At 42.5% G+C, this 72,089-nt stretch overlaps 2 protein-coding genes and 1 long non-coding RNA gene across 10 annotated transcripts in view; all 3 read left to right on the top strand.

The window, feature by feature from the left end:
- Positions 1 to 19,737, top strand: part of LOC133482545 (galactosylgalactosylxylosylprotein 3-beta-glucuronosyltransferase 1) — a 95,176-nt gene extending 75,439 nt beyond the window's left edge. For 4 of the 7 annotated variants that reach the window (XM_061782788.1, XM_061782787.1, XM_061782790.1 and 1 more), the window contains 5 exons: positions 3,189 to 3,257; positions 4,276 to 4,787; positions 11,068 to 11,364; positions 14,123 to 14,234; positions 16,778 to 19,737. In XM_061782788.1, the coding sequence (XP_061638772.1) occupies positions 3,189 to 3,257; positions 4,276 to 4,787; positions 11,068 to 11,364; positions 14,123 to 14,209 (965 nt within the window). In that variant the 3' untranslated portion in view covers positions 14,210 to 14,234; positions 16,778 to 19,737. Of the gene's footprint in view, positions 1 to 3,188; positions 3,258 to 4,275; positions 4,788 to 11,067; positions 11,365 to 14,122; positions 14,290 to 15,272; positions 15,391 to 16,777 lie in introns of those variants that run through there. The other 3 variants (XR_009789827.1, XM_061782793.1, XM_061782789.1) reach the window with 3 other exon arrangements.
- Positions 19,738 to 25,244: 5,507 nt separating this feature from the next.
- LOC133482481 (galactosylgalactosylxylosylprotein 3-beta-glucuronosyltransferase 1-like) lies at positions 25,245 to 57,989 on the top strand. 2 transcript variants are annotated; one of them, XM_061782658.1, is made up of 6 exons: positions 25,246 to 25,430; positions 25,863 to 26,000; positions 36,692 to 37,203; positions 43,071 to 43,367; positions 45,011 to 45,122; positions 51,988 to 57,989. In XM_061782658.1, the coding sequence occupies exons 2-5, from the start codon at positions 25,889 to 25,891 to the stop codon at positions 45,095 to 45,097; spliced, it is 1,008 nt and encodes a 335-aa protein (XP_061638642.1). In that variant the 5' UTR covers positions 25,246 to 25,430; positions 25,863 to 25,888; the 3' UTR covers positions 45,098 to 45,122; positions 51,988 to 57,989. The 2 variants fall into 2 exon arrangements, with proteins under 2 accessions (XP_061638643.1, XP_061638642.1); XM_061782659.1 differs by lacking the exon at positions 51,988 to 57,989 and having other exon boundaries at positions 25,245 to 25,430; positions 25,867 to 26,000; positions 45,011 to 45,255.
- On the top strand, positions 26,778 to 36,050 carry LOC133482482 (uncharacterized). Its single transcript, XR_009789805.1, has 3 exons — positions 26,778 to 35,598; positions 35,743 to 35,855; positions 36,034 to 36,050. It is a non-coding gene; the product is annotated as an uncharacterized LOC133482482 (long non-coding RNA).
- Positions 57,990 to 72,089: the final 14,100 nt, after the last annotated feature.

Below are 72,089 nucleotides of genomic sequence, written 5' to 3'. Positions count from 1 at the left end.
TGTCTGCAATAAGTGAAATTTATGAAATGGAAATGCTCTATTTAAAAACACTCCAGGCATGTTTTGTCGCATTTATGGAACTTAACCTTTTTGAAATTATTTTTATCATGACAGGCCTAGTTATACATAACTTACTCTCATACATACATGTATGATATGATTTAATCCTTTTGTTCATTACTGAAGCCATTCTCATTCACACTGGAAGTCCTCAGGTTGAACCGATTGAATCAGAGATGCTAGTAGACATTTGTCAAACTTGTTTCACTTCATCACAAGTTAGCCAGTGTGGTTTAACAGCAACATGCATGCCTGCAATTCCTTTGCAAGACAAACACGAATCTCTTTTGGTTTTATTTACATTAGTAATAGGAAAGGGCTGAAGAAAAAAGTCTGTGAATCTCGTACGCAGCCACAGTGCAGTTTCCTGAAGAAAGATAGGATGTTCAAATATTAATAGGATCAACCAAAGATAAGATCTTCCTGCTGCTGTAAAATGTGATTTCTAGTCAAGGGGTGTCTCAACCCGGCGAAATAAGCACAGGAAGGTCAAAGTAGCTCAAGCCTCCTTGTGAGTCCCTCGCTGTTGTTGACTGGGAACGCCTGTCAGGATCACAGACCGTGACGGTTCCGGCAAGGGTTGCGGGTCAAGAAGTTGGTCTGGTCCCTTGGGGTGGAACTAAACACATGGCTGCCCAAAGCCTGCCCACAACTTTCTTGATGTACACTAAACTGGGAAAAATCATTCTTTAAATCCATTAAGATGGGTTTCTTTATACCATAGTAAGTATAACTCTTTTCAATTTTAAAATAGTTTTTAAAATAACGGAAGCTTTCAATCTAACCCATTCCAGATTATCGCACGATTGCTTCCAATGAAAACCATCCATGTTCAATCACCGTGGTTATTTGAAACATCTTTTTGGGGTAGTTTTAATATTTTGAAATGTTAACAGTTTTAGAATGCCTACTCTTTCTACAAAGAACGGTTCGAAAATGAAATAATTGACAAGTATTATTTGCCATGTGTTTCGTGGTGTGTGAGCTATTACAACAAAAATTACATAAACAATTTCCATAAAATTTTGATAACATGTTTGGTGAAAACCCAATATAAATGCAGTCAGAGGTAGGGGTTGGCGATATGGTTATGGATTTTTTTTTTCCACACAAATCAGATTTAAAAATGTTTTGCCCCTTCGCTTATATCGTAGAAACCACAAATGACAATGAAATTATTCAAATCAAGTTTAATGTTTGCCCTTTTTGTTTTTTTATGTTTATTCTCCTGATACCAATTAAAATAAAAGAACAAAATACGTTTGTAAACACAATCCCTAATAAATTAACGTTTTAAATGTTCAACAAGTTAGCATAATAAAATAAAGCATCAAATTACAGGGCTCGGCTGTTACATATGTCTGTGGCACCGAGCCCCCTCCAGCTCTCTCACACTTTTAAAAAAAATAATATTTACAGTTTTACAAGTGAGGCAGGTCAAAGATTTCCAACATGTTGATAAATCACTGTTTTTTGGAATGTACTATAGCTGTAAATGGGCACCATATTTGGTAATGTTCAGCACAATTGATTCGGTGATTGCCTTCCAACGGGCTCCATTCTTGTTATACGGAAAACAATGTCAACTGGATTTCGCTCTCGTTGTCTGTTTGTTTTGTCAAGAACTCACTTTATTGATAATTTTTTTTAGAGGTGTTAGAAAAGTTGCTAAATATAGCGACCAAATTGCCAAGTGGGCAACAGTGCCTGTGCTTTTTGAAACTAGCACCTCTGTTTGTAGCCATGCTGTTAGAGGAAGCAATGCATGTCAGTGGGAACTAGTTTTGAACAGAAGTTGCTAAAAATAATTGATTTTATTTTATTTTATGTTTTGTCCTCATGACAACCTAACTTGAATTAATCAGTAAAAAAAAATATTAATTTCCTATTCATGATCCACCCCTGAATCCCCCCAGGAGATTGCAAATACTGGAGTCCCATCTGTCAAGTGTGTTTGGTCATTTACCACAAACCAGAAAGCAGCCTAAAATTAACTAAAACAGAAATGGACAAACATTCATGGATACAACGCTCCACATTGACCATTTGTTTCCTATTTTGTCATTTAAGTCATCTAAATCCATCACCCCAGAATTAAAAATGGGATGGTCCCATCCTCCATCTGCCATCTTCTGTGAACTAGAAAGTGGCCTTGTAACATAAAAATGATCAAACAAACACAGGACTGATGCTCAATTGTACGGTTTTTTTTTTTTAATTCTCTTGTTTTTACCGGTTCAGGGTGTTTTTTTTTTTTTTTAAATCTTCCATTTTTTTTCAGTGTTCTTTTTAATGTTTTCTTTTTAGATGGGAACCAATCCCAAAACACTTACTGGTTGTTTTTTTTTTTTTTTCAATGCAATTATAATGGGCGTTAATTATCTGCAGATTTTTGCTATTCGCGATCTGGCCCCCTCCCTATCCCCGCAAATAGCGGGGTCCACTGTATTTCTTTGCAATTTTTTTTTCTGAATGTTGATTATATTAAACACTGCCTATGGCAAGCAGTGTTGGACATTATAGTTGTATAGTGAGAGTTAGTAACTTAACTACATTTGTGATAGTTTAGGCTATGCTTTTCACCCAAAAAATATAGACTAACCTTGATGTTTTAGACATTGCAAATCAAAGTCTGTAAATTCTTGTCAATCTTATTGGTCTTTTGCAGCCCTTGGAATGATCTCATAATTCCAATTTTACATTCTTAGCAAAAAGTAACTCTTGAAGTGAACAGACAGAAGTATGTCCTGAATGGACAACAGAGAAATGTATGTTCAATGCATCACATTTTAAAACATTTTAATTCCCACTTGAGTGATGACGGTGCATAGAGTTCACAACAGTCAATAGGATCTTCAACCGTCCTCACATGGTATACAACAACCATATGTGTGACATACATTTGTGAAAGCAGCACAGCAGGCGAGTCAGTAGATAAGAGTGGATGTGATGACACTTCAATATGAGAGGAGAGAATCCACCACATTTTTCTTCCTGATATGGAAAACTCCAAAGTCAATGTTTGAGGATTAAAAGGCTTCTTTATGCCTTTCCGTCCTTTTCTAGCGCTGTCTCTCCATCCGTCAGCTGTGTTGTCCTCTCATAGTGCCTGCTTTCACTTTTTGCAGCATGTCACCACCTAGTAAAAGAGATCTTTATCATTCCAGAGAGGCTTGCGGTCCGCCACCGACTCTCAGGTACACTTTACCCCCTTTGGGATTAAGCGGGGACGTGCGGTCAGGAGAAGCAGGGGAGGCAGAGGCTCACCTGCATGTGAAGAGTTAAAAAAAAAATAATAATAAATTACATAAAAGTATTTTACCTTTCAGTTCTCTGATCTGTTCTTTATAATGATTTTCATTTTGGATCCAATATTGTCTATGAGTTTATCATTAAATTTGTTGAATTTGCGTATTTCCTGTTTAAATGTATGGGTGAGAGGGGAAAGGCCGAATGCGAGTATGGTATCTGTGGAATGATCAAGATTCTCCCATTGAAAAGACTCAAAACATTTATTCGGAATAAGACTCATCAAGAAAGACTTTCTTTGCTGGGAAGACTGTAATCCCTTTTTAGATTGAGAGACATTTGAGGCTCAATGTAGAAAATTAGGACTCTTGCAGGAAAGTAACAGAGTTAAGGTAAAACAACTAAACATTTTTAATTTTACCAAAAATGAGCTTAGGCTATGCAGCAAATAACCCAAATTAAAATTAAAGCTAGACTTTGAACTTAAATATTTTTTGTTATTCTTTTGTTGTGCAGTTTGTAGTGGGTAATAAGCTCTTGCGTTTGAAATAATTGATAGATTATTTATTCAACATATAAACACTTCATAGGAACAAAAGTAAATTTAAAAGAAAGAAAAATAACATCAGTAGATGTCTTTGTTCAGCACAGTTTACATTTTGAAAGGGAGTAGGAAGAAGTAAAACCTTATGTATTTATCTAACTTATCTATAACATTCTTTATGGCCAAATATTTGTGTAAAAGGAATGCTGATATAGATATATTTCTTCATGTCTGGCTGCCAATTTAATGGCTAATATGCCACTCTGTTTGGCTCATAAATTTGTATATCTGACTCTAATATTAATGCCTCACCAGCCATGAACCTCACCGCACGTCACTGGCCGTTAACGTCACCTGAGGCAAGCGTACAAAGGGCGGCCCGAGGTTGCACTAATGCCGTGGGTGTCTTCTTAAACCTGCAGATGACGGCGTTGAGGGCAAGAGGGAGGCGGGCGGCCAAGCAGGAGACTCCAAGGAATACTGCGCCTCAGATAAGGACATTGTAGAGGTGGTGAGAACTGAGTATGTGTACACGCGGCCGCCGCCTTGGTCTGACGTCTTGCCCACTATCCACATCATCACGCCCACCTACAGTCGACCTGTGCAAAAGGCCGAGCTGACACGGCTGGCTAACACATTCCTCCACATTCCCAACCTACACTGGATCCTGGTGGAGGATTCCCAAAGAAGGACGCCTCTTGTGACGCGGCTCCTCAGAGAAACGGGCCTCAACTACACCCACCTAAATGTCGAGACGCCAAGGAACTATAAGCTGCGGGGCGACACTAGGGACCCTAGAATCCCCCGGGGTACCATGCAGAGGAATCTGGCTCTCCGGTGGCTGAGGGAGACCTTTAACGCTAATAGCACTCAAGCTGGAATAGTCTACTTTGCTGACGACGACAACACTTATAGCCTGGAGCTCTTTGAGGAGGTTAGTGGCCATTTCTTGTGTCTGCTTGCTTCACAAAACTTTTCTTCTCATGCTCTTCTTCTCTACCTTTTGTTGAGCCTGGTGAAAAGCCAGAAAGGGAAAAGCAAAATGTTCATCCTTTGATGCTTGCTGAACTGAGGTCTTGTGAGGTATTCTAAGTTCTTGCTTGAAACCTTGCATGATGGCCCTTGTTTCTTAGGTATAAAGTGTTTCCAAAAAAAATCTACGAATCATCATCATCTTTCCTGAAATAAATGAAAATGCAATTAATTCAATCCAGCCGTCCCCCCAAATAAATATTTCTCTATAATATTGTACTTTATAAAAACATACAGTAATGATGTAGTTAAATAGAATGTAAAGAATTAAACAATGTTTGCCACATTTTTGCTTAAATTCAATGGACATTGTGCTCCTCCTTCTGGTGTGTGTACCTTGGTCAACTGAAGGAAGTGTAGTACAGACGTCCAAATAAAAATGGAGCTGTTCAAAACTCTTTGGTATGTCGCAATAATATTTGTCATTCTTTACAGAGGATAAAACATATTTGACTTTGAGGATTGTTATCTTACCTGTCTCTGTGTTACTCCACAGTGCGTTAAAATAGTCATTGCTTGAAGGGTTAAAACACAGCAACACAGATTGTATTCATTAGCCCGTCTATGACATTTTGCATTGTTTGTTAGCATTGAGCTAAACTGCCTTATCTAAAGCAAAGCTATGTGGTTGTTTGTAATACATTTGTCTAAAAAGATAGATCAATAGATAGATAGATAGATAGATAGATCTTTGATGTTTAGTTTCACAGTAAACTTTAACTGGGAGTGACAATAAACAGCTGGAAGCCTCTATTTTGAATTGTTCAAAGAGTGATGGCTCGTGTCTCCAAAAAACCTGTAAGTTGGGACACTCAAGGCACTGCTGTAGTTATGTTTTGATGCTGGCTGAACTGAAAACTCAAATCTCAGGTGTGACATCATGTATGATGGCAGTTTAAACAACACCGTTTTGCGGTACTTTTTGCGCAAAATTTTAATTACTTTTCAAATTCTACAACCTCAAGGGTGTTTGAACTAAGAGGTATGCTGTAGTTCCACGAGTACCCAATAAAGGGTTAAAAGCCTTAAAAGCTGTCCTAAAGCTGCCCGCTGTCCGAAGGAGTGATGGAAATTGGTGCATTGATTAGGAAGGCGAAATTCAGCAGCTCCAGAGTGTCCCTATTGACTCTATTGTGTCGCTGAATGTTCATTGTTCCACTTGCTTTATGGGAAACCAATGGCAGTATAGAACACTGCTCAATCAGGCTGCTTTGTAGCAAACTGTGATCCATAAAGAACACAACATTTTCACTCAGACCCAGTCATTAACAAGCAATATGTTTGGCTCCATAATCAGCACATCTACCAGCCAGCCATTTTGACATCAGCTGAATTAACCGAGTAGAGGCACTCAGGCAACATTCTTCAGGTATTGGTCCAGAGAGAGCTCGTAGCGTGCAGTGTGTCAAGTATTGACGGGGTCTGTCGTTACCTTTCCCTGGAAATCAGCCAAAGTGCTCAGTCTCCTTCAGAAGTGCTCCATCACCTCCAACAGGTCCATTTATGTGGCAGTGTAACAGCCCTGAAAGGACAGAGACGCCAGAAACAAAGAGTGGACAATAAAATCAAAGACAGACGCAAATCCGACTGCGGTGACTTTTGCTGACACCATAGAAAATATGACCCTCGTCTGCAACTTGACAACTGTGCAAACAAGGTTGAAAGGAGAGTGCGTGCCGATATGTGCTTTATATTGAGGTCATCATTTTCTAATGCTGCTACCAAAATAAGCTTTTGCTTTCAATATCCAAAACAATCTGTGGATAATATTGATCAAGAAAGGGAAATTATCTCAATCCAATCGAACCTCTGAATTTAAACACAATCCGTTTCAGCACACAGCCTCACCTTTCACTTCCATTTTCTTCTCTAAACAATCAAGCCGCTCTTTCTTTCTTGCGAAAAAGCCAAAGTAAAAGCAAAACAGACACCCACAGTTAATGCTTTGACGATCTTGAGCTCAGGCATGACAACAGTTTGAATTCTGATGTGATTTTGTGTTTCTGAGCATTTTTTTTTTTTGTCAAATTCCAGTTTGCACAATCACAGGGCCAATGGACTTCAGTTTTAAGCAGCATGCAACTGTCCATTGTGTCAAATATCACAAAAAAATACATGTGTTCAAACACTGAATGGAAATACTGACTATATTGCTGTTGTTGCCTTGAGTGTCATTGATTTCTTTCTAAAGGCATACTTTTCAGTTCGTGTCTTTAATTAAAAACAAACAAAGAAACTTTGCAAGTTATTGAGCCTCCATAAAATTGTTTGTTTCCATCTCAAATTAATTATTTATATCATCATATATAATACATTTACAGTATATTTACTCTGCGGCAAAAACTATGCAATTATATAACTTGCCTCTGACATTTTTTTCATCCCTTAAGAATGCAAGACAGAACAAACACAAAATTAAAAAAGATGCTGTTTGAGTCAGTGCGACGCTCTGTGCTTGCCGCATTGAAATATATCTGCATTTGCAATGCTAAATGTGTTTATTTAATAGAATTTAAATAACTGAACGGCCGACACATCAAGGTCCTGAAATCAAAACAACTGCTGCACATTTTGATTGTTTGGACACAATCCCTTATCGCAAGAAGGCACAAATGACGCATATCAATGAATTTCTTTTATCGTCCCTGCATCCCCAAGGATTGTGCATTGAATGAATACTTGCCTTTTCTCTTCTTTTTGGGGAGAACAGATGGACTGACTTTTCTTTAACAGTCTCTTTGTCTTAGACACACAGCAACAATGAATAAGAAAATCGGACGTATTGAGCATAATAATCACATCAGTGGGAGAGCGTATATTAGTTACATAGTACTAGTTAATGTCTTTTAAAACTCATTAGTTGTATTGCTATTGTTGTATTGCTAGCACTGAAGTATAAGTTATATGGCAATGTTACTTCCTCCGAATAAAAATGCATAATGAGTTATGCATTAATTTCACCTCCAAAAAACTGCAGAATCCTCAAGTACAGTATGAAATTTAACTTGAATACACTGACAATGTCAAAACAAGAGATTCCTAACAATACAGACTTTAATAGGCTTACTTTCCATCAAACGTTTGTACCATTTTACAAAATGAAAGAATAATGCAATAAATGTATTTTTTTACCCCCACAAATTTAAATAAAATGTATTAACTTTCACTATAAATCCTCACCTGATATGCACATTCAGAATCAGTTTTTTATAATAATTTTGTATATACCGGTATTGTGCTGCAATCCAACTACAGTATATTTATAATTTCATATGTACATGTGACTAAAAAGCAAAGCCTTGAGAGAGTCTCAGTTGGTGAAATGTAAGTGCTGTAATTTGTTCGCGATTGTCCATTTCAGTTGTGGTCAGCCGTGTTGCATGACCCAAATTATTACTCGACATCAACATCTATTCTGCATAAATCAGTGATGAAGGACAAAACATACATGGATTCATTACAACTACCACAAATCATGAAGCACTTAGTTTTCAATGAAATAGCTTCTTTATAATATATAAAGTATAGTTTACAGTTGGCTGCCCAGTAAAAATTGACTCACAGCCCATTTTGGGAAAACCTGCTTTCACCGAATAGGGCTATAAGCTGCTTTGTTTGGCCTATTTGCTTGGGATTCTTGTTTTTGTTTTGTTTTTGTTTTTCTTTTCTTTTCCCCAATCCCTGGATGAGCCACACTCATTTTTCACTTTTTCATTCTGGAAGCGAAAGTGACATCGCGTATACCGCACTTGATTATTTGCTATACTGTATTTCAGTGGAACATGCAAGAAAGATGTGTGTGCGGTTAGTGGCGTGTGGGTACTAAACCTTTTTAGATCCTTGAATTACCAATGAATGTGGTAATTATTACTCATTTCAATATTTTCTACCCTTGTCTTCTGACAACAAATTGCGATGCACTTACTGTATGTTAAATAAAAACTAGCCAGTAAGTGCACTGCCGATACTACAAGTCCCAGAATGCATTGTAAAAGCGGGATTTTTGCCATGAACAGTAGATGCCCCCCTCTCTTTGAGGAGTACAATAACTTGTTTGCACTCATGTAGTTGACTTGAATCAGTGGTGGTTTTATGTTGCAAATCAGTGCTTCAGAATGCACATTTAAAACACCAGTAAATGTATTAATTGCAAGCTGCTGTACAATTAATTTTCTGATATTTTAGTAGTAAGAATCAGATAGGTCAAGCCCTGAAAGGTGCACAGGTGTGGGTGAGCAAAGCACGCTGTTCAATCGCAGCGTATGATGAAAGATCCACCAGCATCAAGATCCACCTTGATATAAAAAGATAGCAGCAACCATCACATGGATGCACAAATGAAAACACTCGCTCTCTCGTCTCCCATTAAAGCCCAGAGCTCATTAAGACAGCGCATCCTTCCAATTTGCATCTAGGTGCTTGGCACAGTAAGCGCCGATCTCGAGTCCCACAAGCATCCAGTCCGCTTCATGTTGTTCAAACTCTGCCGCTCTGTCAGCTGGTGAGCTTGACCACAGAACTCACCACCACATCACAGTTTTCAAACGCACAAGGTGAAAAAAATTAAATACAATTTTTAAAAAAGGGCCTACTTGCATTGGGGTTTCAAAGGCGCATACGTTTTACGTTCATTCGTTATTACCACACGTAAAATGTTTGGCGTGCAGATTCTTTGTATCATCTCTGTCTCTTCTCCGTGCACCTTGATTTTATGCACAAAAGAGGTACTCACATCATTATTTCAGCGACAGAGACTTTGATTAAATAAGAGAAATAACAATAATAATAAAAATATCTACCTTTTAAGGCTGTAGCTGCAGCCCTTAAAAGATACCCTAGGCACTCCCTGTTGGGAGAAATTTATAGATGCCATAATGTTGCTCCTGACACTCACATTTCCTTCAAACTCCCGTATCGGGTTCTCCAACTGGCACACCTGAAAACTTTCTTGTGCCCCCAACAGGCACAAAAAGGTGCGGAGATTTAATTTTCTTTGTGTTTCAGATGAAAATTTAAAAAAAACATCAAGCATTTGGAGATAAAGGGGCTGCTCGGGTTATGATGGATTTTTGTTCCTACGGGGGCAAAGAAACACGAATTTGTTGCTCACTAGCAGATGCCAAAGCAGTAGTAAAGTCATACTCCTGATAAATATCCCTCCATCCATTATCCGTACTGCTTATCCTCACTGAGGTCGCAGGCTTGCTTGAGCCAATCCCAGCTGACTCTTGGCGAGAGGCGGGCACAGTAAACCCTGAACTGGTCGCCAGCCAATTGCAGGGCACAAACAACCATTCGCACTCACATTCGTACCTACGGGAAATTTAAAGTCTTCAATTAACCTACCATGCATGTTTTTGGGATGTGGGAGGAAACCAGAGTACCCGGAGAAAACCCACGCAGGGACGGGAGAACATGCAAACTCCACACAGGCGAGACCGGATTTGAACCCGGGTCCTCAGAACTGTGAGGCAGATGTGCTAACCAGTCTTCCACCGTGCCGCCCCTGGTGGATATTTGTAGGAGAAAAAAAACACTAAATAGTAAATACAGTAAATACGGCAGTCACTGAGTGTGCCTTATTGTGCCAGGTGATGTCTTCTTGCGACTTTGCAAATTAGTTCAATGCATGCCGTTCGGAACGTCAAAGTGTCATTATTACAGTAAATATTGTATGAATAACATTTCTTGGTCATAAATATAGAACAGTCAAATTAAAAAAGTAAGTACGGTAGTAATTGAGTTTCTTTTTCCACGTGACAACGCTGTAACCTCAAAATGTCACATGCTGGGTCCATCGTTAACTGAGGACCGCATGTAGTTGCGAGCAATCTACAGTTTTTAATTTGAAGCTTGGGAGGTAACATACAAACCACCTATACTCTTTCTAATACAGTTCACCAATGCATTGGGTTAGTTGCCACTTTGTCTGATTGCCTTACTTGAAAAGAGACGTTTGGGGGGGAATTGTTTTTGAACAGTCTGTGGAAGGCCTTCTGTTCAAGCAGTGTACAGAGCAAGGTCCGTTAAGAGATGTTTGGATGAGTTACTCAATAGTCACCGTCTTTCACGATGAATAATAGCAGCATCTCTAAAAAGCCTCCATCAACGTGTTTAGTGTCTCACTGTCATGTCAACTTTTTCCCATGACTAAATCCTAACTTCACTCTTCTCCCTGCTAGATGAGATCAACTCAAAAAGTTTCTGTGTGGCCAGTTGCCTTTGTGGGCGGCCTGCGCTACGAATCCCCCAAAGTCAATGCGGCTGGGAAGGTGTACGGCTGGAAGACGGTGTTCGACCCCCATCGGCCCTTTGCCATCGACATGGCCGGCTTCGCCATCAACCTGAGGCTCATCCTCTTCAAGCCTCAGGCGTACTTCAAGCTTCGTGGGGTGAAGGGAGGCTACCAGGAGAGTAGTTTACTACGAGAACTTGTCACACTCAACGACCTGGAACCCAAAGCAGCCAATTGCACCAAGGTAATTCAATGCATTTTTTATGGTTCGTACTATAGATTTACTGGCATTGAGCAGCTAGTGGTTAGGGAAGCCACACAACTTTGTATCAGGAATATAAAACAGAAATGGTGTGTTTAAATGAATGTGAACTACTTAAGTAATAAATTTATTTTCACCGAATAATCAAATTTAGGGGAAAACTAGTGGCTGAGTGACTTGAAATCTGCTTTACAGCTTCATTGTATATTGTACATTATTCTAAACAGACTGACTCCCTATATATATATATATATATATATATATCCATCCATCCATTTTCTGAGCCGCTTCTCCTCACTAGGGTCGCGGGCGTGCTGGAGCCTATCCCAGCTGTCATCGGGCAGGAGGCGGGGTACACCCTGAACTGGTTGCCAGCCAATCATACAAACAAACAACCATCCGCACTTACATTCACACCTACGGGCAATTTAGAGTGTTCAATTAATGCATGTTATTGGCATGTGGGAGGAAACCGGAGTGCCCGGAAAAAACCCACGCAGGCACGGGGAGAACATGCAAACTCCACACAGGCGGGGCAGGTGATTGAACCCCGGTCCTCAGAACTGTGAGGCTGACGCTCAAACCAGTCGTCCACCGTGCTGCCATATATATATCTATATATATATATATATAGATATATATAGATATATATCTATATCTATATATATCTATATATAGAGCGAGAGAGAGAGAGAGAGAGAGAGAGAGAGAGAGAGAGAGAGAGAGAGAGAGAGAGAGAGAGAGAGAGAGAGAGAGATAGGGCGGCACGGTGGCCGACTGGTTAGAGCTTCAGCCTCACAGTTCTGAGGTGCGGGGTTCAATCCCCGTCCCCGCCTGTGTGGAGTTTGCATGTTCTCCCCGTGCCTGTGTGGGTTTTCTCCGGGCACTCCGGTTTTCTCCCACATCCCAAAAACATGCATTAATTGGAGACTCTAAATTGCCCGTTGGCATGACTGTGAGTGCGAATGGTTGTTTGTTCCTATGTGCCCTGCGATTGGCTGGCAACCAGTTCAGGGTGTACCCCGCCTCCTGCCCGATGACAGCTGGGATAGGCTCCAGCACGCCCGCGACCCTAGTGAGGAGAAGCGGCTCAGAAGATGGATGGATAGATAGATAGAGAGAGAGAGAGAGAGATCAGAAGTTGAAAATATCAAATTTAATTCAGTCTACCATGCAATTCTAAGACCAAACAAACAAACTAATTGCAGAGAAAATACTGTTATAAAAACCCCAAAACATTTAACCCGCAAATGCTCATAATGCTCATAAGAAAGGGTTAGTTCAGTCGTAGCATCATATTTTTTCATAACTGTATTCTGGTATTCTGAGACAGATTCTGCACCCTTGCGCTTTGTGTGAGGGTGGTCTGTCATCGAATGGTTCACATGGATGTATAATGTATAATGCAGTGTCCATGCACCAGCCCTGCTCATATAGCCCATGGGCAGTTCGCACTCCTGTAAAGCTTTCCACAGTCAGCCGGCGGGCTTCAGCTAGCCAGCATCCATATGCCAAGCTCAAAGAGACAGAGAAAGATACTGTCAACCAGCTTGGTCTTGACCTCCCTCAGACATCCACAGGGGTAAATGAAAGGCAGGCGAATCGGGGAACAGCCAGCCAGTGAGCGAACAGGAACTGGGGGAAATAGCGATGTCAGGACACCGCGCTGATTACAGATGAGGAGGACTGAGAGAAGGGGTGGATCGAGACGTGGGAAACCAAAATTGGGTGAAGTTACACATTGTGCGTCTTTACAAGTGTGACAATTAACCTCGTTTATACCTGCACAAAGTGGGAGTGGGCTCCTGGCACATCTAAAACATCCTATACATAATTCAGTAGAGTCACAGCAAGATGACAGGAAGGAGGTCACTCTGTCTATCGATACCTAGCGTTCTTCGGTCTGTTTTAGGGCACTATATACATTTAAGTTATTATAATCATTATTATTGTTATTATTAGTATTATTAGTATTAGTATTAGTATTGTTGTTAGCCCTGCTAAAAAAAATGCTGAAAGCTAAATTGTCAAGCATATTTCATTTCACTAAATTGACTTTAAAAAAAAAAAAACATTTTTAAACTATAATATTTTTTTTATTCACTTTTAGAATGTACAGTATTTTCAATGCTTTGGCACTGCACGTAGAAATAAAAGCAGTTAGGAGAATTAGAGATTAACTCCTTTAAACAGTGTTGTGACACTGAAAGTAACTGGGTCTGCCATAGATGTAAAAAAAAAAAAAAAAAAAAAAAAAAAAACATCCCCGCTAAATGAGCAGTTTCTTTACATTAAATATTGTCAACTATATACTGTGTGCGTGCAGTACAAATCTGGTGGGGATGGAGACTGTACAATGTTTTTCATTAACCAAGCGACCCAAGGATTGGCCCAAAACTCCGCACGAAAGCCAGTTAAAAATCGATGCGGTGGCCTCAGAGTCTGTCACATTTGGAAGTATGGAAGAAAAAGCAATTGTTAGTTACTGTAACACTTACTACACACTAACAGTATACTGTGGTTCTTTTTGTATGTTTTCGATTTTAGAGATTTTCGTCTGTCTATTCATAACACACTCCTGTGATGGCCCCTCTTCATTCCCATCTCCAGTAGCTACTGTCTGTTCCCCCTTCAAGTAGCACAGCAGCAGTATGGTGCCGAGCGTAGTTGAAAGACGGAGATAACTGAATGAGCGAGTGTTACTCATGTTGTTTTTCTCCATTTTTCTTTTCATCATCAGATACTTGTTTGGCACACAAGAACAGAGAAGCCCGTCCTCGTAAATGAAGGGAAAACAGGATTCACCGACCCAAATGTGGAGATTTAACCATTTCTCCCAGATCTCCTATTAAGTAAGACCATACAGTGGGCCTGAAAACTGTTTATATACTGTGTGTGTGTCTGTATGTATGTGTATATATATATATATATATATATATATATATATATATATATATATATATATATATATATATATATATATATATATATATATATATATATATATATATCATCTACATTAATTTAACATATGTTTCATTAATCAAGCCATTTTTGTCTTCTCAACCCAGTTTTCATGTCTTGATGTCTGAATAAAAAGCCAAAACGACACAGTGAGGATTAAAAAATGTATTGTGTTTCTTGCTGATTGATTGATGTCCACACTCAGCACTGGACTGCCAAATTTTACATCTTAATTCACCGACGAGTTTTACACTGTCCTGCTTATCACTTAACTCACTTGCTTTTCAGAAATAGGCTGATAACAAAATATTTACTTGGTTGTTTCATTGCACACTTGATGGGTGGGCAGGTACTGCAGAGACTCAACCACCTGTATTTGTATACAAGCTGATCACTGATTTTATTTTCTGTACATTTTGCTACTCCGCGAGACTTCCGTCAACGTGTAAGAAAATATGCTAGCGACTAGCAACTAGCAAGCCCTAAATAGTCCCAAAAAAGGCCACGCCTATCATTTGGAAACAACTGCAAAACGTGAATAAAATATGTTTTGATGAGGAGAGGCATATCCATGTAAAATCACCTGAAAATGAAGCACGTTATCAAATGCGACGCATGTATCGCTTTAAAGAGCGTAAACAAAACAATGCCGCGGAGCAATCGCTGTGGCAGTTGAAGCGCTTGCGTCGCTCTGTAAACAGGGCGGGAAGATAAGATAGTAGTTTGTCGATCACTGACGTCGTAGACAGTGTACACGGGGTTTTGTTCAGCATTAGGAGCTACTAGCTAGCATTGTTGCGTGAGTGGTCACGCAAATAGTTTGACAGTTTGCCGGCTGTCGCTGTCTGAGTTAACTGTTCCGGACAGTTGGGTTTGCACAGTGTGACATTCTCATTTGTTTGTTTTTTTATTTGCTTTATTTACAGCTCACCGCATTGTATTTGTCCCGCAAAAAGTGACGTTTCTTCTTTACGTCTTCTTCTTCTTCTTCTTCTTGATTTCCGGCAGACGAGGCATATTTAAGTGCACAGCTGTCACCAAAGAGTTAAGTGATGAACACCTACCTACAACAGAGCCAAACCCTAAGAAATACATTAAAATAACAAATATTGAAGCCATAATTTAATAAAGATTACAATTATAGAGTAATAATTATGCTGCACAATTGAATAGTGCGCAGAATTATTTTCATCCTCTATATACTTTAATAACTGTTCCGCGGTAATGTTCTTGACATAATTCACAAAATATGGAAATTCAGACAAATTGTTCTGGAAGTGAACTTCTATCGGTTAGCAACGCTGCTGTCATAGCCATAAATGATTAATTTGACTAATAATTGGCATAATAATTCATTCCGATGTTTCAGTTTTCGGCCTTGGGTTTCTCATGTCCAGTTTTTTGTTTTAGTTAAGAATTTTCATTTCGGCGCATCACTAATTTTGAGATCATTATATTTCGAAATACTTTAAGGGAAAAGTAATTCATGTCTTTGTGATGTTTATGATTCTTAAATAAACATTCTTTATAGTGTAAATCAATTTGGTCTGGTCCTGTTTCATACATTTATAAACTTTAATACAATAAAAATCTGCCCTGCGATTGGTTGGCGACCAGTGCAGGGTGTCTCCCGCCTCGCGCCCAAAGATAGCTGGCATAGGGTCCAGCTCGCCCGCGACCCTAGTGAGGATAAGCGGTACGAAAAACGGATGGATGGATGGAGAAAAAATATTGAGTCATCGAATGCCAACATAAGACGTAAAGGATTAGGCCATATTGCCCAGCACTAGTGTACAGTATAAAAGAGGAAAGGCCACCATTTGAGGAAATACTGTGTGACTGGTAGAGCGCACATGCATTTAATTTGATGGCAAATACCTTGGCCAACTTGTGCTGCTCAAGATCAGTATGGTTCTTGCCATAATATAGGACAAATAACAATACAGAACGAGACGACAGCATGGTACACTAGTGGTTAGCACAGCTGTGTGGTTCAGGATGGAATCTCAGCTTTGTCCTTCCTGTATAGAGTGTGCATCTTCTCCCCGTGCTCACGTAGGTTTTTCTCCGGGTCCACCAGCTTCCACCCACAACAACAAAACATGCGTGTTGGGTTCACTGAAAACTCTACATTGCCCATTGACGTGAATCTGTGTAGGAATGGTTCGTCCATCTGTGCCCGGCGATATACTGGCATCCAGTCCAGGGTTATCCCGTCTCCCACCCAAAGTCAGCTGGGATAGGCTCCAGCTCACCTCTGACCCTAATGTGGAGAAGCACTATATCGAAAGGATGGATGAGTTTAGAAAATAGTGGTAAAAAGACAGTGCTTACGAAAAATATATCTCCTGGTCTCCCATTTGATGAATTTAAAGAAATATCTATATATTGAAGCAACTTTCCTTATTGTGTCTTTTACTTTCTGTTTCAGGCGTTGGTCTCCGGATTCCTGCACATGCATTGATGAAGATGGCCTTTGAGGTCCAAGATATGACATTTTTCTGAGAAATTGACAAAGCCGTATCAATGTATTATATCAAAGCACAGATTGGTGAGCGGCGGCGTTTATTTATGAGGTGTGCGAAAGAGACATTTTCAAGGACGCTCCAGAAGACAGTGTGGGTGTCTCGCTAGGGCAACCTGACGAAAAGACGGCACAATTTCATCCAAGTCAGGTTCTAGAAAAATAACTTCACCTGAAGAAAAGGAAACTGCTGAAATTCATCCAAGAAGGAAGGACAATGAAATTAAATGGCGTAACATGTCTTTTGGATTTTACTCCAAATAAAACACTGGAAGGGAAGGAATGTTCTTTTGATAACAATGTAATGTTTGATTTAATTTAATAGAATTTGTTTAGGTGTTGACAAAACTACTGACTCGTACATTTACATTTACTCCTGGGTTACCATAATTCATGCATATAAATCACAATGAACACTTGAAGATGCCCCAGTTGGAAATGTACATCAAAAGGAAAGCATTGCACCTTTTACTTAGCACTTAAAAATACACTGATGGTGTTTCTTTGTGATAACGTGTAAATAGAAATGATTCATGGGAGCAATCAGGAACCATTGTTTAAAATGTACCGTAACTACTGTATTTATGCTGGTCCATTATGAAAAATAGCACACCTTTTTGGTCAGAGGTTCAGTTTGTGTTGAAAAATCAATGCTGAAAAGCCATTTGTGCAATTGTTTATCGACGTAATAAAGGTTTCCCCTTCTCGATGCATAGTCACGTATACACACAAAACACCAGAAGAAGCAAATTAGGCATATTGATCGGTTAGTCAATCATTAAGAATTTGTGTGGAATTGTTTTATCTCATCTTGAAGAAATTGAGGCAAAATAGAGTTCACTGTTCATTTACTCTCATGAACTATTGTGACAAGTTGAGCTTGCCTGCACTGTGGCTCAGTACAACACTTGCTCGGAAACAGGAGTTCAGAACATTCAGAGAGGAATTATCCTATCCCATATCTAACTAAATTTTATAAAATCCATTACTATTGAAAATTGTGCAAGAATCTGTAATAGGTTTGTATTTGACTACTTGAAAGCATGTGCAAGAGTTGAGCACTCTTAAAATGTCATGCCGCAACATTCTCCACAAACAATGAAAACACTATATTTGTCACGTATGGGAAGGAGCTGGATCCAAGAGCAGGTGGAGGCAGATGTAAAATGATGAACAGTTTATTGAGGAAAGGAAATGGTGGTGGTCCTTGGTGGGCTGACAGGCGGTGGTGAGGACAGGTGGCTGGCTTGGTGCCAGGAATGACATGGATCAGGAACACGGGGGGGGGGGGGGGGGGGGAAACACTGAGAACAAGGAGACACAGGAGTCAAAAAAAGGAAACGAGGAATAGAGTTGCTTACGTGAGGTAAATGGGCCATGGTACCGCTGTAAGTAGCTGCAATACTTTGGCAAGATTTTCCTGGAAGAGGCAGGCTTATATACCGGGGGTGATGAGGCTGATTGGAGACAGGTGCTGAAAACAGCGAGGGGAGGAGGGAGAGAGAGAGGACGCTGAGCGTCCTCCCGGCTCCAATAATGGAACTGCGGGGCAGTATATGACAATATTTTCCCATTAAAATCGTGTTTTTAATTGCCAAAAAGTCACAGCACTTGAGTATGGATAAGCCACTTTGTTTTCATGAAATCCATTAAAACACATTTTCTTTCATCACCCAAAAATATCAATTTTCTATTACTTAGGATGATTTAGTTTTCGTACAGAATCTTACTAAATTCTAGACTCACGCAGGCTTTTGGATAGCATTGCATTAGATGCATTGGTTAAGGATCATCACAAAATACTCCTGAATGACTCTTAAAAAGATGAACACATTTCATACATGCCCTCCATTATTTGAATTTCCAACACATAATTGTTTATAGTCATACTTGACAGCTGGATAAGAAAAGCACAATAATTTGGCTGAACACATCTTTTGGAGAGTTGCATTCTTAATTACATTATTTCATGAATATCCAGATGTCGTGCCTGAACGCAACTATAGACATAATAATAATGTAATAAGCCTCTATGGTCTGTGACAGTAATATTTGCAACATTTTCAACTTGATAAATCAGCGCTTACTGTATCTTAACAGCGTCGGGAAGAAGCAATTGGAGATGATACAAACAGTGAGCCTCTGTGTCACTGCCAAGTTATCTCTCAACACACGCGTCACCCAAAATACAACGCAGCAGGAGGGGGAACACAAAAAGATTGTTCCAGTCTAAATATTACATTGGAGTACATCAAAATACTGTCTCAGAAAAGGACAAAACACAGCCATGCTGGCTGCTTTTATTTACTGCATGATTGTGCACTTGGTCGGCCATTGGCGTCACATCCTGCAATTTGATCTACTGTTATTTTTTGACGTTTTACATTTGTATTTATTTGACGTATAGGTGTGCAATAAAATCATAGCACTGTCTGCCCGCTCAAAAAAGAAAAAAGGGAAAAAAAAGCATGCATACACACACACACACACACTGTAATCAATCTATGGATCATCATATCAACAAATGAGTAATTAGCAATAGTAGATTTAAATAATTTAAAACGTTTTTAATTGTCGAGAATCTAAGTGTGAAGTCATTCAGCAGCTCACAGAGAATCCATTGGCGCATAAGCAGTATGGCTTTTTAATGTCACTTGATAAGTATTGACAGCCCTTTCAAGGCTTCTAAGGCACAATACACTTCACGTAAGCCCTTCCTTGTTCCCTCATCCTCACAGTCATCCTCATGTGAATCACACTTTATGCATGGGACTCTTTAAGGTCGTCCATTTGCCTCTGCAAGTTTGTCTCAGAGGAAGATGGTGGTTCAAAAATCATGAAAAAATAAACAACTAAAAACATCTTGACTGACTTGACTATTATGTTCATTTATTTCTGCTATTCCTATTTAGTATGCAGTGAGTAGCCCTGTGCTCATGTTTCCCATTCTTCTCCAAGGGGTAGAAGACACAACCATCTAAGATTTTACAGAAATGCTCAAGATTCTTTTTTCAGCTTTGTATGGCCCCTTGTAGGTCACTCATGGGGCATGATCATGTGTGTTCCAAATCCCTAATAAAAGAGTTCGGGTGTTTTAATGATAGACCTGAGGGTTGTGTCATTGCTTCTCTGGACAAGACTGCGGTAGGTTGATTGAAGAATAAATTGCCAATAGGTGTGAATGTGAGTGGTTGTTTGTTTACATGTGCCCTGCGATTGGCTGGCGACCTGTTCAGGGTGTACCCTGCCTCTCGCCTGAAGATAGCTGGGATAGGCTCCAGCATGCCCGCGAGCCTAGTGAGGAGAAGTGGTACGGAAGATGGATGGATGGATGGCTCTGTAATATTACACTTTATGAACTTCTTTTTCCCCTCCTTGAGCCGTCACCTTGTCGTGGTGGAGGGGTTTGTGTGTCCCAGTGATCCTAGGAGCTAAGTTGTCTGGGGCGTTATGCCCCTGGCAGGGTCACCCATGACAAACAGGTCCTAGGTGAGGGACCAGACAAAGCACGGCTCAAAGACCCCTAATGATGACGACAAACAATGGACTTCGTTTTCCCTTGCCCGGACGCGGGCCACCGGGGCCCCCCACTGGAGCCAGGCCTGGTGGTGGGGCTCGAAGGCGAGCGCCTGGTGGCCGGGCCTGCACCCATGGGGCCGGGCCGGGCACAGCCTGAAAGGGTAACGTGGGTCCCCCTTCCCATGGGCTCACCACCTGTGGGAGGGGCCATAGGGGTCGGGTGCAGTGTGAGCTGGGCGGTGGCCGAAGGCGGGGACCTTGGCGATCCGATCCCCGGCTACAGAAGCTGGCTCTAGGGACGTGGAATGTCACCTCTCTGGCAGGGAAGGAGCCCGAGCTGGTGTGTGAGGTCGAGAAGTTCCGACTCGATATAGTCGGACTCGCCTCCACACACACCTGGGGCTCTGGTACCAGTCCTCTCGAGAGGGGTTGGACTCTCTTCCACTCTGGAGTTGCCCATGGTGAGAGGCGCCGAGCAGGTGTGAGTATACTTATTGGCCCCCGGCTCGGCGCCGGTACGTTGGGGTTCACCCCGGTGGACGAGAGGGTAGCCTCCCTCCGCCTTCGGGTGGGGGGACGGGTCCTGACTGTTGTTTGTGCCTATGCACCAAACAGCAGTTCAGAGTACCCACCCTTTTTGGAGTCCTTGGAGGGGGTGCTGGAGAGCGCTCCCGCTGGGGACTCCATTGTTCTGTTGGGGGACTTCAATGCTCACGTGGGCAATGACAGTGAGACCTGGAAGGGCGCGATTGGGAGGAACGGCCCCCCCGATCAGAACCCAAGCGGTGTTCTGTTATTGGACTTCTGTGCTCGTCACGGATTGTCCATAACGAACACCATGTTCAAGCATAAGGGTGTCCACACGTGCACTTGGCACCAGGACACCCTAGGTCGCAGTTCGATGATCGACTTTGTGGTCGTGTCATCGGACTTGCGGCCGCATGTCTTGGACACTCGGGTGAAGAGAGGGGCGGAGCTGTCAACTGATCACCACCTGGTGGTGAGTTGGCTCCGATGGTGGGGGAAGATGCCGGTCCGACGTGGCAGGCCCAAACGTATTGTGAGGGTGTGCTGGGAACGTCTGGCAGAATCCCCTGTCAGAAGGAGTTTCAACTCCCACCTCCGACAGAACTTTGCTCATGTTCCGGGGGAGGCGGGGGACATCGAGTCCGAGTGGACCATGTTCCGCGCCTCCATTGCTGAGGCGGCCGACCGGAGCTGTGGCCGTAAGGTGGTCGGTGCCTGTCGTGGCGGCAATCCCCGAACACGTTGGTGGACACCAACGGTGAGGGATGCCGTCAAGCTGAAGAAGGAGTCCTATCGGGCCTTTTTGGCCTGTGGGACTCCTGAGGCAGCTGATGGGTACCGGCTGGCCAAGCGGAATGCAGCTCTGGTGGTCGCTGAAGCAAAAACCCGGGCATGGGAGGAGTTCGGTGAGGCCATGGAGAAAGACTTCCGGACGGCTTCGAGGAAATTCTGGTCCACCATCCGACGTCTCAGGAGAGGAAAGCAGTGCACCACCAACACTGTGTATAGTGGGGATGGGGCGCTGCTGACCTCGACTCGGGACGTTGTGAGTCGGTGGGGAGAATACTTCGAAGACCTCCTCAATTCCACCGACACGCCTTCCCATGGGAAGCAGAGTGTGGGTTCTCTGAGGCGGGCTCTCCTATCTCTGGGTTTGAGGTCACCGAGGTAGTTAAAAAGCTCCTCGGTGGCAGGGCCCCGGGGGTGGATGAGATTCGCCCGGAGTTCCTAAAGGCTCTGGATGTTGTGGGGCTGTCCTGGTTGACACGCCTCTGCAACATCGCGTGGACATCGGGGACAGTGCCTCTGGATTGGCAGACTGGGGTGGTGGTCCCCCTTTTTAAGAAGGGGGACCGGAGGGTGTGTTCCAACTACAGGGGGATCACACTGCTCAGCCTCCCTGGTAAGGTCTATTCAGGGGTGCTGGAGAGGAGGGTCCGTCAGGAAGTCGAATTTCAGATTCAGGAGGAGCAGTGTGGTTTTCGTCCTGGCCGTGGAACAGTGGACCAGCTCTACACCCTCGGCAGGGTCCTCGAGGGTGCATGGGAGTTCGCCCAACCAGTCTACATGTGTTTTGTGGACTTGGAGAAGGCGTTCGACCGTGTCCCTCGGGGAGTCCTGTGGAGAGTGCTTCGGGAGTATGGGGTACCGAACCCCCTGATACGGGCTGTTCGGTCCCTGTACGACCGGAGTCAGAGTTTGGTCCGCATATCCGGCAGTAAGTCGGACTCGTTCCCGGTGAGGGTTGGACTCCGCCAAGGCTGCCCTTTGTCGCCGATTCTGTTCATAACTTTTATGGACAGAATTTCTAGGCGCAGCCGAGGCGTAGAGGGGGTCCGGCTTGCTGGCCTCAGTATTGCATCTCTGCTTTTTGCAGATGATGTGGTTCTGTTGGCTTCATCAAGCCGTGACCTCCAACTCTCATTGGAGCAGTTCGCAGCCGAGTGTGAAGCGGCTGGGATGAGAATCAGCACCTCCAAATCTGAGACCATGGTCCTCAGTCGGGAAAGGGTGGCATGCCATCTCCAGGTCGGGGATGAGATCCTGCCCCAAGTGGAGGAATTCAAGTATCTTGGGGTCTTGTTCACGAGTGAGGGAAGAATGGAACGGGAGATCGACAGGCGGATCGGTGCAGCATCTGCAGTGATGCGGACTTTGTATCGGTCCGTTATGGTAAAGAAAGAGCTAAGCCGAAAGGCGAAGCTCTCAATTTACCGGTCGATCTTCGTTCCTACCCTCACCTATGGTCATGAGCTGTGGGTCGTGACCGAAAGAACAAGATCCCGGATACAAGCGGCCGAAATGAGTTTCCTCCGCAGGGTGTCCGGGCTCTCCCTTAGAGATAGGGTGAGAAGCTCGGTCATCCGGGAGGATCTCAGAGTAGAGCCGCTACTCCTCCGCATTGAGAGGAGCCAGATGAGGTGGCTGGGGCATCTGATTCGGATGCCTCCCGGACGCCTCCCTGGTGAGGTGTTCCGGGCATGTCCCACCGGGAGGAGACCCCGGGGACGACCCAGGACGCGCTGGAGAGACTACATCCTTCGGCTGGCCTGGGAACGCCTCGGGATCCCCCCGGAAGAGCTGGATGAAGTGGCTGGGGAGAGGGTAGTCTGGGCGTCCCTGCTGAAGCTACTGCCCCCGCGACCCGACCCGGATAAGCGGTAGAGAATGGATGGATGGATGGATGGATGGAACTTATTTTCCTTTCAGCTTGTCCCATTGCCACAGCACCTCATCGATTTCCACGGAAGCATATCGTGTGCATCCTCCTGTTTAACACCAACTGCCCGCATGTCTTCCCTCACTACATCTATCAACCTTCTCTTAGGTCTTTCTCTCGCTCTCTTGGCTGGCAGCTACATTCTCATCATCCTTCTACCAATATATTCACTTCTCCTCTGGACATGTCCAAATCAACAAAGTCTGCGCTCTCTCTCTCTCTCTCTCTCTCTCTCTCTCTCTCTCTCTCTCCCTCTCCCTCTCCTTCTCTCTCTCTCTCTGCTAACCTTGGCTGTCCCTCTGATGAGCTCATTTCTAATTTTAGCCAACCTGGTCACTCCGAGAGCGAACCTCAACATCTTCATTTCCGCCACCTCCAACTCTGCTTCCTGTTGTCTCTTCAGTGCCACTGTCTCTAATCCGTACATCATGGCTGGCCTCACCACTGTTTTATAAACTTTGCCCTTCATCCTAGCAGAGACTCTTCTGTCACATAACACACCTGACACCTTCCTCCACCCGTTCCAACCTGCTTGGTAAGGAAGGTTCTTCACTTCCTTACCAAACTCACCATTGCTCTGGACTGTTGACCCCAAGTGACCTCCACCCTCGCTATCTCTTCGCCCTGGAGCCTCACTCTTCCCCCTCCACCCCTCTCATTCATGCACCTATGTTCTGTCTTACTTTGGCTAATCTTCATTCCTCTCCTTTCCAGTACATGTCTCTACCTTTCGAACTATTCCACCACCTGCTGGAACAAACAACCATTCGCACTCACAGTCATGCCTAATTTAGAGTCTCCAATTCATGCATGTTTTTGGGATGTGGGAGGAAACCGGAGTGCCCGGAGAAAACCCACGCAGGCACGGGGAGAACATGCAAACTCCACACAGGCGGGGCCGGGGATTGAACCCGGGTCCTCAGAACTGTGAGGCTGACGCGCTAACCAGTCGTCCACCGTGCCGCTAAGTTCAACATGTTCAACAAAATTTAGAATCATCATTTACAGTATGTATTATATATATATATATATATATATATATATATATATATATATATATATATATAGAGATATATATATATATATATATATATACATACATACACACACACACACACACACACACAAAAGGTTATACACCATGCAGCACTGGACAACGTAATAAATAATAACAGTAATAAAATACATTTTCTGATATGGCAAAATCATTCTGACTATCATTCTGAAATTACACAAAGGCATTGTAATTATTATTATTTTTTTTTTTTTTTACGTTTTTGTTGAAATGTAATTATTTTACGAGTGTTTCAGTCAGGTTTTAAGTCGCCCACAATTTAAATGTGAATTTAGAAAAAAAAAAAAAATAGTTAGGTTCATTCATCTAAGTACTTCATCATGGCATTATTTTAAAATTCCATTTACTGAGATTTATGTCAGTTTGTGGATTATATGAAGAATTACTCCTGCATGGAACTTGCCAAGTTTGAAATACATCTCTGATGGCTCAAAGTATCTTGATGGAGAACGATTAGAGAATGACTCATTTGAAAAGAAAAGGGGCTGGCCTTTACCCAAAGAGAATATAATTTTCCTTCAGCCCACATTTGTGCCTGATTGGTGGGTGGAGCCTCTTGGCTTGATTACAACCTGCCTCATTTGATATTTAGGTGCTACTCCAATGTAGAACGACAGCAAAAGTGCCTTGCTTGGCGTTTTACTTATTGCCTTGTTTGACCTCACTTACATGTTGCTACCTGTTTCGTCATTTCCAGGAGTACTTAGGGTTTGTTATTGGTATGTACTGCTGTGATTTTTTGTATCTGCTTTCTTTCTTGTATAAATTGATTGTTTCATTATTAAACATTACCATCTTTCTGCTGTGACTCTGTTTGTCTGTTTGTCTTGTCTACTTCTTCCTGCATTATTGACCTTGTTTTAGTTGTTAGACTGCCACCAACAGAAGTCTATTATTCACTTCTTCCCTCGTCATTCTATTGTCTTCAAATTTCGTCCTGTGTGAATGTGGGTGAGCTCAAGTCCTTATTATGCCGCTCCTGAGTTGTGAAATGTTAATTAAGCTGTTGTAAATGCACCTCTCATTTCCTAGCAGTAAACATTCAGGAACATTTTTAATGACTTTAGGGTGAAGTTTATTTTTTTTATTTTTGTCCATGCTAGTTTAAGCTCAAACATGGCTGATGTGTGTTTTGTTTCTCTGGACGTAAGGCAGAGCCAACTAACCAATCCTGGAGATGCCGAAGAGAAGAGATATTCTTGCCATCGTGTTGATAGGGTTACCCTGGACTCTGCTCATCACCGTTTGGCACCAAAGCGCTATCGCTCCACTCCTCGCCATCCACAAGGGTATGTATATACTGCAGCCGCACTCTACGGGCCATATCGAAGCTGAAGTGGGTGCTCGAACCTCACACCGCACTTCAAGTTCAGACATGGAGCCTGCTCATTTAGATGCCTTGACCATCGGCTTCGTTGCCGCTTGACAACACTTATCCAGTCATTGTGGATTTGTCATTTTGGAGTGCATGATGAGGCTCCGGTGCCTCCATATAATCTACATACAATTATCTACACACGTAATCCAACATAAGAACATAATATTGCAAGAATTGAGTAGTAAATTGAACAAAACGTTTTGTTGTTGTTTTTTTTAAATAATTTAGTTGTTGTTGTTTTTTTTCTTTTGGTGGATATCTTGCATTGAAAGTATCATATTCTTATAAGAAAATAGTCCATAATTTATATTTAGAATATGTTCATATATTTTCATAATATCACAACATTCTTAATATAAAACCTTGTAAGTATGCACACGTTGCAATGAAAACAAACATTTTGCCCAAAAAAATACTGTCTTGCCATAATTGCAAAGCTTTTAGGACATATATCTATATTATAAAAATTCAGCGTTTAACAACATTCTTGGACCAATACCTCCCTCAGCCGCCCACTAATAAGAGCACTGGTAGTTACAACAATCTTACTCCTTCAATAATTAAAACAGGAGCACCCCCGAAAAAAAAACTATATATATATATATATATATATATATATATATATATGTGTGTGTGTGTGTGTATATATATATATATATACATATATATATATATATATATATACACACACACAAATTATTTCGTGATTAAGATGTCAAATTACAGTTAATTATTTTTAGTGTTTGAATGATAACTGTGACTAATTTGTGACTTCTCAGAGAAGCCCAGTCTGTCATGGGTGTGTGTTCTGGTTGTTGTTTTCCCCCTGTCTCGTACACACCTGCTCCTGACAGCATTTTCCCCACCTGTGCCTTGTTTACCCTAATTACCCCATGTATTTAACCTCCTGTCTCATTCTTTCTGGTCGCCAGTTCGTTGTACCTTGTTGTCGCATTCCAGCATTTCTTGTTTCCACGTCACAGTCTCACAGTAAGACTAGACCCTGTTCTGATTATCAACCTTGCCTTTTTGTCTCACGTTTTTGGATACTGTTGCCTTTTTTGGATTGCCTGCCTCTGCCCGTATATTAAACCTCTCTTTTTGAAACTGTCCATTTGTTTTGGAGTTGTGCATTTTTGGGTCCTCTCCTCTGTTCCGTTCATGACACAGTCAGTCACCTCAAATGTGCAAATATGGGTATGAAAAGATGAAGTCAGTTTGAAATTCCTCATTCCTCTTAAAAATTATAAATCTTTGAGGGCTCACTGAAGTCCTTATTTAAAAAAAACACTTCATGATTTTTGGTTTCCAAGACAAATAGGTGATGTGGTGTAATAAACTTGTTAAGCACTGTACATATTAGTCCATAATATCCCATCTAATCAACCAACAATCCATCTATCATGTGTTTTATCCATTTGGGTTAAACCATATCCAAATTTCTCTGACTGCCATTCACCAGTAATCAATTACAGGGTTCATTTAAGCTGCATTTGGTGTCATAAATGTGTCCACCAATTAGCTTAATGGAGTCAAAACAACATGCAGTCCTAGTTATTAGTACATTATACTCATGAGCCTTCCAATCTTTCGCCCCTGAGACCACAGACCAACAGTGTGAAATGTCAAGTATGCTCCTGGGTAAACAAAGTCAAATTAGATGGACAGGAAATCAATGTGCCTCTTTGTCCTCAATTTATGATGTCAAAAAGGCATACAAAAACGGTTCATACATAAGAACCAATGCAACTACAGTGACACAAAATGTCACATTAAAATCTTATGCAATGCAGTCAGGTAACCGTGAAGTGTGAAGCAAAATATAAAATATTCACTATTATTTAACACCGACTGCTCACAGGCTTGCTTTTGTGAGCTCTTATAAAGAGGAACTGGAGGTTTTGGCAGCATACTTGCTGGCAGGCTGTCGTGAACATCTGGCCATCAGCAGATTGTGTTAATCTACGGGCCGCACAAAAACAAAAGTGTGAGCGCGTCCGAGGATGAACTTGACCAAGATTGTTTTTAGCCATGGCAAAATGAAAAAGCATGAATATACTTAATGATTCTATATCTATATGGTACTATTCTCTAATCCTATTATAATTTGACCTAACTACTGAGGTCACAATATAAATTTTTAGATTCTCCGATGTTAACATATAGTATATGTCAGGATGACAGGAAGGGGTCACAATCTTTCAAAATACAGCTCACAACAAACGTTATACATAGGCCTGTCATGATAATTACTATATATCGACTTATTGTTCGATGAATAAAAATGGACATGATAGTTTTTCCGGACTCGATAAATGGTAATTGTTGTGGTGAGCCAACAGAGTTGGATGGCTGTCTCTTTAGCCGCTAGTGGGCTCATGGAACTCTGGCGGACCGATACACTCTTGCCGGTGTTGGCTCCGTCAAATACTCCACAGCCTCACTCCATGTGCAGCATGAAGATTCCCACAACAGAGACACTTAAGGGAAAGTTAACTGTTTGTCGTGCTCCCTAGCCCGGTCGCGAGCTAAGGACCTAGAGAGTTAAGGAACTAAACAGTTGGTCCACCGAGGCGAAGTCGTAACGGCAGTGCCTCTCTGAGTTGTTCTGTGTGTTAGTCCCCAATTAACACAAACACGGGAACGTTAACTGTTTAACCTCAGTGGCACACATTATTCACTCAGTAGTTGACGACAGCATGACTTAAGAGTACGTTATGCCAGAAATCCGGCATATAATTTTTTATTTTTTTTTACAAGACTCTCCCTATGCATGTGCGTGTCACGTGACATCGCGAGCAATCACGGCAGATAGTGGTGTACATACACTGTAAAAACGTTTACCATACGGTTTGTAATTGTATTGTAATCTTATATTTCCCTCTCACTGCAACTGAGGGGGAGTTAGTTCACTTGGGTTTTTCTTCCGAGGGGGGAAGACGACGCCACTCGGTGCGGACTGCGCGAACAGTCTCACCGGCTTTCACATGTGGGGAGCGTAGCAGCCCCGAGCCTCACAATCCATTGGTAAAGAGAAGCCTGGGCAGCCCATTAGCCAGCCAGGTCGCCGCTCTGCACCAAAATGAAGCATACAACCGCAAGGAACCTTTGAAGTATAGTGCAGCTAGCAGGCTAGTGAGCTAGCTATCTACCGTCTTAATCAAAGCACAAGCAAGTGATCCACCACGCTGTTACAGTTAGGTTATGCGGGCTGGCCGTCGCTGGCTAAGCACAGTGGCGTGGTCCAAGGCAAACCCAGTCGAACCGGGCCTTTCATATCCACATGAACTTAAGTATTGTGCTTCAGCTCAGTTTTGACAAAGGGTGAGTACCGTATTTTCCCGACCATAAGGCGCACCGTATTAAAAGCCGCAGTCTCAGTTACTGGGTCTATTTCTGTATTTAACACATACATAATGCGCATCGTATTATTGGGCGCAGGCATGGTAAAACATACGCTAGCTTAAAACATACGGTAGCATGCATCCACACTACAACAATGTTTTTAAAAAGGCAGCGGGAGCAAAACTGAGTTCGGTTGTACTTTATTGAAGTATTTAACAATGTACTCACGTTATTTTTTTGATCAATCCTCATCCACAAATCCATCAAACTCCTCATCTTCTGTATTCGAAATGAACAGCTGGGCAAGTTCTCCATCAAACACGCCAGGTTCCCTCTCGTCATTGTCGGACTCAGTCTTGTTACCATGCGGCTCCTCAGAAATGATGCCGGCTTTTACGAAAGCTCGAACAACAGTGCAAGCAGACACGTTAGCCCAAGCCTCCACAATCCATTCACAAATTGTGGCATAACTTGCCCGGCGCTGCCTCTTAGTCTTAGTAAAGCTGTGTTCGCCATCTGTCATTCATCACTTCCACGCCACTCGCAACTTCACTTTGAACGCCCTGTTTACACCGATGTCCAGCGGTTGGAGTTCCTTCGTCAAGCCTGCCGGATTGAGGGCAAGTTATTGCACTCAGTCGAATGGTGTATGTAGAGACGCTTCTCCCGGCTGTTCTTTGCTCATTAATCCATTGCTCGAGTTGGTCTTCCAACTCGGGCCACCTCACCTTGTTTCCGCGGAAACTCAGCTTCGTATTCTTGACTGCTTCCTCCACTTGCGAACCATGGATTCGTTGATCTTGAATTCTCTCGCAGCTGCTCGATTCCCATGTTCCTCCGCGTAACTGATAGCTTGGTAGCGTAGGTGCCATTTCCGGGGGTCCTTAGACAAACCGATGTTGTTTTGCACAATGCACACACCTACTGGGGGCGTGCCTTTCGCGTCCTCCTTCACGCGCACCCTTCCCCTTTTACGTTCGCATGCTGTCCTCAGTCACGTCCGCCTTTCCTCTATATAAGCAGCCTGTCGGCAGGAAATGCTCCCAGTCAGTCAAGCGGAGCACTCATCGAAGTCATACAACAACATTTACAGATTTTGGAACTCGGTGCACACATAAGACGCCCCGTCCATTTTGGAGAGAATTTAAGACTTTTAAGTGCACCTTATGGTCGTGAAAATATGGTACTGCGTGTCATTTAGGCCAAATTGTTCCTGCTTTTAAAATCTGTCACTATTATCTGACAGCTTAAGTTTCTGTACATAACCGTTTTTGCAATATATTCTCCCCCTGTCCAGTAAATCACCTTTACCACCCAAAATTTTCAATATTAATGTTGATTATCAATTAAAAAGTATGAATTTGAGTATGAGTATGAGTATAATTAATCAAGTAATTTTTTTCATATGCTGGTTATAAAGTAGTTATTTATATGATAATAAACTGGTTATTCATTCATTAACGGATTATCTGTATGCAGTTTCCCCCTCTCCATTGGGGGTTGGGGGTTAAATTCCAAACCATTTTCTGCAATAAGTGAAATTTATGAAATGGAAATATCCATCCATCCATCCATCCATCAATTTTCTGAGCCGCTTCTCCTCACTCGCGTGCTGGAGCCTATTCCAGCTGTCATCGGGCAGGAGGCGGGGTACACCCTGAACTGGTTGCCAGCCAATCGCAGGGCACATACAAACAAACAACCATCCGCACTCACATTCACACCTACGGGCAATTTAGAGTCGAAATAGAAATACCCTATTTAAAAACACTCCAGGCATGTTTTGTCGCATTTACGGCACTTAACATTTTTGTTAAAAGAGATCTTTATCATTCCAGAGAGGCTTGCGGTCGGCCACCGACTCTCAGGTACACTTTACCCCCTTTGGGATTAAGCGGGGACGTGCGGTCAGGAGAAGCAGGGGAGGCAGAGCCTCACCTGCATGTGAAGAGTTAAAAAAAAAAAAATCAACCAATTGATTACATAAAATTGTTTTACCTTTCAGTTCTCTGATCTGTTCTTTATAATAATTTTCATTTTGGATCCAATATTGTCTATGAGTTTATCATTAAATTTGTTGAATTTGTGTATTTCCTGTTTAAATGTATAGGTGAGAGGGGAAAGGCCGAATGCGAGTATGGTATCTGTGGAATGATCTAGATTCTCCCATTGAAAAGACTCAAAACATTTATTCGGAATAAGACTCATCAAGAAAGACCTTCTTTGCTGGGAATACTGTAATTTTTTTTTAGATTGAGAGACATTTGAGGCTCAATGTAGAAAATTAGGACTCTTGCAGGAAAGTAACAGAGTTAAGGGTAAAAGAACTAAGCATTTTTACTTTTACCAAAAATGAGCTCAGGCTATACAGCAAATAACCCAAAATTAAAATTAAAGCTAGACTTTGAACTTAAATTTTTTTTTGTTATTCTTTTGTTGTACAGTTTGTAGTGGATAATAACCTCTTGCTAAACCTTTTGAAATAATTGATAGATTCTTTACTCAACATATAAACACATTAGTAACAAAAGTAAATTTAAAAGAAAGAAAAATAACATCAGTAGATGTCTTCGTACAGCACAGTTTACATTTTGAAAGGGAGTAGGAAGAAGTAAACTTTTGTCATGTACTGCCCTTGAGTACCGTTTTGGAGCCTGGATGGCGCGCTCTCTTTCTCTCTCTCTCCCCTCCCCTCTCTGTTTCAGCTTCTCTTCTAGCCACGCACCTGTCTCCAACTAACCCTCATCACCACCTACATTTAAGCCTGCCTGTTCCCAGAAATCCTCGCCAAAGTATTGTAGCCTCTCCTAGCGGTACCACGGCCCACTGTACTCATGTAAGCTACTCAACTCCTCGTTCCCTTGTGTCTCCTCGTTCCCAGTGTTCCTGACCCACCTCATTCCTGTCAGCCGCCTGTTCTGTCCACTGCGTGCCACCTGTCCACGCCGCCGCCTGCCAACACATACAGGACCACCTCCATAATCTTTGCTCAATAAACTGTTCATCATTTTACATCAGCCTCCGCCTGCTCTTGGGTCCAGCTACTTCCCACACGTGACAGAATACTTTGGCCACTATGGACCCAGCAACTACGGAGGCACTGAAGAACGCACTCACCCTCCAAAGCGCCCACATTGGACTACAGGACAAAATACTGCAAGAAATCACCGAACCGCTCCACTCCCTTTCGCAACAGGTCTCCCTCCTTGCAATCCATTCAACCCCCGTGTAAGAACTCCTCCCAAGCCCGCAGCCTCCGAGCCACCCCGCTTCCCGTTCAAAGAACCTCATGTCCCTCCGCCCGACCCCTACTCCGGGAACCTAGGTGCATGTAGCCAGTTTATTCTTAATTGCTCACTCCTATTAAATCTCCAACCATACAGTTATCCCACCGAATGTTCCAAAGTAGCATATGTCACTAACCTCCTCTGCGCCAAAGCAGAAAAATGGTCCACTTCATTATGGCACAACTCCTCCCCGGTCCTCCTTTCATTCGATTCCTTTTCCGCTGAACTCCGTAAGGTTTTCAATCACCCCATTCAGGGCAAAGAAGCCACTCGTCATCTCCTCACACTCACTCAGGGCGCTAAATCCGTCGTGGAATATTCCATCGACTTCCGTATCCTTGCTGGTGAATGCAGGTGGGATGACGTAGCCCTTAGGGGAATCTTTTTAAACGGTCTCTCCGAACAAATCAAAGACGAGCTTGCAGTCCGGGACGAGCCTTCCTCTCTCTAATCGCCCTCTCCATCCGTCTGGATAACAGACTGCGAGAGAGACCCCGTGAGAAAGGGCTATGCTCGTGTAAACACTCTCCCACTCTGAGCACCACACAGTCGTCTTCAGCACTTTCGTCACTCCCCGTTGCATCCGATAAATTCATTCAAATTGGTCAAACACGTTTAGATCCACGAGAACGTCAGCGTCGTGTCATCCAGCGGCTGTGCATCCACTGCGGTCAATCCGGTCACTTTATTTCCTCGTGCCCCATCCGACCAGAAAGACCAGGGTCACCGCGTCCCGAGAGCGTCGCGGTGAGCCAAACCTCCGTTCCCCCAAGCTCTCTCTCCCGCATGACCGTTCCCGCTTGCATTATCATTTCTGCTCATAACACCCCCATCCAACCACTTCCATCCTCGAAAGAAGTCACAGCCCTGGATGGCCGAGTAATTTCCCTGGTCACTCATCAAACAGTGCCCATCACACTCCTTATTTCAGGCATTCACCGCGAAAACATTTCCATTTTTGTCATTCCTTCCACTAAGACCCCCTTAGTTCTTGCTATTCCCTGGCTCAAACTCCACAACCCCGCCACCGGATGGAGACCTCATTGCCATTCCCACTGTCTGCTTTCTGCCGTTCCACCCTCAGAAGACCCACCACCCTTTGCCGCCCCAGTAGACCTCTCCCAAATTCCAGAAGAATATCAAGACCTCTCCCCAGTATTCAGCAAGGACTTGCCCATCTCTCTACCCCCCATTGCCCATATGATTGCACCATAGACCTCTTGCCAGGAGATCCACTTCCCACCAGCCGACTCTACAATCTCTCCCGTCCCGAAAAAAAGGCTATGGAGGATTACATCCGCGACTCCTTGGCTGATGGCCTTATGCGCCCCTCCTCGTCGCCGGTCGGGGCTGGATTTTTTTTCGTTGAGAAAAAAGACACCACTCTCCGCCCATGCATCGACTACTGAGGACTCAATGACATTACAATTAAAAATAAGTCACCGCTACCCCTGATTGACCCGTCATTTGAACCCCTCTGCGAAGCCCAAATCTTTACCAAATTGGACCTCCGTAACGCCTACCACCGCATCTGTATCCGAGAGGGGGACGAGTGGAAGACCGCCTTCAATACCCCTCTTGGACACTTCGAGTATCTGGTCATGCCATTCGGTTTAACCAACGCCCCTGCAGTTTTCCAAACATTAATTACTGACGTCCACCGTGACATGCTCAACCGGTTTGTGTTTGTGTACCCCGAAGAACACGGCATCCAGGTACGCCAAGTCCTCCAGCACCTCCTCGAGAACCGTCTATACGTCAAACCGGAAAAATTTGAATTCCACCAATCCTCAGTACATTTCCTCGGCGCCATCATTGCAAAAGGGCAACTACAACCGGACCCCACCAAGATCCAAGCCATCATGGATGGGCCAGTCCCATCCCCGCGACCCGCAAAGAACTGCAACGTTTCCTTGGATTCTCCAATTTCTACTGCATTTTCATCCGTAATTACAGCAAGGTCGCTATTCCCCTCAGCAGTCTCACACCACCAGCTCCCCCTTTCAGTGGACCCCAACAACCTCACAGGCATTCAATAAACTCAAATCCCTGTTCACCATTGCTCCCATTCTGCGCCACCCTGACCCTTCCCTCCAGTTCATGGTGGAGTTTGACGCCTCGGATGCCGGAGCTGGAGCAGTCCTCTTGAAGCAAGATCCCACGACCCATAAACATCACCCCTGTGCTTTTTTTCCCCGTCGCCTATCTTCAGTAGAAAGAAATTATGACGTCGGAAACCGCAAGCTGCTGGCCATTATAATGGCCCTGGAAGAATGGAGGCACTGGCTGGAGGGATCTAAACAACCATTTCTCATTTTGACTGACCACAAAAACCTCGCTTACCTCCGTACCGCTAAACATCTCATGCTGGGCACTATTCCTCAGCAGATTCAATTTCAGTCTCTCTTTCCGTCCCGGTTCCCGTAACACCAAGGCAGATGCCCGCTCTTGTATTCACTCACCTCCTTCGAGCACAGCAGAACCCAAATCCATCCTTCCGGCCTCCTGTTTCGTTGGAGCGGCCACGTGGGAGATCGAGCAGGTGGTCAAGGAGGCCCAAAAGACCCAACCTGATCCCAAGACCGGGCCTGCTGACCACCTGTTCGTCCCAGATTCAGGAAGTCTTGTAGTGGGCCCAAAACTCTAACTTAACTTGTCACCCTGGCATCACCCGTACTGCCCAGTTCATTCAACAGCACTTCTGGTGGCCCGGCCTCATCAAAGACACCCGAGAGTTCGTTCAAGCCTGCTCCATCTGCGCCCGAGGGAAGTCTTCTCACCGACCTCCAGCTGGCTTCCTGTGCCCCTTGCCAATTCCCAGCCACCCTTGGTCTCACATCGCTGTGGACTTCGTTACCGGCCTGCCCCCCTCTGAAGGTAACACTGTTATTCACACAATCATCGATCGTTTTTCCAAGTGTGTCGATTATGTGCCCCTCCCCAAACTCCCGTCCATCCTGGAAACTGCTAACCTCCTTGTCTTACATGTCTTCAAACTCCATGGTATCCCCATCGTCATAGTCTCCGATCGAGATCCCGTTTTCCTCTCGGGTCTGGAAGGAATTCTGCAAGGCGGTGGGCGCAGCATCCAGCTTATCCTCGGGGTATCACCCGCAGACCAACGGCCAGACAGAGTGAGCAAACCAAACCCTAGAATCGGCACTCCGCTGTGTGGCCGCCCACAACCCCTCCTCATGGAGTTCCTTCCTCCCATGGATTGAATACGCTCATAATTCCCTCAGCAGCTCCACTACCGGAATGTCCCCATTCATGGCTTGCTACGGTTTACAACCTCCACTGTTCGACCTACAGGAGCAGGCGGTGGCAGTCCCCTCCGTACAAGATCACCTCCAGAGAGCCCAGGCAGTTTGGAAGGACGTCCGGGCAGCGTCATCGCTCCCCGACATGGTGCGTCAATCCGTCTGGCTCTCTTCCCACGACCTTCCCCTTCAAACAGAGTCCCGTAATCTCGCTCCACGCGTCATTGGTCCTATTCCCATCACCAAAATCATTAATCCCACTTCCGTCCAGTTAAAACTGCCACAGTCCCTAAAGATTCATCCCACATTCCACGTCTCATTGCTCAAGCCTGTCTCCACCTGCGCCCTAACCTTTGCTCAATAAACTGTTCATCATTTTACATCAGCCTCCGCCTGCTCTTGGGTCCAGCTACTTCCCACACGTGACAACTTTATGTATTTATCTAACTTATCTATAATATTCTTTATGGCCAAATATTTGTGTAAAAGGAATGCTGATATAGATATATTTTTTCATGTCTGGCTGCCAATTTAATGGCTAATATGTCACTCAGTTATGTTCATAAATTTGTAAATCTGACTCTAATATTAATGCCTCACCAGCCATGAACCTCACCGCACGTCACTGGCCGTTAAAGTCACCTGAGGCAAGCGTACAAAGGGCGGCCTGAGGTTGCACTAATGCCGTGGGTGTCTTCTTAAACCTGCAGATGACGGCGTTGAGGGCAAGAGGGAGGCGGGCGGCCAAGCAGGAGACTCCAAGGAATACTGCGCCTCAGATAAGGACATTGTAGAAGTGGTGAGAACTGAGTATGTGTACACGCGGCCGCCGCCTTGGTCTGACGTCTTGCCCAGTATCCACATCATCACGCCCACCTACAGTCGACCTGTGCAAAAGGCCGAGCTGACACGGCTGGCGAACACCTTCCTCCACATTACCAACCTGCACTGGATCCTGGTGGAGGATTCTCAAAGAAGGACGTCTCTTGTGACGCGGCTCCTCAGAGAAACGGGCCTCAACTACACCCACCTAAATGTCGAGACGCCCAGTAACTATAAGCTGCAGGGGGACACTAGGGACCGTAGCGTCCCGCGGGGTACCATGCAGAGGAATCTGGCACTCCGGTGGCTGAGGGAGACCTTTAACGCTAATAGCACTCAAGCTGGAATAGTCTACTTTGCTGACGACGACAACACTTACAGCCTGGAGCTGTTTGAGGAGGTTAGTGGCCATTTCTTGTGTCTGCTTGCTTCACACAACTTTTCTTGTCATGCTCTTCTTCTCTACCTTTTATTGAGCCTGGTGAAAAGCCAGAAAAGGAAAAGCAAAATGTTCATCCTTTGATGCGTGCTGAACTGTGGTCTAGTGAGGTATTCTAAGTTCTTGCTTCAAACCTTGCATGATGGCCCTTGTTTCTTTGGTACGTATTTTTTTTTTTTAAAAAAGCTACGAATCATCATCTTTTCTGGAATAAATGAAAATGCCATTAATTCAATCCAGCCGCTCCCCCCCCAAAAAATATTTTGTTTTAAATAAGAAAAATAGCACTCTATAATATTGTACTTTATAAAAACAGTAATGATGTAGTTAAATAGAATGTAAAGAATTAAACAATGTTTGCCACATTTTTGCTTAAATTCAATGGACATTGTGCTGCTCTTTCTGGTGTTTGTGCCTTGGCCAGCTGAGGGAAGTGTAGTACAGACATCCAAATAAAAATGAAGCTGTTCAAAACTCTTTTATAAGTCGCAATAATATTTGTCATTCTTTACAGACGATAAAGAATATTTGCCTGTGAGGATTATCTTACCTGTCTCTGTGTTACTCTACAGTGCGTTAAAATAGTCATTGCCTAAAGGGTTAAAACACCGCAACCCTGATTGTATTCATTAGCCAGTCTATGACATCTTGCATTGTTTGTTAGCATTGAGCTAAACTGCCTTATCTAAAGCGAAGCTATATGGTTGTAATACATTTGTCTAAAAAAGATAGATAGTTTCACAGTAAACTTTAACTGGGAGTGACAATAAACAGCTGGAAGCCTCTATTTTGAATTGTTCAAAGAGTGATGGCTCGTGTCTCCAAAAAACCTGTAAGTTGGGACACTCAAGGCACTGCTGTAGTTATGTTTTGATGCTGGCTGAACTGAAAACTCAAATCTCAGGTGTGACATCATATATGATGGCAGTTTAGACAACACTGTTTTGCTGTACTTTTTACGCAAAATTTTAATTACTTTTCAAATTCTACAACCTCAAGGGTGTTTGAACTGAGAGGTTATGTTGCAGTTCCACGAGTACCCAATAAAGGGATAAAAGCCTTAAAAGCTGTCCTAAAGCTGCCCACTGTCCTAAGAAGTGATGGAAATTGTTGCATTGATTAGGAAGGCGAAATTCAGCAGCTCCAGAGTGTCCCTATTGACTCTATTGTGTCGCTGAATTTTCATTGTTACACTTACTTTATGGGAAACCAATGGCAGTATAGAACACTGCTCAATCAGGCTGCTTTGTAGCAAACTGTGATCCATAAAGAACACAACATTTTCACTCAGACCCAGTCATTAACAAGCAATATGTTTGGCTCCATAATCAGCACATCTACCAGCCAGCCATTTTGACATCAGCTGAATTAACCGAGTAGAGGCACTCAGGCAACATTCTTCAGGTATTGGTCCAGAGAGAGCTCGTAGCGTGCAGTGTGTCAAGTATTGACGGGGTCTGTCGTTACCTTTCCCTGGAAATCAGCCAAAGTGCTCAGTCTCCTTCAGAAGTGCTCCATCACCTCCAACAGGTCCATTTATGTGGCAGTGTAACAGCCCTGAAAGGACAGAGACGCCAGAAATAAAGAGTGGACAATAAAATCAAAGACAGACGCAAATCCGACTGCGGTGACTTTTGCTGACACCATAGAAAATATGACCCTCGTCTGCAACTTGACAACTGTGCAAACAAGGTTGAAAGGTGACTGTGTGCCGATATGTGCTTTATATTGAGGTCATCATTTTCTAATGCTGCTACCAAAATAAGCTTTTGCTTTCAATATCCAAAACAATCTGTGGATAATATTGATCAAGAAAGGGAAATTATCTCAATCCAATCGAACCTCTGAATTTAAACACAATCCGTTTCAGCACACAGCCTCACCTTTCACTTCCATTTTCTTCTCTAAACAATCAAGCCGCTCTTTCTTTCTTGCGAAAAAGCCAAAGTAAAAGCAAAACAGACACCCACAGTTAATGCTTTGACGATCTTGAGCTCAGGCATGACAACAGTTTGAATTCTGATGTGATTTTGTGTTTCTGAGCATTTTTTTTTTTTGTCAAATTCCAGTTTGCACAATCACAGGGCCAATGGACTTCAGTTTTAAGCAGCATGCAACTGTCCATTGTGTCAAATATCACAAAAAAATACATGTGTTCAAACACTGAATGGAAATACTGACTATATTGCTGTTGTTGCCTTGAGTGTCATTGATTTCTTTCTAAAGGCATACTTTTCAGTTCGTGTCTTTAATTAAAAACAAACAAAGAAACTTTGCAAGTTATTGAGCCTCCATAAAATTGTTTGTTTCCATCTCAAATTAATTATTTATATCATCATATATAATACATTTACAGTATATTTACTCTGCGGCAAAAACTATGCAATTATATAACTTGCCTCTGACATTTTTTTCATCCCTTAAGAATGCAAGACAGAACAAACACAAAATTAAAAAAGATGCTGTTTGAGTCAGTGCGACGCTCTGTGCTTGCCGCATTGAAATATATCTGCATTTGCAATGCTAAATGTGTTTATTTAATAGAATTTAAATAACTGAACGGCCGACACATCAAGGTCCTGAAATCAAAACAACTGCTGCACATTTTGATTGTTTGGACACAATCCCTTATCGCAAGAAGGCACAAATGACGCATATCAATTAATTTCTTTTATCGTCCCTGCATCCCAAAGGATTGTGCATTGAATGAATACTTGCCTTTTCTCTTCTTTTTGGGGAGAACAGATGGACTGACTTTTCTTTAACAGTCTCTTTGTCTTAGACACACAGCAACAATGAATAAGAAAATCGGACGTATTGAGCATAATAATCACATCAGTGGGAGAGCGTATATTAGTTACATAGTACTAGTTAATGTCTTTTAAAAGTCATTAGTTGTATTGCTATTGTTGTATTGCTAGCACTGAAGTATAAGTTATATGGCAATGTTACTTCCTCTGAATAAAAATGCATGAGTCTGAAGGACAAAACATACATAAATTCATTACAACTACCACAAATCATGAAGCACTTAGTTTTCAATGAAATAGCTTATTTATAATATATAAAGTGGCACAGTGGTCGACTGGTTAGAGCGTAAGCCTCACAGTTCTGAGGACCGGGGTTCAATCCCCAGCCCCGTCTGTGTGGAGTTTGCATGTTCTCCCCGTGCCTGCGTGGGTTTTCTCCGGGCACTCCGGTTTCCTCTCACATCCCAAAAACATGCATTAATTGGAGACTCTAAATTGCCCGTAGGTGTGACTGTGAGTGCGAATGGTTGTTTGTTTGTATGTGCCCTGCGATTGGCTGGCAAACAGTTCAGGGTGTACCCCGTCTCCTGCCTGATGATAGCTTGGATAGGCTCCAGCATGCCCGTGACCCTAGTGAGGAGAAGCGGTTCAGAAAATGGATGGATGGATAATATATAAAGTATAGTTTACAGTTGGCAGCCCAGTAAAAATTGACTCACAGCCCATTTTGGGAAAACCTGCTTTCACCGAATAGGGCTAAAAGCTGCTTTGTTTGGCCTAGTTATTACCACACGTAAACATTTTTGGCGTGCAGATTCTTTGTGTCATCTCTGTCTCTTCTCCGTGCACCTTGATTTTATGCACAAAAGAGGCACTGACATCATTATTTCAGCGATAGAGACTTTGATTAAATAACAATAATAACAATAATAATAAAAATATCTACCTTTTAAGGCTGTAGCTGCAGCCCTTAAAAGATACCCTCGGCACTCCCTGTTGGCAGAAATTTATAGATGCCGTAATGTTGCTCCTGACACTCACATTTCCTTCAAACTCCCCGTATCGAGTTCTCCAACTGGCACACCTGAAAACTTTCTTGTGCCCCCAACAGGCACAAAAAGGTGCGGAGATTTAATTTTCTTTGCGTTTCAGATGAAAATAAAATTAAAAAAAACATCAAGAATTTGGAGATAAAGGGGCTGCTCGGGTTATGATGGATTTTTGTTCCTACGGGGGCAAAGAAACACGAATTTGTTGCTCACTAGCAGATGGCCAAAGCAGTAGTAAAGTCATACTCCTGATAAATATCCCTCCATCCATTAGCCATACTGCTTATCCTCACTGAGGTCGTAGGCTTGCTTGAGCCAATCCCAGCTGACTCTTGGCGAGAGGCGGGCGCACTAAACCCTGAACTGGTCGCCAGCCAATTGCAGGGCACACATAGACAAACAACCATTCGCACTCACATTCGGACCTACGGGCAATTTAGAGTCTTCAATTAACCTACCATGCATGTTTTTGGGATGCGGGAGGAAACCAGAGTACCCGGAGAAAACCTACGCAGGCACGGGAGAACATGCAAACTCCACACAGGCGAGGCCGGATTTGAATCCGGGTCCTCAGAACTGTGAGGCAGATGTGCTAACCAGTCTTCCACCGTGCCGCCCCTGGTGGATATTTGAAGGAGAAAAAAAACAATAAATAATAAATACAGTAAATACGGCAGTCACTGAGTGTGCCCTTATTGTGCCAGGTGATGTCTTCTTGCGATTTTGCAAATTAGTTCAATGCATGCCGTTCGGAACGTCAAAGTGTCATTATTACAGTAAATATTGTATGAATAACATTTCTCGGTCATAAATATGGAACAGTCAAATTAAAAAAGTAAGTGCGGTAGTAATTGAGTTTCTTTTTCCACGTGACAACGCTGTAACCTCAAAATGTCACATGCTGGGTCCATCGTTAACTGAGGACCGCATGTAGTTGCGAGCAATCTACAGTTTTTAATTTGAAGCTTGGGAGGTAACATACAAACCACCTATACTCTTTCTAATACAGTTCACCAATGCATTGGGTTAGTTGCCACTTTGTCTGATTGCCTTACTTGAAAAGAGACGTTTGGGGGGGAATTGTTTTTGAACAGTCTGTGGAAGGCCTTCTGTTCAAGCAGTGTACAGAGCAAGGTCCGTTAAGACATGTTTGGATGAGTATAGAGTGGAAGAAGTGGAAAGCCCAGCTTTGGAATGAGCTACAACAGAAATAGTTTGCCTGGCGTTCTCTCTGGTCCAACATTCGAGGATTCAAGGCATTTCATTGTCATACCAACAGACATTTATGAAATACGATAACTGAGGTCCCAGAGTAGCCCAATAAGTACTGAGGCTTACACAAATTTCTCTACAAATACAAAAAGAATATAAGTAAATAATAACATCAAAAATTCCCTCAGACCCACCCCAACATCTTGTAGTTTCTTCTATTTCTGCCAGGTATTCCTGCTATTGTTCATAGATGGTACAGAAAAAAAACAGCGTGAAGCTTTAAACAAAGGTGGAGGAAAGAAATGTTCTCAGTTATAACTGCCTTCTACTAGAGACCCCGAATGGCAATGAACTTGCATTGGGGGAAAATGACATTGATCTTTTCATCTGACAGCAAATTGTGTGTTACCTCCGAAACTGGTTGGTGTCTCGCCATTTCTTTCCATATAAAATGCGACTGCGCTTGATTAAATGACAAAGTAAGAAGAATGACTGTGCTCCACCTCAAAGAATCCCCTCCACCACATGGAGAACACATCTAACGGTGTAGCTCCCTGGAAGCCACAACACATCGTTGACACTTATTCTCTTTCAATATGACCTCTGTTAATTGTCTCCATTGCCGGCCAGCTGTTGAGTAACTTGTGATGGGCCTTCATCTAACAATGTGTCAGCTGTACACAGGTCAATAGTCATCGTCTTTCACGATGAATAATAGCAGCATCTCGAAAAAGCCTCCATCAACGTGTTGAGTGTCTCACTGTCATGTCGACTTTTTCCCATGACTAATTCCTAACGTCACTCTTCTCCCTGCTAGATGAGATCAACTCAAAATGTTTCTGTGTGGCCCGTGGCCTTTGTGGGCGGCCTGCGCTACGAGCACCCCAAAGTCAATGCGGCTGGGAAGGTGTACGGCTGGAAGACGGTGTTCGACCCCCATCGGCCCTTTGCCATCGACATGGCCGGCTTCGCCATCAACCTGAGGCTCATCATCTTCAAGCCTCAGGCGTATTTCAAGCTTCGTGGGGTGAAGGGAGGCTACCAGGAGAGTAGTTTACTGCAGGAACTTGTCACACTCAACGACCTGGAACCCAAAGCAGCCAATTGCACCAAGGTAATTCAATGCATTTTTTATGGTTCGTACTATACTTTTACTGGCATTGAGCAGCTAGTGGTTAGGGAAGCCACACAACTTTGTATCAGGATTACAAAATAGAAATGGTGTGTTTAAATTAATGTGAACTACATAAGTAATACATTTATTTTCACCTTATAATCAAATTTAGGGGAAAACTAGTGGCTGAGTGACTTGAAATCTGCTTTACAGCTTCATTGTATATTGTACAATATTATAAACAGACTTACTCCCTATATATATATATATATATATATATATATATATAGAGAGAGAGAGAGAGAGAGAGAGAGAGAGAGAGAGAGAGAGAGAGAGAGAGAGAGAGAGAAGTTGAAAATCCATCTATCCATCCATTTTCTGCGCCGCTTCTCCTCACTAGGGTCGCGGGCGTGCTGGAGCCTCTGCCAGCTGTCATCGGGCAGGAGGCGGGGTACACCCTGAACTGGTTGCCAGCCAATCAGAGGGACATACAAACAAACAACCATTCACACCCACGGGCAATTTAGAGTTGTCAATTAACCTAGCATGCATGTTTTTGGGATGTGGGAGGAAACCGGAGTGCCCGGAGAAAACCCACGCAGGCACGGGAAGAACATACAAACTCCACACAGGCGGGGCCGGGGATGGAACACTCTAACCAGTCGGCCGCCGAAGTTTAAAATATCAAATTTAATTCAGCCTACCATGCAATTCTAAGAACAAACAAACAAACTATCTGCAGAGAAAATACTGTTATAAAAACCCCAAAACATTTCATCCGCAAATGCTCATAATGCTCATAAGAAAGGGTTAGTTCAGTCGCAGCATCATATTTTTTCATAACTGTATTCTGGTCCTTGGATGAGACAGATTCTGCACCCTTGCGCTTTGTGTGAGGGTGGTCTGTCATCGAATGGTTCACATGGATGTATACGAGAAACTGGAATGTATAATGCAGTGTCCATGCACCAGCCCTGCTCATATAGCCCATGGGCAGTTCGCACTCCTGTAAAGCTTTCCACAGTCAGCCGGCGGGCTTCAGCTAGCCAGCATCCATATGCCAAGCTCAAAGAGACAGAGAAAGATACTGTCAACCAGCTTGGTCTTGACCTCCCTCAGACATCCACAGGGGTAAATGAAAGGCAGGCGAATCGGGGAACAGCCAGCCAGTGAGCGAACAGGAACTGGGGGAAATAGCGATGTCAGGACACCGCGCTGATTACATATGAGGAGGACTGAGAGAAGGGGTGAATCGAGATGTGGGAAACCAAAATTGTGGGAAACCAAAATTGGCCCAAAACTCCGCACTAAAGCCAGTTAAAAATCGATGCGGTGGCCTCAGAGTCTGTCACATTTGGAAGTATGGAAGAAAAAGCAATTGTTAGTTACTGTAACACTTACTACACACTAACAGTATACTGTGGTTCTTTTTGTACGTTTTCGATTTTAGAGATTTTCGTCTGTCTATTCATAACACACTCCTGTGATGGCCCCTCTTCATTCCCATCTCCAGTAGTTACTGTCTGTTTCCCCTTCAAGTAGCACAGCAGCAGTATGGTGCCGAGCGTAGTTGAAAGACGGAGATAACTGAATGAGCGAGTGTTACTCATGTTGTTTTTCTCCATTTTTCTTTTCATCATCAGATACTTGTTTGGCACACAAGAACAGAGAAGCCCGTCCTCGTAAATGAAGGGAAAACAGGATTCACCGACCCAAATGTGGAGATTTAACCATTTCTCCCAGATCTCCTATTAAGTAAGACCATACAGTGGGCCTGAAAACTGTTTATATACTGTGTGTGTGTCTGTATGTATGTGTATATATATATATATATTCATCTACATTAATTTAACATATGTTTCATTAATCAAGCCATTTTTGTCTTCTCAACCCAGTTTTCATGTCTTGATGTCTGAATAAAAAGCCAAAACGACACAGTGAGGATTAAAAAATGTATTGTGTTTCTTGCTGATTGATTGATGTCCACACTCAGCACTGGACTGCCAAATTGTACATCTTAATTCACCGACGAGTTTTACACTGTCCTGCTTATCACTTAACCACATAAGAATGCAGTGATTCAAATTGCTCTGGAGAAACATTGCTATCGTAAAGACAATAACATCTGTTATTTTTACATTTTACACACTGTTCCTTGGCCCCATCTCATGTAAGTGAGCGACTGGACACCACCCCGCATATACTGCTGGGCCAAGAGCGAGTACGGCTTTCATTGCCATGACCACCAGGGATGGAGCTAGTGATTGAACAGGCAGCTTCTACTTGTGGGAGCAGAAATGTAGCAAACCCCATGAAGGGAATGAAAGCCTTTTCCCTCATGTAGGAAGCAGTTGATATGTGGCGCATGCACACATCACCAAACACGGATACGTAACAGTAGGGCAGAAGTGCATAATGGCTCACTTGCTTTTCAGAAATAGGCTGATAACAAAATATTTACTTGGTTGTTTCATTGCACACTTGATGGGTGGGCAGGTACTGCAGAGACTCAACCACCTGTATCGCTTTAAAGAGCGCCGCGACTCTGTGCTACTCCTGTAACGTAAACAAAACAATGCCGCGGAGCAATCGCTGTGGCAGTTGAAGCGCTTGCGTCGTTGTGTTCGCTCTGTAAACAGGGCGGGAAGATAAGATAGTAGTTTGTCGATCACTGACGTCGTAGACAGTGTACACGGGGTTTTGTTCAGCATTAGGAGCTACTAGCTAGCATTGTTGCGTGAGCGGTCACGCAAATAGTTTGACAGTTTGCCGGCTGTCGCTGTCTGAGTTAACTGTTCCGGACAGTTGGGTTTGCACAGTGTGACATTCTCATTTGTTTTTTTTTTATTTGGTTTATTTACAGCTCACCGCATTGTATTTGTCCCGCAAAAAGTCACGTTTCTTCTTTACGTCTTCTTCTTCTTCTGTGGTGGTGTGTTTCAGAGAAGTGTGAGGGAGAGTTGGAAGAAAAAATTTGTATATTTATGTAAATACATGTTTTCTCACAGTGTGACTATTGTATCTTCACGGTGTAGGCTTTTGTTTATTAATAGAGGTTAGGTTTTTTGTTTTTTTCTCGTAAGGTTTTGTCCGTGCCTCGTGGCGAGGATGGCGCCGCCTGAGACGCCAACGTCTCTGAGGCACGGCGTGCGGATTGTGCCACAGCCTAGCTTCACGGTGGAGCAAGTGCTGCTGGCTGTTGGCGAACAGGTGGGATATATGCATATCTCACATGCATCCCGCATGAATAAAGCGGTGGTCGTGTTTTTCAAGCAACAAAAACATGTAACGGAACTTATAGAGAATGGATTAATTCTAAATGACGAGTTTAACCCAGTTTCCCCGCTGGCCGTACCGTCAACACGGATCACTGTTTCGGGCGTCCCTCCGTTTATTTCGAACGAGGCGCTGGAACGGGAGCTTAAGCGGTTTGGTAAGTTTGCTAGCGGATTTCGTAATGTTGGGTTAGGTTGCAAAAATGAAAAACTGAAGCATGTTCAGTCTTTTAGACGACAGGTTTTTAGACTCTCAGACGCAGACGTTGGATGTTTCTTTCCGTGTTCGTCATGAGGAAGGAATGTATATGGTGTATGCAAGCTCGGGAAGCATCAAATGTTTTGAGTGTGGAGATGTTGGTCATAAACGGGTGGCGTGCCCGCATAACAATGCTACAGTGAGACCTGCTGTTGTTGATAGCCCCGAGGATCACGCCCAGGCAGGTCCGGTTGTGGACGCGGTCGTTGACGTTGAGGAGCGGACGGCTGAGCCGGACTCTGTTGGAGTGGGCCCTATGAGTGTGAATGCCGTCTCGACGGCGGAGGTAGCCCTTGCTGAAAGCCGTGGATCGGTGGCGGCGAAGGTAGAGGGACAACGTGCTATTATTGAGAATGATGAAAGTCAGAATGACAGGCAAATTATAGAACAGAATAGTATTGTTGATCGGATGAAAATGGCACAGGCTAGTGATGTGAGACAGCAGCTGAAGGCTGCTGACAGGGTAAACACTGATGATGATATAGTAGACCAGGTTCAGCATGGTTATGGTAGCCAGGCCATGGGGCTGGAGACTGATGGTGACTCTGATGGTGCTTCAATTGCTGACAGCGTTTCCCAGAGTAAGGATTTATACCCTTTGAAAGAATTAGATGAGTTTTTGGAGGATACATTCGGTAAAACGGTTGATGTACAAGAATATTTTCCAGATGTTAGAAAGTTTGTGAAGACTGTGAGTACCCTACAAAAGGTGGTAGGAACAGACTTGCTTGATGACAAGAAGAGATATCGCCTGAGGAAGCATGTGACTGCTGCTAGGAAAATTTTAAGTGGTAAAAGACAGAAAAAATTGAAAGTTGATTATTAAATTAGGAATCGAACTACAACACTGGGTGTTTTCTCTGCTGTTGGCTTTTGGCTGGTTATTTTTCTCTCTCTTTTATTAATATGAATTCTTTACGTGTTGCATCCTTAAATATTAACGGGGGTAGAAATGCACAGAAGAGGGCGCTAGTGTTAGAAATCCTAAAACAAAAAAGAATAGATATCGCTATGTTGCAAGAAACACACAGTGATAATTTAAATGAAACGGACTGGGGGCTATGTTGGGGTGGTCAGTACGTTCTCAGTCATGGCTCTAATCTTAGTGCGGGGGTCGGTATATTATTTAGTCCCACTCTTAGTGTTAATGTTTTAGCGATCACAGAAATAGTTGCAGGGAGGATTGTAATGGTTAAAGCAGAAATCCAAAACATTATGTTTAAATTTGTGAATGTATATGCACCAAATTGCGGGCGGGACCGTTTGAGTTTATTCAAAGTATTAAAGGAAAATTTGGACAAATGTGATAAAGGAGAATATGTTTTAGTTGGGGGGGACTGGAACTGTTAGATAGAATAGGACAGGAGCTCCATACCCAGTCATCCTGTTTCTTGTCAAAGATGACCAAGGAGTTGGATTTAGATGATGTGTGGAGGACAAAGCATCCGACCGACAGACAATATACCCGAATGAAAGTTTTTGATGGCGTGGTTACTGCAGCCCGATTAGACAGATTTTATATGTCTGTGGCTTTTAACACCAGGGCAATTAATTGTCAAATTTCCCCAGTTGGGTTTACAGATCATCATTTGGTATTATTGGAACTAACTTTGTCCCACATAGACAAGCCGAAATCATTCTGGCATTTTAATGTCAAATTTTTACATGATTTTGTTTTTTGTGAACATTTTAAATTGTTTTGGAGCAATTGGAGAGCCAAGAAAGAGTTTTTTCCCTCCTTAATTCAGTGGTGGGAGGTAGGAAAAAGTCAAGTGAAAGTGGCTCAAAGTGAGAAAATCAAGTTTATCTTTGTTTTCCGATTAGAGAATGACACATTTGAAAAGAAAAGGTGCTGGCCTTTACCCGAAGAGAATATAATTTTCCTTCTGCCCACATTCGTGCCTGATTGGTGGGTGGCTTGATTACGACCTGCCTCATTTGATATTTAGGTGCGACTCCAGTGGAAGAGAAGGCCAGCAAAATTGCCTTGCTTGCCGTTTTACTTATCGCCTTGTTTGACCTCACTTACCTGTTGTTACCGTTTTCGTCGTTTCCAGGAGTACTTAGGGTTTGTTATTGGTATGTACTTCTTTGATTTTTTTAATTTGCTTTCTTTCTTGTGGAAGTTGATTGTTTCATTGTTAAACAGTACCTTCTTTCTGCTGTGACTCTGTTTGTCTGTTTCTCTTGTTTGCTTCTTCCTGCATTATTGACCTTGTTTTAGTTGGCAGTCATGTTAAGAGACACTCTATTTTTTTAAACAACTTCTGCTACTCCACAATCTTATTCTCCATGTCTCCTGCCAACCAACAAAAGTCTATTATTCACTTCTTCCCTCGTCATTCTATTGTCTTCAAATTTCGTCTAAGTGCTTATTATGCCGCACCTGTGTTGTGAAATGCTAATTAAGGTGTTGTAAATGCACCTCTCATTTCTAGCAATAAACATTCAGGAACATTTTTAATGACTTTAGGGTGAAGTTTATTTTCCATGTGTCCATGCTAGTTTAAGCTCAGAGGCTCACAAGCTCAGACATGGCTGATGATGTGTGCTTTCTTTCTCCGCAAGTAATGCAGAGCCAAATAACCAATTCTGGAGATGCTGAAGAAAAGAGACATTCTTGTCCTTGTGTTGTTATCCTGTACCGTGCTCATCACAGTTTGGTACCAAACTCGCTCGGTTCCTTGCCATCCACAAGGGTACGTATATACTGCAGCCACACTCCACAGGCCGTATTGAAGCTGAAGTGGGTGCTCGAACCTCACAGTGCACTTCAAGTTCAGGCATGGCGCCTGCTCATTTCGAGGCTCTCTCTTGCCGTGATCATCAGCTTCATTGCGGCTCGGCAACACTTATCCAGTCGTTGTGGATTTGTCATTTTGGAGTGCATGATGATGCGCCTCTGCCTCACTAAGATCTACACACAATTATCTACACACAAAAAAACAACGACATGAGAACATGATATTGCAAGAGTTGAGTAGTAAATTTACCAAAGGTTTTTTTTGTTTGTTTTTTTAGTTCCTTCAAATTTTTTCTTGCACCACATGGGCCAAAAATATGGTGCACTGTTAGACATTTCATCTGGTTTTTACAGTACTGACTGGCAACAGTGTTGCCAGTAAGTGACTGTTTTTGTTTGTTTGTTTTTTCATTATTGTATTTATTTGCTGGAGCGTTGTGTGCATCATTCTACTCAAAAATCCAAATCCTTTTTGGCATTTTTGTTTCAGTCATATGATTTTTAGTGTCCATTGTCAACTCTAAAACATGTTAATTGTCCAAATTTGGCCACATTCAGTTTATTAAAACAAAGTAAGGACAAGTAGAGTGTGTCACCTGGGGGGTCCAATCAGATTTGACCATTTCTCCCAGATCTCCTATTAAGTAAGACCATACAGTGGACTTGAAAATTGTTTACTGACGTATTAGTGAGGATTTTAGTTGTAAGAAAAAAATATATACCCACATTTGACACCAGCTACCATTGGATTTGTTATCATTCAAAACCAATATATTGTAACATAAATCTCTATAAATTTAAGTCCTGTGAGCCCATTCTGAGATTCTGTTTAGCGTGTTTTTTTAATCGAGCCATTTTTTTTCTTTTCAACCCAATTTTCATGGCTTAATGTCTAAATAAAAAAGCCTAAACGACAGAGTGAGGATTAAAAGATGTTTGCGTTTCTTGTTGATTGTTTGATGTCCACACTCTGAACTGTCAAGTTTTTCATCTTAATTCACACTGTCCTATTTATCGCTTAACCACATTAAAATGTAGTGAATCAAACCGCTCTGTAGAAACCTTGCTGTTGTAAAGGCAATGACATCTGTTATTTTACTCTTTACACTCACGATTCCTTGTCTTTACACCAGCCTGTTTGAGAGGGTGCCCCCATCTCATGTAAATGAGCGACTGGACACCACCCCTGCAAATACTGCTGGGCCAAGGGCAAGTATTGCTTTCATTGCCCTTACCACCAGGGATGGAACTAGTGATTGAACAGGCAGCTTCTACTTGTGGGAGCAGAAAAATAGCATGTTATTCTGCCAGTCGCTGACTACAGACATTTGAGCACATCCATCTCGACAGCAAAGAGCGAACTTACTGTATATGATTGACAGGTGAAGGGCTGTCACCAGCGCTTTCAGTGGACACATCTACAGTCCTGCAAATCGAGGGCGGACCTTATTTTTCATGATTTCAGACAATTATATATGCATAGTGGCTTTTTTGTATTCATTAAAATTAGGCTTTTTTTCCTCTTTGGTGCATCTATAAATCACAAATTCTCAAATTGCAGTGGATAAATAAAGTCAAAGTATGCTCGCTGATGCTTGTGTGTCATGTTATTAATACGATCGCTCTTCTAATAACTGAAACCACACCGCACAATGGAAATGAAACAGAACCACTCAAAATAATGTATACAGTTAAGTTTGAGAGTGAGTATGCGCTTTGTAAAAAGCCCAATCTGATGGAAGTGAAGGCCACCATTTGAGGAAAATACTGTATGACTGGTAGCGCACACATGCATTTAATTTGATGGCAAATAACTTGGCCTGCTTGTGCAGCTCAAGATCAATATGGTTCTTCCCATTATATAGGACAAATAACAATGCAGCACTAGTCTACAGCATGGTACACTAGTGGTTAGCAGGTCTGACTCACAGCGCTAAGGTTTAGGATTGAATCTCAGCTTTGTCCTTCCTGTATGGAGTTTGCATGTTCTCCCCGTGCTCGTGTAGTTTTTCCTCCGGGTCCAGCAGTTTCCACCCACAACAACGAAACATGCATGTTTGGTTCATCGGAAATTCTAAATTGCCCAATGACGTGAATGTGTACATGAATGGTTCATCCATCTGTCCCCTGCGATATACTGGCGATATACTGGCAACCAGTCCAGGGTTACCCCGTCTCTCACCCAAAGTCAGCTGGGATATATAGAAAGGATGGATGGGTTTAGAGTGGTAGAAAGACATTGCTTACGGAAAATATATCTCCTGGTCTGTCATTTGATTAATAAAAATTTTTCTATTTTTTTTAAACCACTTTCTTATTAAGTTTTTTTCCTTTCTGTTGCAGGCGTTTGTCTCCGGATTCCTGAACATGCATTGATGAAGATGGCTCTTGAGGTCCAAGACGTGAAATTTTTCTCAGACATGGACAAAGCCGCATTATATCAAAGCACAGATTGGCTAGAGGCGGCTTTTATTTATGAAGTGTGCGAAAGAGACATTGGCAAGGATGCGCCACTAGACAGTAGGGGTGCATGATACTGCAAAATCATGCGATATGCGGTATTGGGGTTGAATATTGTGATATCGATATTATTGCAATATTTATTCTCAGGGCTTTGAATCGATCCCAACTGGACTGTTCTGTTTGTCTTAGAAGACGTTTCACCTCTCATCCGAGCAAAACGCCTTCTAAGACAAACAGAACAGTTTATTTGTGATCGATTCAGTGCCTTGAGAATGAAATTACCTGGATGAATGAGAATATTCACAGGCATGCCCGTAAAGAAATGACATTTTTATTATCTGATGAAATAAATACGTGGTCTTAAAAATTTTGTTTACGAGGGGTGTACGTTAATCACCCAATAAAAAAATTGTAGTGACAACTAATGGGGAGGCGGCACGGTGGCCGACTGGTTAGAACGTCACCCTCACAGTTTTGAGGTGCGGGGTTCAATCCCCGTCCCCGCCTGTGTGGAGTTTGCATGTTCTCCCCGTGCCTGCGTGGGTTTTCTCCGGGCACTCCGGTTTCCTCCCACATCCCAAAAACATGCATGAATTGGAGACTCTAAATTGCCCGTAGGCATGACTGTGAGTGCGAATGGTTGTTTGTTTGTATGTGCCCTGCGATTGGCTGGCAACCAGTTCAGGGTGTACCCCGCCTCCTGCCCGATGACAGCTGGGATAGGCTCCAGCATGCCCGCGACCCTAGTGAGGAGAAGCGGCTCAGAAAATGGATGGATGGAACTAATGGGGATTGCGGAACACTTGGCATTTAAGAACGCAGGTCGGAAGAACGCATACTTACATATAAACCCTTTCCGCTCCACACACAAAGATGAAAAGGTTCCTCGATTTCGGTGCCCAAAATCACACATTCAAATGATTTTGACACGATAGGCAGGTATATCAACATGATTAACCATTGTTATTCTTGTTTTATATGAAGTTTGATGTAAATCCGACAATTAGTTTGTTCTCGGCGTGGTCAGGAATGAGAGAAAGAAAGTTAGCCGGATGTTTGATATTCGCTACACATTCAGTTCTCACATGCTCCACTATATTACATGTGTATTATGTAAAGGACAATTTCAAAAACTCTGAAGAAAAAATGCGGCTGGGTTTGTTGTCATTGCAAATGTATATGCAATCACTGCAACAACGGTGCTTGAGTCTACTGTATATTTGGCTTACCTGTGTTAAGGACCATCATACAAATTACACATCCCAGGAATGAGAATTATTAACAGCTTGTCGCAAATTCATTCATTTTAAATTAATAATTTCATGATATTATGTTTTTGTACATAATATAATAAGAGAAAGGCACGGTGGACGACTGGTTAGCACATCTGCCTCACAGTTCCGAGGACCCGGGCTCAAATTCGGCCTCACCTGTGTGTAGTTTGCATGTTCACCGTGTGCCGCTGTTGGTTTTCTTCGGGTACTCCGGTTTCCTCCCACATGCCAAAAACGTGCATGGTAGATTTATTGAAGACTCTAAATTGCCTGTAGGTGTGAGTGTTTGTTGTTGTTTACATGTGGTTGTTTGTTTATAAGTACCCTGTGATTGGCTGGCGACCAGTTCAAGGTGTACCCTGCCTGTCGCCCGAAGATAGCTGGGATAGGCTCCAGCATGCCCACGACCCGATTGAGGATAAGCAGTACGGAAAATGAATGAATGAATAATAGTATGAATTGGAAAAAGGTTTTTTTTTAATAGGAAAAGCAGAATTTGCCTGATGAAAATGTTATTTTGGCCCACAACTGAATTCTCAGGAAAAAATCTGACCCGAGGCTACCTAGTTTTGGGCCCCTGGTCTATGGTTTGTGACAGTAATATTTGCATACATTTTCAAATTAAATTAAATAAATCAGCGCTTATCTTCACAGCGCCGGGCACATCCTTAAATTTTCCTGTATGCGGCTCTTGGAAGAAAAACTTCAGCCACGCTTGATTTAGATATTGTAACTACTATAGTTCATACTTTCCTTGTTGTCTATTTAGACATTGGAATTAGCAATTCACATCGGAAGGAGCAGATGTGGACTTAAGCGTACTCCTCCGCGGTCTCAATGCAGATTGGCTGACCACAAGCAAAGAGTGGAGGTGTGTCTTTGAGTACATGCTTGACACCTGAGAAAATCTCATCTTGCATCACCCATTTTCCCTTCATTCCTGGCCCCTGGCCCTCACATCCTCAGAGGTCAAATTGCCATATAGTGAAAGGCTGCTGCTGAATCAGAATCTCACCATCTGCTTGCTGCTGCTCAAGCACTGACGCGATATGTCGTGAAGTGAAAGCTACCAACTCTGCCGAGGTTAAGACGAGGCCAGATGGAGTGGGCGGCCGAGCTGCCTCGCCGGATGTGAGCACACTGAGAGAAGTTAGAGAAGACACCAAGATGGAGTAGAGTGGATGCAGCTTCTTGCATTGCCAAGTGTCTGATCACCAAGCGAAACATAAGCTAGTTGGTGGAGAAATCGTTGTTGACAAGTACTTAAGACCTGACCACCATCACTTGTGATCAAAAAGTAGAGTCCTAAAACCTGTTTGTGTTCCCTTTTAAATGTTTTATATTACATTGCCAGTTGATTTCATTCAATAGTTGTGTGACAGGCAGTTAAGGATAAAGAATGAGATTTGTGAGGTTTAACGTTTATTACAATTCCTCATACATCATAAAACTCAAAGAGTAAAGTGAGTGCTTGGTTTAAAAATCACAGGTATGGAATTCTTTGATCTGGATGAAAACCTTTGAAAATAGTAGTAAGCTGCTTGAGAGCACACTGTTGAAAATATGTAAATTAATATACAGTGTCATCAGAAAAACAGCATGGTGTCAAATCTGTGAGTTTTATTCCACAGAGCCTTGTGCAAAATAACAGGAAGCCCAGCCAATAAAATATGATCAATTTATGTAGCAGTGTATTTAACAAGCAGGAGAACCAGACAGCCTATTGGTGTGCTTAATGAATGTGTCTTTATTAAAGCTGCTCACGTAGCATCTGGTTTGCTGAAAAAGAAAATGAGTCTGAATCTGCCAGTCAAGACAACAAGACAAAACATTGTACTCTTCACTTCCTTTCGATAACATCATTTACTATACAAAGACTGTGCTTTATCAAACTCGACACATTTATGTACACAGTCCAATAAAGGTCAAGTGAAAGACTGTGCATGGATGACGGGCAATATATACCAAATTCTTTGCCACCTAGGTTTATCCTACTTTGGCTACTTTGGTTTACATTCTAATCATCCACAGAGAGATACTGCCCTGGAGGGAACCTGCTGCCTATTGTGGGATAGCTGAGGATGTCACTTTATGCAATGTTATGCATCTCAGACTGCCCTTCACATCTTAAAAAGGAGACTTATTCTTAACATACCACAGCTTGTCTGCTCAGTGTTGCATTTATGAGTGATGCAGTGTAGGGCCTTGGATTTGAAGTTTATAAGGCCCAAACAGGAGCAAACTGTGTTGGCTTGTCTCTAAAGTCATTGACAGTTTCACTTTGTCAGTGAATAAACAGTCCAAGATTTAGAGTTTGTTTGTGCCTGAAGGAGTTTCCTGACTAACTGTGTTTGGAATTTGAATTACCCCAATGTTGTAAAATCCCAATATGGATCAATATCTTTCTTTCTTTCTTTCTTTCTTACTCTTTCTTTATTTATTTCTTTCTCTCTCTTTCTTTCTTTACTTTTATCTAACCAGTAATAGCCCCACTGAGGTTTACAGTCGACAGTATTTTACAGGAGGTCCTGGCCTAGACAGCAGCACAATAGTTCCATATAAAATACAAAAGAACAAACATCGACCCAGTAACAGTATACAAATCACATTAATACATACTGTACATCACACCATCACCGTCAGTGTTCAGTAAGAGGACATGAGCATTCATTAGTCAAATACATAATAATTATTGTTTTAAACCGGCACATAATCCAAGATCAGATAAAATTAAAAAAAAATTACACCAGGAAGAGGGTGCAGATTCTTTAAATGCATGTTCACTGAACACAGTCAGTCCTTGTCTGTGGAATGCTGATCATAATCTGTCCATCAGATTGAAGATTGGTCCTGGATGTGACTTTAGAAATCAAAAGCGAACCTAAGGTCAGCAAGTCACACATAATGGCCTTATCAAGAAAAAAATACCCGCGTCCTAATCTACAAATGTGAAAAGAAGGCCAAACAATTTCATATAAACTGCAGTGATGAGTACGAAAACCTAAATCAGTTACAAATCGTAATGCTACATGATGCATTGAATCAAGCATCGTAAGAGAGGAGAGATTTTGATGCCATGTATAAAATGTCACCGCAGTCCATTATCGAAGAGTGGCCTGGATAAATCTTTTTTTTCTCGCAACAAAGGAGAAACAACCTTTGTTTCTACAAAAACAAAAACAGCTTCACCAGGAGTTTCTTTCTCTGACAATTACATGTTCACATGCATTGTACAAAATGTATTTTAAATCAAATCCCTGTTATTTGTTGACAAAAACTTGTTTAATCACTTTGTCATTTAGTGTAACAATCTGACAAACATCATCTTTATTCCCTGAGTTTGGACAGCAAATGATTCTTGAGTCCGATTTGAGTAAAAGGCAAAACTAATAAAGAGGAAGATCCCTCAGAATCGAAAGCTTCTGGGTTCGAATCTCAGCTGTATGGCATCCCAAATACTCCAGCTCTTCCCACAATCAGGCTAGGTTAACTAAACTTAACTAACTGTCCATCGGTGTGAATGAGACTGTGAATGGTGGTTTGATGTTCGCCCTGTGATTGGCTGGTGACCAGTCCAGGGTGCCTCTCGACCAAAGTCAGCTGGGTAGGCTTTAGCTCACCAGCAGCGCAAAAGGATAATCAGTTTTAGAAAATAGAAGGCTGGATGGATGGATGGCGGATAGTTAAAGTGGATAGTTTTGTGCAAAGAAAGTATTCGGGCCACAATACGAAAATATATTAATATTAATAGAATAAAGCCAGGCGGCACGGTGCCCGACTGGTTAGAGCGTCTGCCTCACAGTTGTGAGGACCGGGGTTCAATCCCCGGCCCCGCCTGTGTGGAGTTTGCATGTTCTCCCCGTCCCTGCGTGGGTTTTCTCCAGGCACTCCGGTTTCCTCCCACATCCCAAAAACATGCATGGTAGGTTAATTGACAACTCTAAATTGCCCGTAGGTGTGAATGTGAGTGCGAATGGTTGTTTGTTTATGTGTGCCCTGTGATTGGCTGGCAACCAGTTCAGGGTGTACCCCGCCTCCTGCCTGATGATAGCTGGGATAGGCTCCAGCACGCCCGAGACCCTAGTGAGGATAAGCGGCTCAGAAAATGGATGGATGGGATGGAGAAGCAGACAGCCTATTGGTGTGCTTAATGAATGTGCCTTTAGTAAAGCTGCTCACGTAGCGTCTGGTTTGCTGAAAAAGAAAATGAGTCTGAATCTGCCAGTCAAGACAACAAGACAAAACATTGTACTCTTCACTTCCTTTCGATAACATTATTTACTATACAAAGACTGTGCTTTGTATAACCTGTAAAACCTGCTGACTATTATGGGATAGCTGAGGATGTCACTTTATGCAATGTTATGCATCTCAGACTGTACGAGACTTATTCTTAACATACCACAGCTTGTTTGCTCAGTATTGCATTTATGAGTGATGCAGTGATGACCTTGGATTTGAAGTTTATAAAGCCCAAACAGGAGCAAACTGTGTTGGTGTGTCTCTAAAGTTGTTCATTCTTTCTTCCGCCTCCTGCCCGATGACAGCTGGGATAGGCTCCAGCACTCCCGCGACCCTTGTGAGGATAAGCGGCTCGGAAAATGGATGGATGGAGAATAAAGCCATAATAATAACTATACGTTAACATGAAATATAAAAAAAAGTTACAATATAACAGCTGTAATACAGTATACAGTAACTAGGGAAAAAAAACTTGGATTTCTTTATTTTATTTTATTTTTTTTACAATAAGTTAGATTATGAGCAAGACTGTTGATGACATTGTTGTTATACTGAACTATAAGATTCTTAAACAGTGAAATAGTCAATATTTATTCCCATCATGTCCAACAGGACCCTGAGAGGCGAGTCAAAGTTGCTTTCAGCTAACATATGGGTGAGTTCATTTTGTGACAAGTATTAGAATTTGAAATTCATTTAAAAAAGATCAATTATACATTAGTGGTGTTCCCTTTATTCCCTTTTTCCATTGTTCACCACAGAGCCTTGTTATCTTGCACAAAGTTCTACTTTGAGTAATCGATCAAACCGAGATTTCAGGGTTATGACTGTAGCCGAACACCCGGATCTTGCCATCACATCTCCGTTTGTGCCATTTCACACAAACAGCCTTATCTTTAGTAAGAAGATAAGAGCACCGGCTGTGTCTCTACACAAAGACATGAAACATGCTGCCCTCTCCCATTAGGAACAACGGGTTCTTGCCATCTTACCATCTAAAACACCAACAGTATGTGTGTTTACAGATGAAAATCTGGATGAAGAACAAAAAATGAAACCCAAAAGTATATGTTGACGAATGAAAATACACACATTCTAAAGAGAAGCCAACTTAACAACTACTGAACATATCTTATTTTTTGAGTCCAAACTTCAGGATAAATTGGGTCTTTTGTAACTGCTGGGCAATAATAACAGAGCACAGGCTGACACTGTTAATTTTGCGCCACACGTACACACATCAGTGGTGTGATTCATAAGGAACAGTGATGACTTTGTGCTATCTCACAGAGACAAGTGCAAAAGTTCACAGGAAAAATGTGTGACTATCTTGATGTCTGTCTTCAGCAGCCTTCTAATCAGAATCAGAATCAGCATCATCTTTATTTGCCAAGCATGTCCAAAAAAACACACAAGGAATTTGTCTCCGGTAATTGGAGCCGCTCTAGTACGACAACAGACAGTCAATTGACAGAGAACACTTTTGAGACATGAAGACATTGAGAAAAACAGTCACTGAGCAATAAAGGGTTGCTAGTTATCTGGTAATGCCGGTACAATTATTATTATTATTATTATTTTGACAATTGTGCAAAAAGATGCAGAGTCCTCTAGCACTTAGAGCAGTTCGAATTACCAATATAGCAATAGGCCGGTGCAATGACCATTGTGCAAAGGGCGCCGAGACTTCAAGCGAGTAGTGCGATAATCTGGGACAATGTTGATTGTGCAAATGTTGCAGATACTCCTCAATCAGTGTGCAAATGGAGCAGATGCTACTCTGGCATGAGTGGCCAGTATTGGTCAACATCAGATATGCAAATAGTGCGGCGTGGCAATGTTGATCTTACACACTTTGTGTTGGTTGTGCATATCAGTAAGTCATAAGATTGACAATTTTCTCTGGTCTTTAAGAGAGTAGGTAGCTAGGTAGATAGGTACAGTAGATTAAAGGAAAGGTTTGTTTTTAAGTGATATTCCCAGGTTTTACTGTGTGTCTTGCAGCTCTCTGTGAGTCCTTGAAGTCTAGGTCCTTCCATCTTGTGTCTCCTCCTGGTCCTTGTTGTGGTACCTTGTGAAATGAGCTTTGCAAGGTTGTCTGTTTTTTTGCGATGTATTTTGCCTTCTTTTGTAACGGCTTGACAAAAACCTTCCCAGAAAGACATATTTTGTCAAATTAAAAATTAGCTTTCCTGATGGGGGCTCTGAAGTCAATCTTTATTCTTTCATTATTGAGCGCTATTCTTTCACACACGCCTCGCGAGACACATTGTGCATCACCGCAAGACAATAAACTGTTATGACACGATTAACCATCTTCCTCCGAACACATTGACACACTTTGAGACCTCCACTTTCCACTTGCTTGCTCTGAAGAGAGAGGGTCAAGAAGAAAGCAATTGTGTGCAAATTATTTGGGCGGGAGTATGAATAATTAAAGATGCCGAGCACTTTCTCCTGATGTGCCTCATGCAGACCAACTGTGTTTTCAATGTGTTTTTCTGTTTTTGTTTTTTTCTTTTTTGGTAGGTAATCCTACTTTCCTTCCAAAACAACCAAGAACTTTACAGTCGTAAAGCTGAAGAGGTTATTACTGCTGTTCCCTGAGCAGGCCACTGGGAAAGTTGGGAACGGGCAACTGTGCTCGGGGCCAGTTCAGTAGCTGCCGTTTACTGGGAGAAGCAGCTTATTATTTAAAAATAATTGTCTACTATTTTACCTTCCCCTCTGGCCTTTCTCACGTTACCATTGTATGTGAAAGAGGTGCTCAAAATGATGCAGACTCTCAATTTGCTGGTTAAGTTTGAAATATTACAACTCAAAATCAATTTTTATTTTTACAAATTTTAAAATAATTTTCAAGATCAAAAGATCAAATTCATCCATCCATTTTCAGCACAGCATATCCTGGTTGGGGTCACGGGTGTTGGAGCCTATCCCAGCTGACTTCGGGCGAAAGGCGGACTACACCCTGAACTGGTCGCTAGTCAGTCGCAGGGCACATATAGACACGGACAACCATTCGCACTCTCAGTCACACTGTCGCTGAGTGGGGACTGAACCCACACTGCCCGCACCAAAGTCAGGCGAGTGTACCACTACACCATCAGTGACCGTATTTAACAATATATTATATATATTTTTTACCCAGTAGTATTGCTGAACATGTGAAGCTGCAACAACAATAGCTATAATATTACATTTGACACTGTGTACTGTACGTATATGGAGGGGAGCCGCACTGTGCCACACTGTGAAGACATCTGCATTGAAACATATTTTATATGCCTGAATCCATTCATGGTGATATTCATAAGGCACGAAAAAACACATTTATAGACTTGAAGTAGCATCAAAGAGAATATGAAACATTTCACCACAACATGAGAGAAAGAAGAAATTGAAGTAAGAATGCACTTCACTAAGACCAGTGATTCCCAACCACTGCGACAAAATTATCCAATTTCACTTTATTGGTCCAAAATTATTACATTTCCGATGAAAAAAACCTAGAATTTTTAATAACACCGATTTAACTTTCTTTTTCATAATTTTTACATACAAATGCATGAGTCATAATTACAGTCAATATTTGTATAAAAAAACACTTTTAGGCCATGAGTATAAAATCATCAAATGCCTTCTGACTTGTGTCATTTGATGACATATTCTTATGCCACTGGAAACAATTATAGAAAATATGTATATGAAAAACACTTATAGTCCATACATATAAAACAATAAAAAAAACAGCAAGTATAAAGGTGACTGAGCTTGATGAGGTATCCTTACACCACTCTGCACATGCAGTTGACTGTTTCCCGTTGTTAGCCTTCAAATATCATCAAGTCTAATTAGCGATAAAGGCGATAGTGTTCACTATTTGGTAAATGGGTGTCTTCTGTTGTGGAAAACCTTTGAAAATAATACATATATACACATCACAGAAAAGCCAAGATTTGAAATGTTCTTTTTACCAAGTCGCCCATCTATTGCAAAGTCTATTGGGGTCATCCATTTGTGCCTCCACTACAGCGTCCAGTCAGTGCTCTCTCTTACAAGAATAAACAAAGGATGTTCATGCCCTTCTTTGGCTTTTAAAAGTGTGGAAGCACATAACAACACCAGCAGTCTCTATGGGGAAAGTTGTGACAGCACTTGTGTATCACCGAGTGGAAACAGCTTTGTAGATACGGTTTTCCTCAGAGGGCCATGATGATTGTAAACCCATATCAATCATATCATATTATTACACATAGACAACAAATTGATGGATAGCTAGTTTTGAAATCAGAAGTCAAGGATAATTGCTTTATTAGCTATTGTTCAAGTAACTGTAAAAGGGGTTTGGAGGCAAAACATGCTTACAATAGTTCATTACTATTTATTACATATGAATATTATCCAAAAACTTTGAACAGATTTTAGCTAGAATCATGGAAGTTGACACAGATGATTTGCTTTCGCGGGCCACATAAAATGATGTGGCGGGCCGGATCTGGCCCTCGGGGCTTGAGTTTGACACATTTGCTGTAGGGTAATGACAAACACTTCTCCTAAAAGGTTCTCGACTCCAGCTTGTGTCTTTAATGGTGTGTAGAATGTGTCAAAGACGAGTGTTTGTAGAAATACCTTTGTATCACCAAGAAAGATCCATTTCATACAATGTATAACATCCACGTATGAGGTGTGACAGAAAAAAATGCTCATGACTGACAGCTCCTAACTTTCTGTTATCGTGCAACTATAATGCTATGGTATTGTTCTCTTCTCTTAACTCTGAGGATCCTTCTCAGACGTGTGAGCAAACTGCTGTCACGCTTTGTCATGCAGCTGGAGGGGACACAAACATGGAGCAAAAAATGGACTTGCAATTTAGAAAGTCGTCGTTTGAAGTTTGGACTATTGTGAGAAAAAAAATCATTTCATGAGATTTGAATGATAATTTGACGGGAATTGTAATGTTGCTTGAAAGAAGTTTGAATATCACACGAAAAAAGTAATTTGCAAACTATCCTACTTACGATTTTTTCTGTACATACCTAATAGCTGCAAAGCACGCCTATTCACGCCTATCTACGGATTTCCAAAAATACAACCCCCCCCAAAAAAATAATTTCCACGTCTTACTCACAGGTCATAGTTTGTTTCCAGTTTTAGATATTCAAGTGTTTCTTTGTTACTTTGGTTCGGTTGTTATCTGTTGTGGGACTTCGTTCAGTTTTGCTTTATCCAATATCCTTGTTTTCCTTTTTTGAAGATTAAATATTATTATTTTGAGATTCCCGCACTCCTGCCTTGCCTCCCTGCTTCCCTGCAATTGGGTCCACCATGTTCTTGCCTTGCGTTCCTCGCCTTCGCCCTAACCATGTACGTGACAGAAAGGAGCTCTAGAAATCTTAGCTAGTATTAATATGAGAGTTGGATACACCAATAGTCGGTTTGTCTTCCCTGGAGAGTGGCGTAAGGGTGACGCAATCAAGAGGCAAGTGTTTTAGATGTGACATCGAACATGTGATGAAAATGATCACGTTTTTGGCAACAAAAGAGTGACTTCAGAAGCCCTCGCACCTCAGATGCAACGTTATCATTATTATATCCATCCATCCATCCATTTTCTGAGGTCGGGTTGCGGGGGCAGTAGCTTTAGCAGGGACCCCCAGATTTCCCTCTACCCAGCCACTTCATCCAGCACTTCCGGGGGAATCCCGAGGCGTTCCCAGGCCAGCCGAAAGATGTAGCCTCTCCAGCATGTCCTGGGTCGTCCCCGGGGTCTCCTCCTGGTGGGACGTGCCCGGAACACCTCACCGGGGAGGCGACTCAGATGCCCTAGCCACCTCATCTGGCTCATCTCGATGTGGAGGAGCAGCGGCTCTACTCTGGGATCCTCCCGGATTACCGAGCTTCTCACCCTATCTCTAAGGGAGAGCCCGGACACCCTGCGGAGGAAACTCATTTGGGCCGCTCTTGTGATTTTGGTGTGCAGGACATCACAGGCATTGGCTGCAAGCTGAAATTTGAATGTAAACAAACGACTGCAGTTTTCTAATAACTGTTTATTTGTCCATTGGCCAGTGACCTCACATTACCAGAAATGATCAACAGAAGGAACAGTTAAAATCTCATGTCCCATTTAGTCCTCATTTTAACTTTACTATACATCTCTTCGCACCAGCTATCTCCCCTCTGCATACCTCCTACGTGATGCATTCTTCAGCGATCTTAGAGGCAAGGCAGTAACTCCTTGTGGTTGAAGGTGAAGCATCACAAACAAGAGGGGAAAAAAAGGTAAGACAGCAATTAGACTGGTTGCTTGTCTGTATGTGCCCTGCAACTGCCCAGCAACCACTCTAGGGTGTACTCAACCTCTCGCCTAAAATCAGCAGGGATCGGCTCCAGATTGACCTAAAGCTGTGTAAACTACACGTTAGAACACAGTTGTACAGGTGTCGTGTTAGTAATCATTTTCCTGTCAACTTTCAACACCTCAACAGAGTTGCCTGACTCCATTCAAAGTGCTGTCAAAACAACACTGCAGGGCACAGAATCACTGTCACCACGTGCATGACCTCCTAGCCAAACTGTGACAATATATCAAGCTGATATGATTAGAGTACTGGGCCGTATGTTCGTAGGACTTTCCAATCCAGGTCACTGCTCATTGTGCAACAGACTACAAAGCGTGAGAATGAATCATGCAAACTCAGGCAGCCGTTCAAAGCTTCTTCAATCATTGCAACGCTGCGCAAATGATGACTTTGTCGTGCTTGAGTCAGGGCCAGATTGCCCAAAGCTACATTTGAGCGCCAGGCCAGAAAACACTTGAGACTTCTGCCCACAACCACACAGCAGAGTGGTTTACAAACACGCAATAGATTGTGCTTCGTGGTCTACTCTGCAATTTTAACAATGGGCAGTAAAGGAGGGTCTCTGACTTGAGCTTATGTCACTCAAATGCACAAACACGCACACAGACATACACAAACACACACAAACATCCATCCTTCTAATAATATGCAAAGTTAATCTGCAGAGAACAGGTTCTAACATAAGAATTAACTTTAAGTGGCGAGATAAATGGAGAGGCAGGGAAAAGCGAGACAGAAGATGAGAAGGCCCCTCTCTCTGCAACACCTCTTCAAACTCAGAGTGCAGTAGCGACGGAATACATTCCTCACAAGATGCTCCTTGCTGTTGTAATCCCCAACCTTGGATAATGGAACGTCGTAATCTGGAAGATAAAGCGCTATCATAACAGCTGGCTGCGGAGAAGGCGGGAGGCGGAGAGATGCCTCTTAGCGTGCCACATGCTTGCCCCTATCAAACATCTCGAGACAGCAGAAGCGACCAACGGATCATTTTGGGATACCTTGATGGAAAACTGAGCGTTTTTGTGGCCAAAAAAAAAAAATGCTAAAGGTATTCAGTGAACACAAACTCGAAGATTTCTGAAGGTCAGAGATGGCTGTCCCGACTGCGGAGACATTCCTGCAATTTTCCACAACAGAGTAAAAAAAAACAGGCCTCCAACAATATTAGGAAAACCTGCATTGTCGTGGAACTATCTCTCTATCACTATAATAAAACAGGAAATCACCAATTGTTGTCATTTATATTCCTGCGGGAAGAGTAGAAGTTGTTCAGCGCAAGCACACAGAGTGCAGTGTACAAAATATTCTGACATGGCAGCTAACGTATACTAAACATGACTACAGACATCTGATAGCTGATTGTTGTAAACTGGAATAGAGAGTGCAAAAATAACCTTGGGTAATGAGCCAAGTGTAAGTGTAATGACAAAGACATTATTATCTGATCACCTGACACAGACAGCTCTGGTAAATTTCCACCACACTACATATTTAATAAGACCCAAAATGACAGCCCAAGATTTTTTACTTTAACGAGCTAACTTAAAATGCATGATTGTAAACATTTACCTCTTAAAGACATAAACATGTATACATCAATATCCATCCATCCATCCATCCATCTACCACTTATCCGAGGTCGGGTCGCGGGGGCAGTAGCTTTAGCAGGGACGCCCAGACTTCCCTCTCCCCAGCCACTTCATCCGGCTCTTCCGGGGCGATCCCGAGGCGTTCCCAGGCCAGCCGAAGGACGTAGTCTCTCCAGCGTGTCCTGGGTCGCCTTAAATGGAAGGCGTTTGGTACGACCAAAACCCTTCTTAAAGCTCGCCGTCCAAGCAATCTAGGGACAAGAGCCTTGGTGAGACAGATAAAGAAGAACCCAAAGAACACTATGGCTGAGCTCCAGAGATGCAGTCAGGAACTCAGAAAGTTCTAGAAAGTCAACCATCACTGCAGCTCTCCACCAGTCGGGCTTTATGGCAGAGTGGCCCGACAGAAGCCTCTCCTCAATGCAAGACACATGATAGCCTGCATGGAGTTTTCTATATAAAAAAAAAAAAAAAAAACACCTGAAGAACTCCAAAATGGTGAGAAATAAGATTCTCTGGTCTGATGAGACCAAGATAGAAATTATTGGCCTTAATTCTAAGTGGCATGTGTGGAGAAAACCAGACACTGCTCATCACCTGTCCAATACAGTCTCAACAGTGTAGCATGGCAGTGGCAGCATCATGCTGTGGGGGTGTTTTTCAGCTGCAGGGACAGGACGACTGGTTGCAATCGACGGAAAGATGAATGCGACCAAGTACGGGGATATCCTAGACGAAAACCTTCTCCAGAGTCCCCAGGATTTCAGACTGGGCCAAAGGTTCACCTACCAACACGACAATGACCCTAAGCACACAGCTAAAATAATGAAGGAGTGGCTTCAGAACAACTCCGTGACTGTTCTTTAATGGCCCAGCTAGAGCCCTGATTTAAACCCAATTAAGCATCTCTGGATATACCTGAAAATGGCTGTCCACCAACGTTCACCATCCAACCTGACAGAACTGGAGGGGATCTGCAAGGAGTAATGTCAGATGATCCCCAAATCCAGGTGTGAAAAATGTGTTGCATCATTCCCAAAATGATTAATGGCTGTATTAACTCGAAAGGGTGCTTCTACTAAATACTGAGCAAAGGGTCTGAATACAAATGGCTGCAATATAACAAAGAGTGAAATATTTAAGGGGGTCTGAATACCTTTCGTACCCACTGTATTTTCCTCCTCCAATATGTATCTGTCAGGCATCTTTAAAGCACGAGTAGTTTTATTTTATTTTAAAAATTAGTATTCAACAGTTGACTCCTTTTCATATTGGTATGACTGTTAGGAATTTTAAAATGTTACTTGAAGGAGCAGTTTGTGATTTCAATCATTTTATCCTATTTGTTTAAACGCTGGCGGCACGGTGGACGACTGGTTAGAGCGTCTGCCTCACAGTTCCGAGGACCAGGGACCAGTTTGCATGTTCTCCCCGTGCCTGCGTGGGTTTTCTCCGGGCATTCCGGTTTCCTCCCACATCACAAAAACATGCATGAATTGCCCGTAGGTGTGAATGTGAGTGCGAATGGTTGTTTGTTTGTATGTGCCATGGGATTGGCTGGCAACCAGCTCAGGGTGTACCCTGCCTCCTGCCCGATGATAGCTGGGATAGGCTCCAGCACGCCCGCGACCCTAGTGAGGAGAAGCGGCTCAGAAAATGGATGGATGGATGGATGTTTAAACGCTCCTTATAACTTGACAGTGGTACTGTACATGGAAAATATGATCCGTGAAAAAATCAGCTGTCTCTGGCCTCATTTTCTCCCTCTTATTAAAAAAAGAAAAAAAAAGAAACCACCGCAGCTGAGGAAAAACAATCAGAAAAAGAAGGCATGCCTTACAAGGTGTCAGTCGTTTGACACTCATCGTGGGTACATGCCAGCAGCCCCGCAAAAAATAAAACTACAAACTGATAACGTTTTGTCTTATAGAAACACCATTATGAATAATGTGCCTTTCTGGGGTAACGACGTAAGAGGTCAGGATGGTGTCCTCGATGAGTTTGCCCCTGAATATTTGCCAGATGATTGACACTTTTTAAGTCATGCCTTCTGCGACTAATTGCTTGTTTTTCTACAGGTGCATTGGTTTCTTGTATATCAAATTAGAGACACAAGATGCGGCCCGAGATTGCAGATTTTTTTCGCAGATTAAATTCATCATGTGCAGTGTGCAGTGGTGCTTTGAGATACAAGTTTAATTTGTTCCGTGACCACGCTCGTAACTCAAAACACAAGTATCTCAAACCATCTTTCCCCATTGAATTGAACGGAAATGCTATTAATCCGTTTGAGCGTCCGCCCCAAAAAATTTTCTTGCAGTATGTTTTTAATGATGAAAAATAGCACACTAGAATATCATCCTTTATTAAATAAATAAATGTTACTCTTACATCATAATTAAAATGGAATAAAATGCAATTTAACAGTTTTTGTCACAATTTCTCCTTCAATGCACATTGTACTGCTCATTCTGGTGTGCGCACCTTGGCCACCTAGGAGCAGTACAAAGACAGACATACTGTACAAATACTGCACTGGCTAGAGACCCAACTCCTCGCTTGGCTTCTCATTACAGCAGGAATATTAGTCATTCTTCGCAGAGGATAAAAAAATACATGCTTGTGAGTATTGTTCTATTAGCTGTCTGTATATGTTACTGCACCATTTGTGTTCAGATATCTGTTGATTTAAGGTTAACAATACCGCCACATAGATGCTAATGCCTGTGGTGTTTCCCGTTCTATGTTAGCAATAAGCTAGTGGAAGCTACGTAGTTGTTTTACATACACGTGTAATTGTCTTTGTTTTATGTATTTTTTTTATTTTATTTTTTTTTACAGTAACCTTCAGCTGGGAGTGGCAATACACAGCTTTAAGTCTCTTTTTTAGGAATATTTACTTTTTTGAAAAGCACTATATTTATCGACCAAACCGCTGCTTGTTGTAAAGTGAGTTGTGAGTATCAAGTTTGCGGGGGAAAAATCAGCCCACTGATGGCTTGTATCTCGAAAAACTCTCGTATCTCAAGGCACCACTGTACTATTGTGAAGTTATAATGACTGTCTATGACAAAATGTGATTTCTTTTTAAATTGTAAATTTGTTGTTTGTCTATACAGTAAATGCCTGCAATGGCTGATGTATCCAGCCTCTCACCCGAAGTCGGCTGGCATTGGCTCCAGCTCCTCCGTGACCCTGTTTCGGATAAGTGGTACAGAAAATGAATTGATGGATGGCTAAATGCAGACATCACATCACTTGTTTGTGTAAAAAAAAAAAAAAAAAAAAAAAATGCAAATCAATGTGGATGGTGAAAGTTTAGCATGAATTCACTAGGGGTAAAAAAAAAAAAATCAATTAACATTTCCTAAAACACTTCAGAGCCATAGCTTCAATGATCACATTGCCCTCAATTCCATTCCAAATGAAAACTGGACAGACTGCAGCCACAATCCATTTTAAGGCCTATTATAATTTACGAGGCCCGATGGGGCAATACACCCATAAAATGCACCTACATCCCTGGATAAATTAGCTGCCTAGATTTCTTCAACATGAGGCAATTAAGATTTCAATTTAGACTTTAGTGGCCAAATTGGACTGACTTTAATGGTTTGAATCAAGGGCATGAGACTGGGTGAATAATAACGATGCTGAGTGACAAGAGCTGGGCTCAGCTGCTTCGACAACGGCGCCACTGGCTGTGACCGACTGATATGTTTGTGACTGCAGAGCTGTTAAGCATCAAGGACGTGAATCCCCAACATGGCTTCCATAGATGGACGCTCGCTTTCTACACAATCTGATTTGGTGTGGATCCAAACATAAGAAGGCTGCATCTGTCAGTGTGATTGGTGATGGGGATGAATTAGAGACTAAATTGATTAGTCTGTAAATAGAAAATGAATGTACAAGTGCTGAGCTGAGGTGAATTGGATTATGGTTGTTGAAGCTGTCAAAAATGTTCGTCTATTGGCTGTCCAAGCTTGTCAACACCTACACAGTCCATGATAGACGTGTGAGGGGATTTAAAAGGTGTGATATGTATTTTTTGACAGATGTTATTGTCAAATTAACACCTATAAATCATTCTGGTGAATATTTCCAGGAAAATAAAACTCATGCTGGCTTACCTTGGGGACCATTTTCACAGGGAGACGACTGACAGCTTTCTCACTAATACTGACAAACCCATTCAAGACACTGACGTGTGAAGAAGTACGTTTTTGGTCATAAAACACTCCACAGGGGACCATTAACTTTTAGTGGATGAAGTTCAACAACAATGAATAATTGATCATTGAGAATTTGTTTGATTGTGGGGAATCTGACTCCATTTTTGGCTATCAGCAGAGGTGCTGTTGAGTCAGTGTGTTTAAGAAGTACAGCGTTGACTTTAAACTGCTCATAGTTGTAAAGGTGAGTGTGAATGGTTGTTTGTCCATATCCGCACTGCGATTGGCTGGTAAACAGCCCAAAGTCAGGTGCGATAGGCTCACATGCGACCCATATGACACATCGCACTCACATTCACACCTATGGGCAATTTAGAGTCTTCAACCAACCTACCATGCATGTTTTTGGGATGTGGGAGGAAACCGGAGTGCCACCCAGGCACGGGGAGAACATGCAAACTCCATACAGGCGGGGCCGGGATTTGAACCCCGGTCCTAAGAACTGTGAGGCAGCTAACCAGTCGGCAATATTTAGGAATATTATTGATATTATTCACTTGGATTTTGCAAGTGTACCTAAAAAAAAAACTAAAAGTTTTTATGATGGATTTTTGTACAACCCTATAGCACTGTATTTGTCCTTACCCTCTCCTATCTTGCATAAAACCTTTTATTCCTAGATTTTTATTTAAAGAAAAAAGGGAAAGAGCATCCAAAGCACTTCAGCCTGAAGAACCCTTCACTATAGGATTCTCAAAAGAGTCTTTTACTTTCAGAGGTTTTGTATTGGTTGACAGTGCAAAATCTCTGCACCAAAGGTCTATCATCTGCCTGAATTATCATCCTTTACAAGAAAATGTATTCCGACTCTATATCAGCAGAGATCTACTCTTACCCTCTTCTCAATGCTGGTCTCGTTGTTGCAGATCCTGCACCCCGCTATAAAAATCGATGTTGTTTGGCAGGCACTGCAGACACAGTAACAAAGCCGATAGCTGATGGTGCATTGGAATTACTGTCCCTTTACTATGCACCCTGTGCGACGCTCAGAAATTGTGCAACACCCATCAGTGGGAGTGGTGCCCCCCATCGAATTTAAAAACCGATAACGATCACAAGCTGGAGCAATGTGTCTATTTAAATGACTTGTTCATTTACTGAAAATACTTGTGTACTATATACTAAGTATCTTCAAAAGTATTCTCTATTCAGGTCATGTCTTCTTGTCAGTCAGGTCAAACCAAGATTAGAACATGATAGAAATAATGGGTGCTAACTTACTGTAATTAAATTACTTTATTGTAACTAAATTACTTCACACACACCGAAACTTTGAGCATGATTCAACAGAACGCCAGCATGTTTACGAACAACCATTAGTGCTAGCACTAACTTGGTAGGCTACATAACGTTTTGTTGCCTGCTTGCGAGCGGTATTGTATTAAAAGTACGTGAACTTACCTCAAGCAATCCTAGTATGAAAGTCCTCTCCCGAGCACCGGTGACCACCAGCAGATGTTTTTTTCCCATTTTGTTCTGATAATACACTCGACGCAATCCATTGCTGTTGTCAGACGTGTTGCCTGTCTCACACCGCCGACATTTTTGTAAAATAACTTTATTGGTTGGCTAAAAATAAAATAGCTTTTGGATTCAAATATACTGTACACAATGGGCTGGCACGGTAGATGACTGGTTAGCACATTTGCCTCACAGTTCTGGGGACCGGGCTTCAAATCCTGGCCCCGCCTGTGTGGAATTTGCATGTTCTCCCCGTGCCTGGGTGGGTTTTCTCCGGGCACTCCGGTTTCCTCCCACATCCCCAAAACATCCGTGGTAGGTTGGTTGAAGACTCTAAATTGCCCGTAGGTGTGAATGTGAGTGTGAATGGTCATTTGTTTATATGTGGCCTGCGACGCTGAGTAATTGTCTTTTGCGAAGCCAATCAATGACGTCATTGATCGGATCGGCGAATTATGACATTAAAGCCGTCAACATAAATGTAAGTCAACATAAAATGTTAAATATGGGCCGATACCGAACAAGCCGATCAGATCGGTGTAAAGTGTAATTATAATTCTGATTTTATTATTTATAGATTTTTTTTTAAATCATCCCACTGGTCGGCACTGCTGTGGAGGTGGCGCGCACATGAATGATCGGGGCTGGGGATAGATACATGAGGTCAGGAGACATAATTAAGTCACTGGCGGTTATCACCTGCACATTCTGTATTCAATATTTATTATTAATACATAGAATTTGATTTAAGAAGGGCGGCACGGTGGACGACTGGTTAGAGCATCTGCCTCACAGTTCTGAGGTCCGGGG

The sequence above is a fragment of the Phyllopteryx taeniolatus genome, chromosome 8 (assembly GCF_024500385.1).
Source record: "Phyllopteryx taeniolatus isolate TA_2022b chromosome 8, UOR_Ptae_1.2, whole genome shotgun sequence".
In the NCBI taxonomy this organism is placed as follows: Eukaryota; Metazoa; Chordata; class Actinopteri; order Syngnathiformes; family Syngnathidae; genus Phyllopteryx; species Phyllopteryx taeniolatus.
The sequence above is the reverse complement of the archived record's forward strand: the minus strand, read 5'-3'. Positions and strand labels throughout refer to the sequence as shown.

Excerpts from the sequence above, each read along its gene's own strand:
- LOC133482481 (XM_061782658.1), top strand. The coding sequence starts at position 25,889 with ATGCCGAAGAGAAGAGATATTCTTGCCATCGTGTTGATAGGGTTACCC. Across the intron at positions 37,204-43,070 it reads GCCTGGAGCTGTTTGAGGAG|ATGAGATCAACTCAAAATGT; the intron begins GTTAGTGGCCAT and ends TCTCCCTGCTAG. Across the intron at positions 43,368-45,010 it reads AAGCAGCCAATTGCACCAAG|ATACTTGTTTGGCACACAAG; the intron begins GTAATTCAATGC and ends TTTCATCATCAG.